This window comes from Adiantum capillus-veneris, chromosome 1 (genome assembly GCF_014529385.1).
Source record: "Adiantum capillus-veneris isolate H3 chromosome 1, ASM1452938v2, whole genome shotgun sequence".
NCBI lineage: Eukaryota > Viridiplantae > Streptophyta > Polypodiopsida > Polypodiales > Pteridaceae > Adiantum > Adiantum capillus-veneris.
In genome coordinates this window covers 149368133-149440221 of record NC_140931.1, presented here as the reverse complement: position 1 = coordinate 149440221, position 72089 = coordinate 149368133, and the positions used below count along the sequence as shown (strand labels likewise).

General features: G+C 40.1%; 2 protein-coding genes across 2 annotated transcripts; both read right to left on the bottom strand.

Moving 5' to 3' along the window:
- Positions 1 to 5085: 5085 nt before the first annotated feature.
- On the bottom strand, positions 5086 to 9175 carry LOC147465785 (uncharacterized). Its single transcript, XM_086512420.1, has 2 exons — positions 5312 to 9175; positions 5086 to 5222 (listed from the first exon to the last, which is right to left on the bottom strand). Exon 1 carries the CDS (start codon positions 6355 to 6357, stop codon positions 5752 to 5754), a length of 606 nt encoding a protein of 201 aa, XP_086368546.1. The 5' UTR covers positions 6358 to 9175; the 3' UTR covers positions 5086 to 5222; positions 5312 to 5751.
- Positions 9176 to 52204: 43029 nt separating this feature from the next.
- Positions 52205 to 63487, bottom strand: BOB1 (HSP20-like chaperones superfamily protein). The gene is made up of 6 exons (XM_086521825.1): positions 62893 to 63487; positions 62638 to 62810; positions 53246 to 53294; positions 52979 to 53145; positions 52821 to 52904; positions 52205 to 52737 (listed from the first exon to the last, which is right to left on the bottom strand). Exons 1-6 carry the CDS (start codon positions 63395 to 63397, stop codon positions 52699 to 52701), a joined length of 1017 nt encoding a protein of 338 aa, XP_086377951.1. The 5' UTR covers positions 63398 to 63487; the 3' UTR covers positions 52205 to 52698.
- Positions 63488 to 72089: the final 8602 nt, after the last annotated feature.

The following is a 72089-nucleotide window of genomic DNA, read 5'->3' as shown; positions in this document are numbered from 1 at the left end:
ACTCTTGTTGTGCATATCCCGCAATCAATGCACTCCAAGAGACAACGTTCTGGACATGAAGCTCCTCAAGCACTTTTTGTGCTTTCTGAAGTGCACCACATTTGGCATACATATCAACCAAGGCATTGCCAAGCACGACATTTTTTGCAACAACCCCTAAACTAACAATATCAAAAGTGAATTATTAAAGTGTATCACATAAGTTAACAAACATGTCAACCAAGGCATTGCCAAGCACGACATCTTTTCCAACATCCTCTAACTAACAATATTAGTGTGAATTATTATGTGCATATCAACATTTTGCGTGGAGCCACATGCCTTGAAGATGCACGTGCCTGTGATTGAATACGAAGAGAGGCCATCGCTTTGTATTTGCTAAAAATAGCCTAGAGATTTTTGGTCCTGCTCCTGTTGTACATATCTCGCAATCAGTGCACTCCAAGAGATGGACACTCCATACAAGAATTTCCTCAAGCACTTTCAGTGCACTACATCTGGCATACATGTCGACCAAGGCATTGCGAAGCACGATATCTGTTTGCAACAACATGTTCTTGTCCTCAAGCACTTTCTATGCTCTCTGAAGTACACTACATATGGCATACATATTGACCAAGGCATTACGAAGCACAACATCTGTTTGCAATGATATCAGAGTGAAGTTTAAAGCCCATATCAACATCCTCCACATATCCACATGCCTTCAAAAGCGTAATCAAGCGCACATACAAGCGCCGCTATTGTTATTCACAATACAACCAGTAGGGCCCCCAATGTCAGAAAAATAAAAAATCCATGTAAATAAGTGGTCGAGTATCCATTTCTTCCTCCTTGCCTTTCCTTCCACTATTTCCTTTGGCGTTTAGTTTCCTTGCACTATGTAAGGTAGTGCATTTTTTTTTTGACGCCATTACATGATCAGCGGGGGCGTCGTTGAGGCTGGACTTAGCATAACATGTGCCATTATATGTTGATCAGAGTAATGACCACCTCCGTTTGCCGAACGACCGTCTGTTGCATATTGAAGGTGGTGATGATCATCTATGGCTTTTAATGCCAGGCGCTACCGATGATGTTGTTGATATGTTGTAGATACGACGTTTTGTCTACAATGTCGGCATGCTCAGCTGGGCGTCGACACCATTGGAACGTCAGCCTGCATGCTAATTGTTACACTCGTTGTAAGTGGTGGAGTGGTCGTGCAAACATGGAAACCCACTGCTTACGTGGAGATATGGTGGCACATCGCGTAAACAGTGTGCGTCCTGCAGATGGACGCTCATTACAAATTTGCGCTTGCAGGAGGCCTTGCCACCCATAATAGTGAACATTGTGCCAGTTGCATGCAACAAGGTGCAGGTCCTCCGGAATGAAGACGGCCGACTGACCCTACATTGAGCTGCTGCCTTATTGATCGACAAAAGGAGCAGCCTTCGTATGTGCTATCTCATATACTGGTTCTCTCTCTCTCTCTCTCTCTCTCTCTCTCTCTCTCTCTCTCTCTCTCTCTCTCTCTCTCTCTCTGCGCGTGCGCTCTAGGCTAGGAGGAGTAGAACGCTACTATATGTCGCTACGGTGACGTTGGCCGCTTCTTTTTCGATCTCTTTTCTTTATTGCCATTGCTTTGTTCACTCTCTTCTTCTTCTTCTTCTTCTCTCTCTCTCTCTCCTTCCTCATTTAGCATCCCAATCACATGTGGCCACATGGCATAGCTAACCTTGCTCCTTTCTCCAAATTGATCTTAGACAATCAAAGTAATTGGAGTTGTTTTCGCATCGAATTGAGATCGAACAAAGTAGAAAAACTGTATATGCCATTTCAACACTTCTCAAATAAAAAAACATTGATAAGTTCTATTATTTGATGCTATCAATTATATCTAAGATATTTATTACTTAGAAGGAAAGACATTATAATGAAGCGTGTGTGTGTGTGTGTGTGTGTGTATATATATATATATATATATATATATATATATATATATAGAGAGAGAGAGAGAGAGAGAGAGAGAGAGAGAGAGAGATTTTCATCAAAGCGTGTTAGTTTTTTTTACATGAGAGTGTTTCAAAAGTGTACCTCGCAAAAAAACACAAGAAGGGTTAGAGATTTGTTAATCTCAATGTTCGTAATCATACAAGATGTCAATTTTATGAATTGTTTGTTGTTCCTTTTTTATGTAAAAAAAAAAAGAAGAAAACACGCAAATCTCCTTGCATGTGGGAGTTTGCAGTGTCCTCCCCAATTTTTATAATACAAGGGAACTCGCCATTCTTACAGCAGTGTGCAATTTTCAGTGCATTCATTAATTGCGTTCTCCGTGTCAAAAATGAAAAAATGGTAATACTTATTCACCGTGCGATTATCGCCAATGCACATAGGTTGTGGTTAACCTTCCATATGACTGCACTGCTCGAAACAAACATGATAGTGGAGGCGGAGTAGACATTGCAAAGCCTGATGCTGCGTTACCAAGCTTTGGTATGGAAGAGCAAGAGGACTCTTTTACAGTGACCATTTTGAGCATTGTAGGTGCATACTAGAGGCGGGGTGGCCAAGGCAAAGTCTGAAGTTGCATCACCAAAGATTTGGTATGGAAGAGCCGAGAGGCCCTTTTGCAATGGTAGGGGATAGAGATGAGCACTGCATATGATATTCTGCAACTAGATATGTTTGCCTTATAGGTACTTGATAGCTTCATTAACAAATCATTAAGTCCTTCCACTTGCATCATTCTAGTAGCTATGACCTGGCTGCTTTCGAGCACCATTCTTAATCCTCATGCATTCAATTTTTGTGTTGTCTCTGACATGCCAGCACTTGTATAAGAATCACTCATTAACACATGCTGCAGAAGCTTTTTGTGATTTTGTAAAAGGGCACCACATTTGGCATACATAACGACCATGACAGTGCCAAGCATGACATCTTTTTTCATTATAGCCTCTAACGCTGCTCTTGTTGCACCCATCCCGCAATTGGCCGTGCTCCTGTTGTGCGTATCTCGCCACCAGTGCATTCCAATGCTTTGCATCTGCTGAAAACAACCTAGAGCATTTGAAGAGTCCAAACTCCAGTTAGGAAGCTCCTTGAGCACTTGCGTAGAGCCACACTTCAGTATGAAAGTATAAGTGACCATTTGGAGAGATATACTTGCTTTGCATCCGAATTTAGTGTATTCCAAAATACAATGTCTCTATCTTGTACTCATCTTGTATGTTATCAATGACAACTTGTGAGTCCTCCATGTTGCCACACTTGGAGTACAAAGAAACTAGATTGCTTGCTACTACAGCATTTGACTCGATTCTATCTTTCACGATTTGCAAATGTATATGTTTTTCCGTTTCAAGAGCTTTCATGAAGGCACATGTTTGCAAAACGCTTGCAAAAGGTGGCCACATCAGGCCTCGGACCTTCTCTGTGTATCTTTTCAAATAATTCGAGCGCCTTGCTGTGCATATCCTGCAAGCATGGAGTTATATGTGACAACATTTGGAGTTGGAAAGTTAGAAAATACATGAACTACATCCAGAAAGCCACAGTTTTCATACATGTCGATGAGGGTGCTTGCAATAAAAACATCAAGGTCATAAGTCACGTTTTACATGTTTGTATGCATCGACCTCCCTTTCTCTTCCAAGCAAAGGCCACTGCATGCGCAAAACACTTACATATGTTAACTCATTGGGTTGAGTTGCACCTTTTCATTGCATTTGTTCAAAGAGGTCCAACATATGCTCCCATTATGTTCCTCGCTGGGAAAATGTTATAATCATAGAAATCCATGAAACAACATTACGTCCTTCCAGCTTGTTAAGAAAATACATGTGCGTGCTTAGTAGTACCACATTTACCATACATGTCAACAAGGTCAAGGTTGCTCCCTACAATGAGGTGAAAATCGAGGCCATTTGCAATAGCTTGTGCATGAACGTTGATTCCATCATTCAAAATCTTCCGAGTTGATGCATGCCTTCAGCACACTTAGAAACGTCACATCCCCGTCACATCATCTAAGGCTGCTCCCTACAACGAGGTGCAAATTGAGTCCATTTGAATTTTGCAACATCTTGTGCATGAACGTCCATTCCATCATTCAAATCTTCCGAGTTGATGCATGCCTTCAACAGACTTAGAAATGTCACATCATTTGGGGCAATAACCTTTTGCATTGCTCTAAAAAGATCAAATACTACAACAAAAAAAGGTGTCATCGACGCAGATATCGACGCACTGCGTCGCTATGTGCGTCGATATCCACGTCTCTGTGAACCAGTCGCTATTTGCGACGCAGATGTAGACGCAGATAGCAACGCGCATAGCGACGCAGATAGCGACGACCATAACAGAAAAAAAATTTCTTGGGTAGAGGACAGGTAACCTGGCCTGTGCCCAGTTAAAAGATAGACACAGCCACAACCAGACTTCCTGCCCTCTGCCTAAGAAAGCGAGCAGCACCAAAATCAATCATGCTCTCGCGCGCAAAAATTTCGGCAGAGTTCCCTTTGTTTTTACATAAACTTTTCAAAAAAAACCATATCATGTATAGGCCTCCTACATGCTATCCATGTGGGATCTCACATGAGATTTAAGGCCAATGAAAGACAAGTACCATACCAACTGAAAAGCATAACCATAACGAACTATAACCATAACTTAAAAGCATAACCATAACGAACCATAACCATAGCTTAAAAGCATAACCATAATGCAGATAACCATAACCATAAAAAAAACTAACAATAACCATAAGCATAACCAGAAAGTTAAACATAACCATTAACAAAACCTGAACCATAACTATGTCTATACAAGAATAGGAGAAATAACCATGTCTATACAATGACAATGACAATAATCATAACCATAAGGGAAACAATAACTATCTGAACAATAACTGTCTGTACAAAAAAGAGACACAGAAGTGTGTCTGTGTCTCACAAAGCATATATATGAAATCCGGTCCACTAATGACTAGGCGTTGCAACCTGCACATAGGACAACTCACAAAATTAGTATTGATATTACTTCACATATACTTAATTAATTAAATCAACTCACACATATTAACGTCTCACCTCAAGCGATCAGCGAGACTGTAAGGCCTCTCAGTCTACAGGCTCTCCTGAAGCTTCAAGATCATTCAGTACTTCATAGATACCTCTGCGATATCCATATGACTCCTCCTGGCGTGTCGGAGCTCAATGCATCGCAAGATTCTGCGTTTATACAAAAATCAAAGTAATAAGAATACATAATTCATCGCGTTCTAAAAAACGCCATAGTTAAGATTGAATTAGAAACTCACAAACTCATAGCGAAAGGTGTCGAAGCCTCCGCTGCCAAGATGAGATGTCCCCCTGGTCATCTGTAGTACCTGCTCGGCCTCACGCTGCTGTCTGAACCGCGTGTCCGCTATCCGCTCATTCTCCCTGATCTGCAGCCACGTCTCGTGTGGGATGTCCGAAGGCTTCGGCGAGCCGGTCCTGAAAGCCTTCCGAGCTGCATCTCGTCGATGTTTCACGGTGTCCCGTGCAACACTCTTGATCCACCTCCTCGGAACAACGGAAGAACCCGGAGCAGGCTGATACTCTCTCAGGATGGTCTCCACTATGTAATTGACTTTGTCCCCATCATGATCACCCCAAGACGTCAGAAGGCTGGTCGAAAACTGCAGCTCCGCGAGCTGGCGAAGGCTGGTCGAAAACTGCGAATCCGCGAGTTGGCAAATGTGTCGCTCACATCTATCTAAATCTTTGTAGAATCTATTTGCACAAGTTTGTTTCCATCTCTGCGTACCGTTGCATTGAGACCAAAAGTAATCACCTTGAACCACTTCACATCCAACAAAAACATCTCAAACCGCCTGAAGCTTACTTTCAGGATATCTAACACCAGACCACAGTAATCCAGGTTGCTAGTGCTTTCATTCGTGTCTCTAGCACTGACCCTGCTCTTTTGCATGAAACTAATCATTACCCCACTGTCAAACGTGTTTCTTCTGCTGTCAATTTGTTGTGTTCTGAAATGCTTTCCATGCGACCACAGTGCCATGTATGTATGATACTTCCAGTCACATCCAATAGCCAGCTCTTCCTCTTCTAGAGATATGGATTCTCCGATCTGTCGAGCTGCTCTCACTGTCTTGTCCAACCATGCCATTTTAGGGAATTCAGGTAGAGGAGCGAGATAGTCTGGCAAGGGTAAGCCTCTAGTCGTTCGACTTCGCCTGAAATCCTTTCGCTCCCTATTGCGTCTCTCTTTCTCTTCTTCGTACCTTTCAAGCCATTTTTGCATCGGCGCTGAATTTAGTATACAGAACTTCATGACCTTTTCTCGCATGGCCAGGTTCATTTCTTTGGCACCCCTTGCCCTTGCGGCTCCTCTCCCACCAGTCTTGCATCCTCCTCATCGCTCCACAGTCGAGGCATTTCTGGGTCAGAAACGGATAGAAATTCGGTCGTCAATACAAGACTCTTGCACCAGCCATCCTTCTGCCATGCTCCCCTCTGGACGCGCTTTTTGGCGAACAAAACCCTTAAGTGTTTTCATGAACCGCTCTAGAAAGAACATCCAACGGCTGTGGACTGTACCTGCCACTGCAACCTCATTTACTACATGGACGAGCAAGTGCATTTGGATAGTTAGGCAGCTCGTGGGTAGATACTTCTCAATCATGCAAACTGCCTCAATGGAGTTAGCCCTTGCGACTGCAATAGATTCCTCCCGTATCTCCTTGGAAGAGATCCACCGCACTACCTTTGAAATCTTGTATATGCAGGTCCGCACTTCCTCCGTTAAACACCCCTTGATCGCAATTGGAAGAATGAATTGCAAGAACTTATGCCAGTCGAGCAATTTCAATCCTGACAGTTGATCGTCACGGGTGAATGTTGTCTTGAGACATCGCATATATCCTGTTGGCGTCCCGAACATTGAAATCACCCTTTTCACTTGTCGCTCTTCGTTTTTTAGCAATACCCATGGCGCTCTTGGAAGTTTTATTTGGCCAGCTGCATTGGTGAAAGGCCATAGCTCTGGCATCTTTCTAACTGACTGCAAATCATCTCGTGAAGCTCGATTGTTTTTCATTCCCATGATTGTCTTCCAGAGGACATCTCCCACATTCTTGAATATATGCATTGGATCCAGAAAATGGTTAATTAGTAGATCACCCTAGTACGGCAACGTATGGAGAATGGACAAACGTTTCATTCCTGGAACAGGTTGCCCCTCATGTTGCTCCCATCGGCGATGCCACTCTTGTACATGCATAGGACGACATTCGACGCGACCAAGCTGATCTTCGTGCAAGTGATGGCCATCTGGAAGATAACGGTGGTGGCCTTGATAAATTGTCTTTCGAAGAGAGGCAGAATAGCGCACATCCAAAGACTGCCCGCAAATTGGACATGCATTGTATCCCGAAGTTGTTAGCCCTGCATATGTTAAAGCATGAATTAGGCCAAGGCAAAGGGCTTGTGAATAGGGAGAATTTTGTAAATCAATAACCATACTAGAAGCTTCTCCGTATCTTGGCCAATCATGCATAGTCCACATAAGAAGTCCATGGATCCTTGCATGCTATTGTCCTACTGGTTCAACCGCATCTGCTATGTCGATCCCATGCCATAACTCCTGGAGCTCGTCAACTAGTCGAGCTAGATAAACATCCATGTTTTTTGCCTTGAACTTACCAAGTACAATCAAGCTTAATATCAAATGACCCTTCTTGATGGCAAGCCACGGCGGGAGGTTGTAATTGATAAGGCACACAGGCTAAGTGCTCCATGACGAGCTTCTCAAGCCAAATGGATTGACTCCATCCATTGCTATGCCCAAACGCAAATTGCGTGGTTCACTCTTAAAATGTGGCCAGGTATCTTCAATGTGCCTCCAAGCCTTTGAATCAGCGGGCACCCTAAATGTTGCGTCAGTGGATCTATTCGTAGAATGCCACCGCATCAACTTTGCAATGGAACCACAACGAAACATTCTTTTTATCCTAGGAATAATAGGGAAATGCCGCAACACTTTAGCTGGCACTGTCTCGCCAACTGCATCTTGTTTGTAGCGCATTGCTCCGCACTTAGGACACGATAGACAATCTGCAAATTCATTGCGAAAAAGAATGCAATCATTTGGACATGCATGAATCTTGTTGTAGTCCAAGCCAACTGAGGTCAAAAGTTGCTTTGCGTCTTGCGTGGAGGGGGGCATTTCATTGCCAGCCGGGAGAAGTTGCTCCTGCAATAACCTGTTTAAGCCACATTAAATTAAAAAGCTCTCCGAGCACATCACCGTTGCAATCGGAAAATCTCTTTTGTAAATTACGTACCTAAACAAAGCAGTGACGCTTGCATCTGACTACCTGTACACTGACTGAAGATTCAAAAATGCTAGACAAGTACGAAGCACAGATATTTTGGCGCCTTCATAGATTGGTTGACGTGCCAACTTTCTCAACATGTCTTCAGGAGATAGACGCACGGCTTCTGGTGCTGCTTCGTTCGCGTTCTCCTTGCTTGTCTGGAAGAAGGCATCCAGCATCTCCTCTATGCCGTCGTCTTCTGTCTGTAAGCCCTTTTCTGCTTCCATCCGTGGCTCTATATTGATCGGACCTTCACGCATAATCTTTTTTTTCTCTCTCTCTCTCTCTCAGATGTAGGTGCTATGTCGCAGAAATCAATGCCAGTTCCGTAGGAGTCGTATCGCAGATTCTGTACGGTTTCTCTAGCAAACTCTCCGTACTTGTGCACATGCTCATTACATATCATAAGCTTGCGCAGGATTTGATACTTGCAGAGCGTGCACGAGCATGCAATCTTTTCCTCCATGTTAGTTGATGATGTTGCCATCTACAATGATTATGAATGTTGTTTTAATATATATATATATACTCCTCACAATGTAAACTACCTCGCATTCTCTAGTCTTGCCCAATCTCCGTACACCTCGGTCCAAAGGTGTACGGAGATGAGTACCACCGGGTCAAAATCTCGTCTTTATTGGTCAAATCCTATATGGGTAGACACATACGTGCACTCCCAGGTGTACATGGCAATGCATGTAGCAGGCAAAACCCCTTTGCCTCTTTTAGTTCCATAGTTTCTTCTCTGTCTACGTACCCTATCTCTCGTTCTTTCTTTCGATCTTGCTCTCTCTCTCTCTCTCTCTCTCTCTCTCTCTCGATCTCGCTATCTCTCTTTCTCTCTTTCTCTCTCTATTTCCCTATTTTCCTATCTCTCTATCTCTGTCTCGCTCTCCACTTCCCTATCTCTCTCTCTCTCTCTCTCTCTCTCTCTATATATATATATATATATATATATATATATATATATATATATATATATATATATATATATATATATAACTCTCTTTCTCTATCTCTCTATTTCCTCTCTCTCTCTCTCTCTCTCTCTCTCTCTCTCTCTCTCTTTTGCTCTCTACTTCCCTAGCTCTCTATTGATTGAACGAGTGACTGAGCTAGGGAGATCTAGATGCCCATGACTGCGGAGGACTACACAACATCGACAAAAGCTGCATCAGAGGATCTAGCTAGGTCACTTTGGTTCGACATGCACAACGTCCGGTCAGACTACTGCCCATGGAGGAGATTGATGAGATCCGCCAGCGAACAGATGCTGGATCTCCTATGATCTGCCTATCCCAGCTAGCTGGTTTAACCGTTTAATCCACACCTAGCAGTTTAAGATTCCATAATATTTTATTTTGTTATCTTCTTACTCTGACTTTGTATCAGATCCATCACATTGTAACTTTCTTGTCTCATGTCTCATAGGTCACTTTGGCCTTTCGAAGACGTTAATATAACATTTCATTTCATTTCTCTTTAATTTTTTTTCTTTAATTTTAATTTCTAAACATACATTAATTCTCTTTCTCTCTCTCTCTCTCTCTCTCTCTCTCTCTCTCCTACACACACACACACCTCTCTCTCTCTCTTTCCTACACACACACCTCTCTCTCTCTCTTTCCTACACACACACACACACCGCTCTCTCTCTCTCTCTTTCCTACACACACACACACCGCTCTCTCTCTCTCTCTCTCTCTCTCTCTCTCTCTCTCTCTTCTACACACACACGATGTAGAGAGAGAGAGAGAGAGAGAGAGAGAGAGAGGGGTTGGGAGGGGCGGAGATGGACATAATACCTACGCAACAAGTTTCGGCCAAGATCTGAGCAGGCGAAAATGGCCCCTGCGCGTGGGTTTTGCTTTTTTTCCCCCAATTTTTTTGCGTCGCTATACACGTGGATATACGCGTCGATATACGCGTGGCAAATAATGCCTTTCCACGCGTATATCGACACACACTGCGACGCGTATAGCGACGCACACTAATTACGTCGATATACACATGAAAAAGCATGGCCGTCGATATATACGCGTCGATATCTTCATGTAGTGTTGTAATGAAAGGCCTCTCTACTAAAATCTTCTTCGATGTAACCCATGATCAATGTATTCCATTCAACTACACTTGGCTCCCTTATCTTGTTAAAGACAATCTGCGCACAATGTACGCTTCCAAGTTCAACATGAATGAAAATGAGGCTACTCCCCACATGTGAATGAGACTCGAAACCATATCTAACTGCAAAAGCATGCACTTTCCAGCCTCCATTGGGGGACAAAAGGTCAGCGCAGGCCTTTAGAACGACAATAAAGAGCACCTTATTAGGCTCTACACCTGTCTCTAACATTTCGCCAAATAAAAGAGCTGCAGTTTCAGCTTCGTCATGTTTCACATGAGCTAAAAGTATTGATGTCCAAGAGAACACATTGCGATTGCTCATACTGCTGGAGACCATACATGAAACTGTAAGTATATGATGTACTTCAGCACCTGCTGACACCTTGCAAGCCCATCAATATCATTGCAATGCTGGAGAAGATACACCAATTTGCCAGATGAGACAGACCTATCTTGCTCGAACTGATTCTCAAACTCTACCAGAGCCTCATTCCACCATGACTGATCCAAAATGTCTTGGATTGTTGGAGCAAATGTCTCTACACAAGACGTTCTGCAGCAAGGCATGCAGCCATTATAATTTGCAACTCGTGTGTCTTTACCTGACCAAACAGATGATGAGGAAAGATGATAGGAACCTGTCAAAATCTTGATTATTTTCATAGATTTTTGGACTTTTACCGAGACCCTCTTTGAATCCTGAGACAGACTCCTCAGTATCGGATGAGCTGCGATATAATAAGCCATGAAAATTTGATTGTCTATATGCAAACCAAATGTGGGAACAGGGAGGTGAAGACCTGTGAAAAGGTTGGCGCTTTTTGCCATGAGATTTTTGACTTTGGCACAAAAACTCTCTCACAATCCAGGGTCCAAACTGACGCATACTGCTAGCTTGACAGAATTTGAACTGAGAAAGGATGGTTCCTGCAAAACCTCTGACTAACAATATAATTGTGCCCATATCGTCTTATGTAGAGCCACATGCCTTCAAGGTGAGAGCATAGGTGATTGCATCTGGACAGAGTCCTTCTCTTCCCTTTGCATATGGTGACAACAGCACATTGCAACAAGTTTTCTATTCTGATTGGACTGAAAGCCTATACTTAGGGAAAGGAGCTCTGCCAAGTTTAGCAGGATACACACCGAGTTTTGCGGCAAAAATCCAGGCGGAAGGGAAGGACATTGAAGGCCTATAGCCTGATGCGATGATGCAATTTCTGTGCGTAAACGAGTCCATCGGTTGAGGAGAGGAGAAGACACCAACGTGCCCTTTTCGAAGCCAACATGAACTAGCGTTCGCCATCGCTATTATCAAGTTGTCAAAGCTTGAGACGGATTCACATGGTAGGTGGCTTTTGGGTACGTTGCTCTACCTGCGACACTTCTGGATCCTCTCTAGGCTGTCATCTCACTCCAAGAGATGACAGCCTAGAGAGGATACCCATCAAAAACTTCTCGTGCTATTGTGATGGCACCACATTTCGCATCTGCTAAAAACAGCCTTCTTTTTCCAAGAGCCTCTAACATCATGTGGAGGGACACTCCGAGATCGCATCCTATAGAAACAATTGAATGCATCATCACCACCCTCATGTTGAGGGTACCCTAAAATAAGAGCATTCCATGTGACTACATTGCGTTCTCAAAGTTGATCGAAAAACACTTGTGCTTTGTCAAGAAGGCCATACTTGCAATATATGTCCACCAATGCAGTTCCAACAATGATAATTCGATCGAGTAGTCCCTCATCTACAATCTGAGCATACAGTTCTTGGCCCTTTTTTGAGTCTCACAAGCTGCCACAAGCTTTCAAAGCAAATACAAAGGTGATTGTGTTTGGAAAAAGGCCTCCTCATTGCATCTGTTCAAAATGCATCAAAGCTTCTTGACAATACCCTTGTTCAGCATATCTTGCAATTAGGGTTTTCCATGAGACCACTTTTGAACAGTGAGCTGGCCAAAGGCTTCTTGAGCTCTTCCAAGCATGTCGCACTTTGCATACATATCTAACAGTGTCGTACCTACAAAATTGTCTTGTTTTAAAAGTTCTTTTTTGATAACTTCTGCATGAAGTTGTTGGCTTTGCCTACTGCTCCAAAGGTGCCGCATGCTTTCAAAAGAAAGGTGAAGTTGAGCCCATCTGGAGAGATTCTCTATTGTTGCATGCCTTCAAAGCAACCAATAGATTTCTCTCCACACCCATGTTGGACATAGTCTCCAATCGTGGTATTCCATGTTACAAGATTCGGAGATGGAAGCGCATCAAACACTTCTTGAGATTTTGATAGCGCACCGCATTTCGCATACATGTTGACCAGCTCGCTACCAACAAAAATGTCCTTCACCAGCAAGCTCCAAACTGTTTATGTATGAGACTGCCTCTGTGCAAATCCCTTCTTTTTACACATTCCTTCAACAAGGAGAAAACAAAGTCCGAATTGTGCTTCCATCCTTCAACCAAGTAAAGTTTGTCACTGCTCTCAAAGTGGAGCTCCTCTTCCTCCTCGTCTTTCTTTTGTGCCCTGGTGTAAGTTTTCTTTGCAACTCTCGCACCTGCGTAAACAAGTCCATCAATTGAGGAGAGGAGAAGATTCCAGTGTGCCCTTTTTGAAGCCAACATGAACTAGCATTTTCCATCGCCACTACCAAGTTGCCGAAGCTTAAGATGGATTCACATGGCAGGTGGCTACCATGCTTCTAGGTACGCTGCTTTGCCTGCCACATTTGGTATATATATTGACTAAGACAGTGCCAAGGATGACATCTTTTTTTAAGAGCCTCGGACTAACAATATAATCCCACAATTAGTGCATTCCAAGAGGCGACATTCCAGATAGGAAGCTCCTCAAGAAATTTTTGTGCTTTCTCAAGCGCACCACATTTGGCATACATATTGACCAAGACAATCCCAAGCATGACATCTTTTTTCAACAACCTCTGACTAATTGTGAAGTTTTGTGCCCATATCAGGATTCAACACCTTGCGCACAGTCACATACCTTCAAGATGCATATATAGGTGATTGCAACTAAAAGAGGCCCTCGTGTCGCATCTGCTGAAAATAGCCTAGAGCTTTCTGCCCTGCTCTCATTGCGCACATCTCGCAATCAATGCACTCCAAGAGGCAACAAAACGCTCCTGAACCACTTTTTGTGCTTTTTGAAGCGCACCACATTTGGCATACATATCGACCAAGACAATGCCAAGCACGACATCTTTATTCAACAACCTCTGACAACATTTGGAGGGACACTCCGAGATCGCATCCTATAGAAACAATTAAATGCATCCTCACCATCCTCATGTTGAGCGTACCCTAAAATAAGAGCATTCCATGTGACTACATTGCATTCTGAAAGCTGATCAAAAACCTCTTGTGATTTGTCAAGAAGGCCACACTTGCAATATATGTCCAGCAACACAGTCCCAACAATGATATTTTGATAGAACAATCCCTCATCTACAAACTGAGCATGCAATTCTTGTCCCTGTTTGAGTCTGCCAAGCTGCCACAAGCTTTCAAAGCAAACACAAAGGTGATTGCGTTTGGAAAAAGGCATCCTCGTTGCATCTGTTCAAAATGCATCAAAGTTTCTCGACAATACCCTTGTTGAGTATATCCTGCAATTAGGGTTGTCCATGAGATCACATTTTGAACAGTGAGCTGGCCAAAGGCTTCTTGAGGATTTCCAAGCAAGTCACACTTTGCGTACATATTTAACAGTGCGGTACCAACAAAATTGGGTTGTTCTAAAAGTCCTTTTTTATAATTTCTGCATGAAGTTGTTGGCTTTGCCTATTGCTCCAAAGATGCCGTATGCCTTCAAAAGAAAGGTGAAGGTGAACCCATTTAGAGAGATACCGTGTCGTTGCATGCCTTCAAAGAAACCAATAGCTTCCTCTCCACGCCCATGTTGGTATGTTGCATCTGGATTCTGCCTGCGACGTACCAACAAATATGTCCTTCATCAGCAAACTCTGAATTTTTGTGCCCATATCAATATCTTGCGTACAGCCACATGCGAGACCCTCGATTCGCATCTAGATTCTGCATGTGACGATTAAAAAAACTTGATAGACCCGCATGCCTTCAAGATGCCTAAGTGAATGGCTGATAGGTGATTGCATCTGCCCTCGCTGTATTCTGCTTGCGACAATTAGAAAAGCGCGACCATTAGCTAGAGCTAAACATGGCTAAACAGGAGAGAAGTGTCTCACTTTGGCTAGGCACACCCACAAAACAACCCTCACTTTCTATTACATGTCCCCCCAGAGATATCTATCAAGGCTAAGATGCCATAGCTCTTAACAATTGTGGAATATGGCACTTTTGTCTCGTAGGCGACATGGACATACATTTCAAAATTCTTGTGTAACTTCCAATTTTAGAATCTAAATAATTAACAGATTTAGAGTTGTACTCTATGGGTGTTCTATGGTATGGTCTTTAGTATCTGCACTTCAAGTTAGTGTATTGTTATTTAATGTACTATTTACTGTAGTCTATGTGTATGATTCAATTTATGAGTAGATGTATCTCTCTCTCTCTCTCTCTCTCTCTCTCTCTCTACTATAGTTAAACTAATACTTGTTAAGTTGATAGGTTCTTTGACACCTGTGAAATATATCCAAAGCTAACAAAGTTTTGTTTATATGGATGCACGTGAGAGTCCTATCCTTGCTTAAAGATGTTTAGGTTTACCTTGAGGATAAAGAGCTAGCTCTTTATAAGTCAACTTCTTCTGATGTATAGGATGGTTGAAATGAGTATTCACTCTGATTAAAATGTACAAAAATGATTTGAGTACAGAAAGTTTGTTGTGCACATACCTTCTTGTTGTCTAGAGTTTGAACATGGTGTTCATTTGTCTCTAAACTATTTAAAATAGCAACGCACACATGCTAAGTCCAAGCCCCTCACAAGAAATTGGGTGGATTGGGACATTTGCTCTAGAGCACTTTTTCTCTATGGTCTTTGGACAGACCCACTGCTCGTAACTCTTGCTTAGGTTAGGCAGCTTGGAGAAAGACCCTAGATGGGGCTCCTATTCACAGTCTTTGTGGTCCTTTGTCTTGACTGGTTTTTGGAGATAAGAGTTACCAATTTCACTCTTCCTTTTTTGGAATTTTTTCTAAACTCGATGTCCTTCTCCATAGAAAGACTGCATCTAAACGAATAGCCTAATGGAGTATAATAATCACAAAGCTATCTAACACTAGCTCACAAAGCCTTAAAATTCCTATTAGAGTACATTGTTTGCATAAACATTGTCTAGTACTTGGTCACAAAGCCTTGAAACTCCTATTGGAGTACAATGTTCACATAATCATTGTTAATTCTTACATAGGTTCTGGGAAAAACTAGATGACACTCTCAATATGGTTGTTATTAGGGATATCCACTAGCATGACATCATACTTTACTTAGATACTCATCTTACTACTCAATGGGCCTACTATTTGATTGAGTATGGTGCACGGGAAAGGGATGAGCGCGCATGCGCGCGCGCGCGCACACACACACACACACACATTGTTTTACTAATTATAAGGAGTTAGTTAGCCTAATATTTTTTAAGTTTTGACATGGAGAAAGACCTTAGATGGGGTTCCTATTCACAGTCTTGGTGGTTCTTTGTCTTGACTGGTTTTTGGAGATAAGAATTACCAATTTCACTCTGAATTTTTTCTAAACTCGACGTCCTTCTCCATAGAAAGATTACATATAAACGAATACCCTAATGGAGCATAATAATCACAAAGCTATCTAATACTAGCTCACAAAGCCTTAAAATTCCTATTAGAGTACATTGTTTGCATAAACATTGTCTAGTACTTGGTCACAAAGCCTTGAAACTCCTATTGGAGTACAGAGTTCACATAATCATTGTTAATTCTTACTCATCTTACTACTCAATGGGCCTACTATTTGATTGAGTATGGTGCTTGGGAAAGGGTGGGCATGAGCACACGTGCACACACACACACACACACACTGTTTACACACACACACACACATTGTTTTACTAATTATAAGGAGTTAGTTAGCCTAATATTTTTTAAGTTTTGACATGGAGAAAGACCTTAGATGGGGTTCCTATTCACAGTCTTGGTGGTTCTTTGTCTTGACTGGTTTTTGGAGATAAGAATTACCAAATTCACTCTGAATTTTTTCTAAACTCGACGTCCTTCTCCATAGAAAGATTACATCTAAACGAATACCCTAATGGAGTATAATAATCACAAAGCTATCTAATACCAGCTCACAAAGCCTTAAAATTCCTATTAGAGTACATTGTTTGCATAAACATTGTCTAGTACTTGGTCACAAAGCCTTGAAACTCCTATTGGAGTACAGTGTTCACATAATCATTGTTAATTCTTACTCATCTTACTACTCAATGGGCCTACTATTTGATTGAGTATGGTGCTTGGGAAAGGGTGGGCATGAGCACACGTGCACACACACACACACACTGCATACACACACTATTTTACTAATTATAAGGAGTTAGTTAGCCTAAATTTTTTTAAGTTTTGACATGGAGAAAGACCTTAGATGGGGTTCCTATTCACAGTCTTTGTGGTCCTTTGTCTTGACTGGTTTTTGGAGATAAGAATTACCAATTTCAGTCTTCCTTTCTAGGAATTTTTTCTAAACTCGACGTCATTCTCCATAGAAAGACTGCATCTAAACGAATAGCCTAATGGAGTATAATAATCACAAAGCTATCTAATACTAGCTCACAAAGCCTTAAAATTCCTATTAGAGTACATTGTTTGCATAAACATTGTCTAGTACTTGGTCACAAAGCCTTGAAACTCCTATTGGAGTACAATGTTCACATAATCATTGTTAATTCTTACATAGGTTTTGGGAAAAACTAGACAACACTCTCAATATGGTTGTTATTAGGGATATCCACTAGCATGACATCATACTTTACTTAGATACTCATCTTACTACTCAATGGGCCTACTATTTGATTGAGTATGGTGCTTGGGAAAGGGTGGGCATGAGCGCGCGTGCACACACACACACACACACACACACACACTCACACTCACACATTGTTTTACTAATTAGGAGTTAGTTAGTTTTTAAATTTTGACATGGATAAAAATTGATAGGCTTTTTGACACGTAGAACATATCCAAGGAGCCTAACAAACTCTATTGTCTCATTTATATGAATGCAAGTGAGAGTCCTCTCCTTGCTTAAATATGTTTAAGTTTGCTGCTATTCAACCTTGAAGATGAGGACCTTTTTCATCTATGATCCAACTTCTTGTTTTGATGTATATTATAACTCAAATGAGTATTCATTTTTGGTAGAATGTACAGGAATGCCTCAAATACAGAAATATTTTGTGCATATACCTTCTTTTGATCTAGAGCCATCTATCTTTTGAGCATAGTTTTCTTTTGTAATCTATCTAATATAGCAACACATGTGCATGTGTGTGCACGCACACCCACCCACACACACACACATACACACACACTTGGTCGCTATACTTGGCTATGATTTTTTCATGCTAACCCACACACACACTATATTGATTTACCTCTGTTAAACTAGGATTCACTTACTGGGAAATGCTAAAATCCTTACCAGGCTTGACCATTTACTAGGAGTATTTACCTTGCTATTGTCTCAAGTGATAAACTAGCTCTATTATGTAGGAGCTAATGGGTATACTGTTGTATATGATTAGCATAACTTGGTGGAGGTTTTCCTTGCATTTGTTACTGCACTTTATTGTGCCATACTTATTGGATATTATGGTTTTATTTTCTTAAGGATGACTACCATAAGACTTTACCTACTTATGCTATGCATAATGTTGTGGATGGGATACTCCCCTTGTGGGTCTCATGATTGGCATGGGGAATGATGTAGAGTTTTTTTTAAAAAAAATCTTACTATCTTCCCTTGTTCCTCCTTCCCCTCTTGCACAGATTAGACATGGGGCTCTAAATACCTTTTCCTATGCTACAAAGACTAAGTGGATTCCATGATACGGTGAGCATCAACTTCACTCTTCCTCTCAATTTTCTGACGAGCTCCTCCTTTCAATGTAAGTGCTAAGGGGGTGCTAAGTGGCCTCCCCTCTGGGTTCTACAAACCAAGGATGCTTGGATTTTGGCCTCCAGTTGTAGTCCATTCACAAGGTGCTTCATACATTTATATAGAAGGTGAGGGTTCTCTATTGCCCTCACTTAGCCTTGCAATACTATGAATGTGAATGTGAGAGAGGATGTACATTTTGATAATAATGAAAGCGGGCACTACTGGGAGAGTGTGTATAAGAGAGGTTATGTGTTTTGCTATGGTGATAGCACTATGGAACTTGTTGACAACTCTACCTCATCTCAGGTTTCTATACTCACTGGTTATACTTTTTCCAGTGATTGTCGGCATGTTGGTTTTGATTGTCATAATGTTTTTTTATGCATCTCTTGATGCTTGAGCAGCATTCATGCCGTAGAGTTGTACTGGTTTTGTTGGACAAAATCTTGGTCTTATCAAGAGTTTCCTGCGTAATGGGCATATTTAGTTTGATAAGGTGGCTTCTTTCTCAAATTGGGTATAATGAATGGCCCAATGTGGGTTTTTTCTTGGCTTCTCCCGTATACTGATGATGCTTCTTCTCTTACATTTGGAAACACTTTACTATGTTTTGGCTAATTGGTTCATTTTGTTGACTAGATTAGCTGGTTCTTCTCTCAATGATTTTTTGAAAACTCAGCCCTTGATGATCTGAGAAGCTTGATGCTTATAACCTAATGACTGATGGTTGAGTAAATGGAAAAGTTGCTTAGTATTTTGGAGGATGGCTTCTTTCTTCGTAATAACCTGAAAAATATGGAAACATTTTTTGGATTTCTTGACTAGAAACAACACATACAATGGACTAATCTTTGAATGGTGTATAGATCATATGTTATTTCAATTTAGCATGCCTTTTGGAAAAATTCAGATGTTTGTATATGGTCTTTGGTTCATACTTCTTCTCTTTTGGTTGAGATACATGGCACTTTTGGAAATTTTTAAGCTTAGTGGAGGAATTATTGACCCAAGACGGTGGGTTCTTTGCTTTGCTTTCTAGAAGTAGAATTTATGAAAATTTGTAAAAAAATATATGACTAGCTCTTGTCTTAGTACTAGAGCTTGAATTCTCTTAGTTTTGGATGGTTTCTTGGGTTTCTTGACCATTTAAGACTATGGAATTCATGGCAAAATGATATAAGCATACTAACTTATCGGATATGCAACTGTATACTGATCTTTAGGTAATGTGATTTTGAAAGTTGTTGCTGACTCTTGAATCTTACTTCTCCTCTAGTATTGCCATAGATATGTGACACTTAATGTATTTGTGTAGCTTATTGATCATGCTTTATCTTATGATAAAAGCCGGTAAACCCCAAGATCTTGACTAAAGTAAACTATGATATTAAGATTGCTTGGCTCTCATTGAATTTGGCCAGCTCCTTCTAGTATTGAATACTCATCTGACAGGTCTTTCTTGCTCTAGTAATTGAATATTTTTTACTATTAGTAAGCACTTGCACCGGGATATTTACATGACCTAGTATTTTTGGATTAACTTGGAAAATAGCTTTTGGCTTTGATTATAAGTTCAAAAGGAAAGGAAATTTTACTGAACTTGATAGTTAGATTTTTTGAAAACTCATCCCTTGATGATCTGAGAAGCTTGATGCTTATAACCTAATGACTATAGATGTGATTGTATAACGGATGGTCGAGTAAATGGAAAAATTGCTTAGTATTTTGGAGGATGGATTCTTTCTTCGTAATAACCTGAAAAATATGGAAACATTTTTTGGATTTCTTGACTAGAAACAACACATACAATGGACTAATCTTTGAATGGTGTATAGATCATATGTTATTTCAATTTAGCATGCTTTTTGGAAAAATTCAGATGTTTGTATATGGTCTTTGGTTCATACTTCTTCTCTTTTGGCTGAGATATATGGCACTTTTGGAAATTTTTAAGCTTAGTGGAGGAATTATTGACCCAAGACGGTGCTTTGCTTTGCTTTCTAGAAGTAGAATTTATGAAAATTTGCAAAAACATATATGACTAGCTCTTGTCTTAGTACTAGAGCTTGAATTCTCTTAGTTTTGGATGGTTTCTTCGGTTTCTTGACCATTTAAGACTATGGAATTCATGGCAAAATGATATAAGCATACTAACTTATCTAATACGCAACTGTATAGTGGTCTTTAAGTAATGTGATTTTGAAAGCTGTTTGCTGAGTCCTGAATCTTACTTCTCCTCTAGTATTGCCATAGATATATGGCACTTAATGTATTTGTGTAGCTTATTGATCATGCTTGATCTTCTGATAAAAGCCGGTAAACCCCAAGATGATGCTTTTCTTTGAAAAGTAAGAAAATTTGAAATATGGTATGCCAGCTTTGTACTCTATGTTGGGTCAAAACTTCTCATATTTCTAGATGGAATTTTGACCCTCTATGATTATGGAATTTATGAAAAATGAACACACTTATATATAGCTTTACACTAGTCTTGGTATAGCTTTTGACTCATGGGTATAACTAAATCACTACATGCTTTCAATGCTGAGGGTTTGGTAAGATAATGGGACAAGTTTATGGCCTAAAAAATTAAAAAAACTATACAATTTTTTCAAATCACTTTTAAAGGAAAGTTAAGTTTTATGATTAACTTGAATCCTCCTATGCCACTTGAATCAAAAGGGGTGATGGCCTTCTGATACTTAAAGAATCTACACACAGATTAAACTTTTTTGGATGGTAGTTTAAGTTAAGATAATTTTAACTAGGACAAGGATAACAACTCATAGGTTTGTGACACGTGTGAAACGTATTCAAAGCTAACAAATCTTTTGTCTTGTTTATATGGATGCATGTGAGAATGCTATCTTTACTTAGAAGTATTTTGGCTTAGCTCATGTCCCCACGACTTTGAAGATCCCTCCGGATTTGACCTTGATGACCTCCTCAACTCCATTTCTTGTATAGGATCATTGAAATGATGCCTCATTCGTATTATATTGTACGAAAATGAATCTAAGGCTGAATCATTTTTTGTACAAATCTTTGTACATTTTCTAAATGCAATTGTCTTTTGAACGTCATGTTCTTTTGTGTATATGTATTAAGTTTAATACAATAACACACATGTCATAAACACAAGGCCCTCCAAGGTAATTGGATGGACCGAGACATTGGCTTTAGATTATTTTTTGTCTATAGGCTTTAATTGACCCACTGTCTATAATTCCTCTTTAGGTTGACAGGTGTTAGGTGGTCTTTTCTTGACTATAGGCTGGGTCCCTACTCATGGCTATTGTACTCTCCTCAATAGAAGAATATGGACTAGATGGAGCTGATGATCAAATTGTCATGAGAATGGTTACTAAAATGATGTACATATCACTGGTGAATTTGTACTTTTCTTAGATTCATCTACACACATTTTCCCCTCTACTTGGGACTCGGTGGTGTTGGGTTGTACACACATGCCCTCTATTTGATACCTTGAGGATAGACTATGGGGTGAATCTGGCTTATGCTATGCTTATTGAAATTGATAATTATACTGTCTTGTGGGTGATTACCTTGCATTTTTTACCTTAAGTTGAAGGGAACTTTTGATGATGTGATCATTTTATGACCTGTGGTTCCACTAATTTGATGAGAATTTGATAGCATTTGGATTTTTGGACCTCCTAATCAAGTCAATGTTTCACTTTACTTGGCTTGGATTTCTACATTATAATCTGCTTGGTTTCCTCAACCCAATAATGCACTTTGTTTGCCTAATATCCTGCAACTATTATAGATGGCTTTTAATATCCTTGATACAGCTAATGGTTATATAGTCTTGTGGGTATTTACCAAGAGTATTTACCTTGATATTGCCTCAAGTAAGAAACTGGCTCTATTATGTAGGATGGAGCTTATGTATATACTGTTGTATATGATTAGCATAACTTGGTGGAGGTTTTCCTTGCATTTGTTACTGCACTTGCTTGTGCCATACTTATTGGAAAGGATGGTTACCATAAGACTTTACATGCTTATGTTATGCATAATGTTTCTAATGGTTATATTTTCTTATGGAGGATTACTTTGATTCTTTACCTGACACATTGGTGGGATACTCCCCTTATGGGTCCTATGGTTGATGGTGTGGGGAATGATGTAGAGTTATTTTCTCACTTCCTTCCCTTGTTCCTCCTTCCCATCTTGCATGAATCAGACATGGGGCTCTAAATACTTTTTCTTTTGTTACAAATACTGAGCGGGTTCGATGCTACGGTGAGCATCAACTTCACTCTTTCCCTCAGGTTTGTTGACAAGCTCCTCCTTTCAATGTAAGAACTAAGTGGACTCCCCTTTGGGTGCTAGAAACCAAGGATGGTTGGATTTTGGCCTTCAACTATAGTCCTTTCACAAGGCGCTGTAAACATTTATATAAAAGGTGAGGGTTCTCTATTGCCCTCACTTAGCCTTGCAACACTTTTTGTGCTTTGCAATACTATGAATGTGAATGTGAGAGAGGGTGTAAATCTTGATATTGATGAAAGCTTTCACTACTAAGAGAGTATGTATGACAGAGGTTGTGTGTTTTGTTGTGTTGATAGCGAATTGTTATAGCCATGGAACTTGTTGACAGCTCTATCTCGTCTCAAGTTTCTATACTCACTGGTTATACTTTTTACAGTGATTGCCGGCATGTTGGTTTTGATTGTCAAATTGTTTTTTTATGCATCTCTGGCTGCTTGTTGAGGGGCATACATGCCACACAGTTTTACTGGTTTTGTTAGACAAAATCTTGGCCTTATGAATAGTTTAGTGTGTCACATGCATAATTAGTTATAAAGAAGGCAGTCACATTCTCAAATCTGGTTTAACCAACGACCTAGTGTGGGTTTTTCTTGAATTTTCCTGTATATTAATGATGATTCTTCTCTTACATTTGGAAACATTTGACTCTGTTCTGGCTAATTGGTTCATTTTGGTGACTAGATTAGCTGGTTCTTCTCTTAATGGTTGTATCTGCTTCCCTTATAATAGGATAAAAATGTTTTTAGAAAGGGTTGCAGGGATATTCTCTATACCTGTATAGTATGTATAAATGTATAGCACCTTGGATCATACCCTTCGTATATATGTGGCCAGACTTTATAGTTGTTTCCCATCTTGGAATTGATCAGATCTTAACTAAAGTAACTATGATATTGAGTTGGCTTGGCTCTCATTGAATTCATGCAGCTCCTTCTAGTATAAAATACTCATTTGACAGGCCTTTCTTGCTCTAAAAATTGATATTTTTTACTATTAGTAAGCACATGCACCGGGATATCTCCATTACCTAGTATTTTTTGGCATAACTTGGAAAACATATTTTGGATTTGATTATAAGTTCAAAGGGAAGGAAAGTTAACGGAACCTGATAGTTAGATTTTTTGAAAACTCATGCTTTGATGTTCTGAGGTGATTATATGATGGTCAAGTAAATGGAAAAATTGCATAGTATTTTGGAGGATGGCATCTTTTCGAGTAATAATTTGAAGAATATGGAAACATTTCATGGATTTCTTGACTAAAAACAACACATACAATGGACTAATCTTTGAATGGTGTATAGATGTTATTTCAATTTAGCATGCTTTTTGGAAAATTTTAGATGTTTGTATATGTTCTTTGGTTCACACTTCTTCTTTTTTGGCTGAGATATATGGCACTTTTGGTAGATTTAAGCTTACTGGAGGAATTATTCACCCAAGATGGTGCTTTGCTTTGCTTTCTAGAAGTATCATTTATGAAAATTTGTATTAAAAAAATATGATTGTCTCTTGGGTTAGTACTAGAGCTTAAATTATCTTAGTTTTGGATGGTTTATTGGGTTTCTGGACCATCTAAGATTATGGAATTCATGGAAAAATGATATAAGCATAATAATTTACTAGATATGCAACTACATAATGGTCTTTAAGCAATGTGATTTTGAAAGTTGTTATTACTGACTCTTGAATCTTAAGCAATATTTGGAACTAAGTGTATTTGTGTAGCATACTAATCTTGCTTGATCTTATGAGAAAATCCAGTAACCCCCAAGATGATGCTTTGCTTTGAAACGTAAGAAAATTTGAATTATGGTAAGCCGACTTTGTGCTCTATGTCGGATCAAAACTTCTTGTAGTTTTGGATGGAATATTGACCCTTTATGATTATCGCTTATGAAAAATGAGCATATTTTTATACAGTTTACACTACTCTTGGTATAGCTTATGACCCATGGTATACTTAATCACTTCATGCTTTCAATGATGATGGTTTGGCAAGAAGTGCTCATGATGTTTCCCCTCTTGCAACTGTTCAAAGATCCTTGCAAAATCTTCATTAGTAGCATACTATTCGTTCATGTCATCTAACTCATGATGATAAGGAATTGACACAGCTGAAATTTGTGGCTTCCTTGATAACGCATTAGCCACAACATCCTTCTTGCCTTCCACATGCATAATCTGGAAGTGGAACATAGAAAGAATGTTTGCCCATCGCATATGCTTTTCAGATAACTTTGACTGTGACAAGAAGTATCGCAAGGTCTGATGATCTGTTTGGACAACAAAATCAGCACCTAAGAGGTAGTGCTTCCAGCTAGAAAGTGCATGAATCACAGCCAAGAGCTCTTTCTCATAGACTTGCATAGTCCTCTCTGGCCCTTGCAAAATTCGGCTTTCATAAGCTACTGCCCGTCCATCTTGCATTAGCACTACTCCGATGCTACTGCCACACGCGTCACACTGGACCACAAATGACTCTCGAGATCTGGCAAAACAATTACTGGATCTGAAGTAAACTTTTCCTTTAAGAGACTAAAAGCTGAAATCTCTTTTTGGGTCCATCTGAAAGTGACCTCTTTCTTTTGCAAAGCGTGAAGAGGTGATGCTATCTCTGCAAAATTTCTAATAAACCTTCTATAGTAGGAACACAATCCCAAGAAGCTTCTGACATCGTGCACAGTCCTCAAATCTGGCCATGTCTTAATAGCTTCAACCTTTGCGGGATTCATTTTGACACAATCCTTTTTTTTCAAAACATGTTTCAAGGAAAGTTAATTTATATAATTAACTTGAATTTTCTAAACTGGAAAAATGATGAATTACAATTTGTGAATACCCTACTATGCCACTTGAATCAGAAGGGTTGATGGCCTTCTAACACTTAAAGATTCCACACACAGATTAAACTTTTTTGGATGGTAGTTTAAGTTGAAATAATTTTAAGTAGGACAAAGATAAACACTAATATGTTCGTTGAACCAGGTAATACGTATTCAAGGCTAACGGTTCTTTTGACTTGTTTATATGGATGCAAGTGAGAAAGTTATCTTTACTTAAAAGTATTTTGGCTTAGTTGTTGTCCAACTTTGAAGATCCCTATGATGACCTCCTCAACTCCATTTCTTTTGTAAAGGATCATTATAATGATGTCTCATTCTTATTATATTGTATAGAAATGAATCTAAGAGTGAGTCATTTTTGTACAAATCTTTGTATATTTATCTAAAGTTAGTTGTCTTTTGAGCGTTATGTTCTTTTGTGTATATGTATCAAGTTTAATACAACGATAACAACAAAACAAACACACACACACACACACACACACACACACACCGCCACCACCACCACTGTTCTATTTTCAAGTGAGAGAAAGTGAGTGTAAGAGGCTTTGTGGTGGTGTTTTTCTACTAGTCATTGATTTTGTTGGGCTTCGCTTGCCTATGGACTTCTTGGCTTTTTTTCAAGTGAGAATGTAAGGAAAGGTGCTTTGAGTTGGTTCCTTGTTGGTGATCTTTGGAAACTATGGCTACATTCCTATTTCAAAGATGGAGAAGACTACTAGTTTGCTACATGATTAGAAATATGGAAACTGTGGACTTTTAGGTGTATACTTAATTCACTAAATTTTGGCCTCTTTTTTATAAAACAATGATTGGTAGTATTATGTATATTGTTTGTTGTGGTTCTTTGCTCAAAATAACAAGGTAGTGTTTCCTTCTCATATATAGTTCATACTAAGCCTAATTCATGGGCTAATGTGGATTGATATGGTTATGTACTGATTTGAAGCTTGTAAAAAAAAGGTTATGTATTGATATGGCTGTTGAGTGCTATGGGCTATGGAGCCATGGTGTGCTACAGCAGAGAAAGCGAGAGAGAAAGAGAGAGATCGACTCTGCTTGCAAAACAAAACAACACGCTTTTCTATTGTTATTGATCATTGTGTATAAGCCTTACAAAGTATATAAATCCAAAAATAACCATGCAAAACTTGAGCTCTAGCTGAAGCTAACCTGCATGCTATAGGGGACAGTGCCCACGGGCTTGACATACCTAACAATCCCCCCTCAAGCCCGAATTGGACAAGCAACTCATGATACCTCGAGTTTTTGGTGTACTCGTCAACCGTGAGTTTTAGGTTTTCTCACAACCAAGGATTTTTGGTGTATCCATAACCTGGTGCTATGATAAACCCCCCCTTAAACAGATAGGGTGTAGGTCAAAAAATTCGCTACCAAAAATTGGAGTTTTTGGTGCACTGCCAAACCTTGGGTTTAAGGTGTACCCAGTAACCTCATGAGAAGCGGTAAAAATAGGCTGAGAACTGACAAAAAATTGGGAGGTCTTACCACTTATCTGTGTGGCAGTGTCTATAGCCCGTACAATTTATTTTGACTAAACAACATGAAAAGAGTTGATCTAAAAAGCTTCCTCGTCAACATAATATATTGGAGATTCAGTGTCTCCCTCAACCACATAATTTTATTTTTACCCTTTTGAAAGAATCTATTTGACGGATGATTTGTTTTACCACAGTGAACACAAGGACTCTTCTTGAAACAGTCTTTGGTCTGATGATTGTTGCGCCCACAAATAGCACAAGATCTGGTTCCATTGAATGGTTGATGAAGCTACTGTAGCAGCACATTTAGTGACTGCATATGCACTAGAAGTATCAGAAGAACTGGTGGGGGATACGGCATTCGAGACTATATATGCACTGGGAAAAATAGTAGAATTGGTACTAGGTACCCAGCGTTCTTCTTCCTGCAATGAATTGATGATACCATCCAAGGAGGGCAGCGGATCTTTCTCTTTTAAAACAGTAACATCAAGAAGACATTTATATGCAACAACCACAAAGGGTTTTTATTGAAGGCAAGGAAAAGATGGTTTGCAAACTTAAAAAGGCTCTCTATGGGACAAAACAAGGATCCCGTCAATGGTACAGTAAGATTGATGCTTCTATGTGATTTTAAGGTTTCAAAAGGAGTGATGAAGATCATTGCCTCTAAAATAAAAAGGCTATTGATGGGTAGTTTTTTGATATTGATCTTGTATGTAGGCGACATGCTTATCACTGGGAAAATGTATATTGAAATCAAAGTTGCATAAGAACTTTGATATGACGGATTTAGGAGAAGCCAATCACTTTCTTGGTATGCAGATTGTCAGAGATAGGAGCAAGAAAGTCCTTTACTTATCTTAGAATGAGTACATTTCCAAGGTACTTCAATGTTTTAATATGGAGAGGGAAAAGGTATCCAATAGCCCATTACCTCCATATGTAAAACTTAGCCAAATTGATTGTCCTAGGAAGAAAAGGCTAAAATGGCCAAAGTTCCTTATACATCTGTTGTTGGTAGCTTGATGTACACCATGGTTGCTACACGTCTAGACATTGCATTTACAGTGGGAGTAGTTAGAAGATAGATGTTTAATCCTGGTAGAAGAATTGGGAGGTAGTGAAAGGAGTGATGAGATATTTGAGAGATACAAAGGAAAAATGCTTATGCTTTGGGAGCAAGGAGGGTTGTGTAAAAGGATACATGGATGCTGATTATGCAGGGAATGTGGACAACAGAAGGTCCATGAGTGTCTAGGTTTTCACATTTTTTGGGGGTGCAATATCATGGAGATCTCTTTGCAAGAGTGCATCGCTCAATCAACCACTGAGGCAAAATATGTGGCCACCTCTGAAGCTTGCAATAAATCTATTTGGATTGCTCGTCTAGTGGGAGATTTGGGCGTTAATGTCGAGATTCAGATGTTGCATTGTGACTTTCAAAGTGCTATTCAACTACCACAAAATCCTATATTTCATGCAAAGACAAAGCACATTGAGATCAAGTATCATTTCAATCAAGAGATGATTGAGCACAAGTGCATCGAGCTTGTCAAGGTACACACACATGACAACCCTATTGACCTTCTCATGAAGGTTTTACCTCCTGAGAGTTTTTCATATTGTTGTGACTTGATGGGTATTGGGTAGAGCCATCATACTCTACTTACCCATTTCTCCACTTATTGGCACATTGGCCTTTAAGTGGGAGGTTGTTGGGGTTCCACCAAAACTCTCTCTCTCCTCTCTCAAAACCCTAAGCTCTCAGCCCTTGTGTAACGAAAATGACCTATGAACATTGCGAATAGTGAAATAAAGAAAACTGCAATGAGCATTTTTATGAGACTACTTTGAGAAAATAGAGGGTGAACTTGATTAGAAGTAGCAACATAACCATTATAATTAATTAACTTGGCATGAACAATACTTTGCAAGAGAGAGAATTAGAGAACTTGACAATAGTTGAGGACCGGATTTATGTGGAGCCAGTCCCCCCCCAAAAGGCTTTTATATTATAATTTCTCGTATAAAGAGAGACTTGGCACAATACAAGCTTTGTGTTTCTTGAAACCTTGATGGTGCAATGATGATAGAAAGCTTCATGCACCACAATTATGCTCGTAACTTAGCTAAATGAAAAACTTTAACTTGTCTCCGGCCTCGGTCCCAAGATCTCAAACACCGTCAAGGTGGAGAGAGCTAGCAGGGAATGAGGGTAGGGAAGAGGAAGAAGAAGCATTCTTACGAGAAAGAAATAGTTCCTCTCTTATCATCACTCTTGTTGCTTAGCATAGCATAATAGCATACTTTTGATGATGAAGAAGATGGCAGCTTAAGCATTGAAGCATGGCTCTTGGTTGGATTTGTATTCCATAGCCAAGAGTGTTGGTGTAGGATCTCAACTTCTCAACAAGCTTAGAGAAGGAGATGAAGTTCTTGCACTTAGCACTTCGCACCTTAGACACACACACACACACACACACACACACACACACACACACACACAGAGAGAGAGAGAGAGAGAGAGAGAGAGAGAGAGAGAGAGTGGGAGAGAGTATATGGTTCAAGCTAGCCCTCTCCTTGCTTTGGTCAAACCCCTCTTTTAGCTCAACCTAAGGTCTAAGGACTTTTAACACTAACCTTTGGAGGTCTTTAATTAAGCTAATTTCTAACCCTAAGGTCTTCAAGCTCCATTAGCTAGCATTGCTCTTTGACAGACCATCACCCATTTGGACCCATTGACTTTGGTCCCATGCTGAGATAGATCCATAAGCACATGTCTATATTCTAACTCTTGTTCCCATTTATTCTCCCACATTAAATGATCAGTTCAATATTTGAAAATCATCTAGGTTAGTTAAATATTAGATTTTATGACATTACATCTCTCTTGAAATCATAGTCATCCTCGACTATGAGGTAGAGAAGATAAAGTCTTAGTCACTAGTCAGAGTTTCTTAGCGGCTAGAGGATCCCTCTTTACCCTACGACATCATTCCAAGATGGATGAATAATCCATTTGGGGCTTAGCTTCCGCAAGGATGTGTGCTCTTTAGTCCATATCATAGTTCCAAAGTAGGGTGACAATTTCTACTTGGTGTTTGAGAGACGTCATCAACACAAACACGATTCTAAGCATGCATACTACTTACATTTGTGAAAAAAAAAAAGAGAAGTAGTCTTATAAGACAAGAACATTGATCTTTTAGAAGAAACATTTACGTTTGCTTACTCTAATGTAGCATTGTAAGCATTAACAAGGTTCATACTATCCTTAAGATGTATTCCTTGCATCCAGCTAGCATCTTCAAAAGGATAATTTTTGAACTTAATAAGATAATGATCAGATAATCTTACCATGCCATAGAACCTTGTCCTCATATGAAAGGATAGCTTCGGGTTGTAGCACCTCTTCTTGATCTTCAATTTTTGGAGGGTCTTCAATAATTGGGTTTGTTGGTGGCTCTTCTTTGTAAGGCTTGAGTAGGCTCACATGAACATCATTGTGTATGAGCCAATGGTTGGTTAACTTGTCAAGTTAATAAGCCATGTCATTGATTGGCTTCAAGATTTGAAAGGGACCATAGTATCTTTTTGCTAGTTTAGCATAATACTTTTGATGGCCCGTAGGATTTTTGGCCGTTGTTTGCCTCAATCAAGCCTTGGGAAACTTGAGTAAGACCCAATCATTTTCTATGAACGTTAAGCCCCTTTTGTGCTTATCAGCATTAGCTTTTTGCCTTTGTTGAGAGATGGATATAGCCTCCTTAATCTTTTCGAAAGATTCTTGTAGGTCATGGCTATACTCATCAACAGGAAAGATCTTTGCATGTACTTTAAGTAGCAAGGGACTTTTTGGTCTTCCCTCTATGATCTCAAAAGGTGTCTTTCCCATAGTAGTATGGGCAATATTATTGTACGCATACTCTACAAGGGGTAAGTACTTCTCCCATTGTGAGCATTGATCTACTTCTGTAACATAAGTCTTTAGTAGATCAATAATCGTAAGATTGGGTATCTCACTTTGGCCATCCGTTTGTGGGTGATAGGCCGAAGAGAATTTCAATCTTGTACCTAGATTTTCAAAGAGACCTTTCCATAAATTACTAGTCATTCTAGGATCTCTATCTGACACGATGGATGTTGGAAATCCATGGTGTTTGAAAATTTGAGATATGAAAAGGGTTGCCAATTAGTGTGCCTTAATAGTATTTTTGGCAGGAATAAAGTGTGCTTGCTTGCTAAATCTTTCGACTATTGTCCAAACTCCTGTATTTCCATGGATAGACTTGGGTAATCCAAAGATAAAATCCATGGATATACTTTCCCATGGTGAATTAGGGATGGGAAATGGCTAGAGTAATCCAGGTTTCTTCCCTCTATCATACTTGGTCTTTTGGCATACCACACATTTTGAAACATACTCTTGTATGTCCACTTTCATGGTATGCCAATAGAAGTACGTTTCTACTCCTTGAAGAGTAGGTTGAATCCCTCGATGCCCCCCATAGGGAGGAGCATGGGATTCATACATGACTTTCTCACAAAGGGAGTAAGTAACACATATCATGTTGCCAAGGAGAAGATAACCCTCCTACAAGGTGAATGGTTCCTCTTTCTTCCCTAAGGCAAGGACTGACATTATTTCTTTGAAATCAGGGTCAATAGCGTACTCGTCTATTATGGAAGATAGATCATTGTGAGTTGCTATAGACACCACATTTACCCTCTCTCATTGCGATAGTGTGTTGACCACTTGATTATGCTTACTAGCAAGTGAGCAATATGAAAATTAAATTGCGAAAGAAAAATTTTCCACCTCATTTGTTTCTTGGAGAGCTCGGTTTGCGTCATGAAGTACTTGAGACTTTGGTGGTCTATTCGCAAAATAAATGGAGTCCCCAATAGGTAGTGCCTCCATGTCTCTAGGGCATGTAGAACAGCTAAAAGCTCTTTTTCATATATGCCCGAGATTCGTTCACTGCTCCAAGGCAATCACCACAAGCATCACATTGGACCTCAAATGGCTTTGAGAGATCCGAAAGCATGAGGAATGGTTGGGAGATAAGCTTCTCTTTGAGCTTGTCAAAAGCATTTTGCTCTTTAGCAGTCCATGAGTACTTAGCGTTCTTCTTTGCTAAGTCATGTAATAGTCCTCCTATTTGAGAGAATTTTGCTATGAAGCATCTATAGTATGCACACATACCAATAAAGCTTCATAGCTCATGTAGATTCCTTGGATTAGGCCATGCTTTTACTACCTCCAACTTTGATGGATCCATATGGATACCATCTTGAGAGATAATATGACCTAAATATTGAATCTCTTGAAGGAAAGATTCACTCTTCTTTTGATTGATAAAAAGCTTGTTCTCCCTCAAAGCTTGAAAAATTACATGTAGATGTTTCTTGTGCTCCTCCAAGGACTTGGAGTAGATGATGATATCATCAACCAGTAAACTTGTGATGGGATCTAAAAATTTTCTCCATTAAATGATTGAACATGGTTGGGGCATTTGTCAAACCAAAAGGCATGACAATATATTCATAAAGACCAAACATTGTACGAAGCGTGGTCTTTACGATATCTTCATTAACTATCCTTATTTGATGATAGCCACTTTTAAGGTCAAACCTTGTAGCTTGCAGATCTTCTATCCGCAGTACGGAAAATTTGTTTTTGATAGTGATATGATTTAGTTCTCGATAGTCCACACACATATGGTATGTACCATCTTTCTTTTGCACTAAAAGGACTGGAGAACAAAAGGGAGAGGAGCTAGGCCTCACCATCCCCTTGTCTACCAGCTCATGCACTTGCCTCATAATCTCCTCTTGTTGAGCTTGAGAAAATTTATAATGAGGTTTATTAGGCGGTGAGCTCCCAGGTAGAAGCTCTATCATCCCCTTGTTTTGCAGGTAACTCGATAGGGATGTCATCGATAAATACATCTTGGAATCTATTAAGAAAATTAGACAAGTCTAACTCTTCTTGATTCCTACCACTTTGTTTTGTTAAAACATTAGCACCATTTAGAGACTCTTCGACAAAAATCATGTACGAGGAAATTGAGCTTTTCATTGACTTATCAAAAGCAAGTGACTACAAGTGGTATAGTACAGCCGGACTCATTAGCATCTATATACATGCTCTTTTTCCTATAGATGAAGTAGATTCTCCTTTCAAGGCACTTCATGTTGGCAGCCATGCGGTTGAACCATGGTGCCCGTAGGATAACATCCTCATGTTGGAGAGGAGAGATGAAAAAGTCTTCTTTGTCGATGTAGCTTTGGACATGAAGCCTCAACTTCCCAATCAAGGGAGTAATGGAGGCTTGTTGTCCCTTGAAAGCCCCATCGACAGTTATAGTATCTCCCATCTTGAAAGCTTGAATGCCCAACTTAGTGGCCAACTCCGTTGATATGAAGTTGTGAGTAGAGCCAGGGTCAAATAGGATAAAGGCTCATCCTCCCTCACTTTCCCCCAAGCATATGAAAGGTATGATCCTTTGCAATGAGCAGCTTCTTTTCGTGTCGAGGCTCTAGGAGTCTCATTGCAAGCATTTCTTTTGGGGCAAGAATGATAGCCATGTCCTTGTTCCCCACACTTAAATCTTTTGTGAACTTTGCGAAAAACCCTAGCTCTTCAGGAGAGAGTTTGTTTCTACCTTTGTAAACTCCCTTCTCCGTGGTCTTGTTGTTGTTTTTGTTGTTGTTATTGTTGTTGTTGTTGCTGGAATTGCCTTGGGAAGAACTTTGAGCATTGCTCTTCCCCTTTGCATCATTTTGATCTTTGTTTTCCATGGGCTTGGCATTCCTTTTAGCCCCTTGTTGGAAATTGACATGAGATGCAACCATTGTGTGGTGGATGACTTAAGTGATAGAACCAATCCATTGAGAGTTGACATAATCAGCCATTTATTCAGGTAATCCGTTGCTTTTGTTTAGCAAAGCCTATCTTTTGAAAGACTGTAGCTTTGAAATGTAAATTCCAAAACTTGTCTACATATTTATGGATAGACTCGTGGGAGAGTAGCTCTAAGCTTCTCCATTTAGTGAGAACTTTGTCCTTGGCATCGCTTGCCAGGAATTGCTTCATGATGGAAACTCGTATAGTCTTCCATGTCCTTGGGGCTTCGCCATTCCCGTGAAGACTAGCCCACCATTGACGACCTGATTTTTGGAAGTGCACAGCTACATGGTGTAGCTTGGAGGAATCTGTGGAGCCCTCATCTCCAAAGGCCGCATCAAATTGTTTGATGAAGGCCAATACTTTGTCAGTAGCACCAAAGGTGCCATCATAGGTGAGAAAAGAGATACTCTTTCCTCCTTCTTTGAACTTCTTAAGCCTTTGGGACCTTTTCCAAGTAGGGTAGGATTTGTGATGTCCTCTCCTCTTGTATTCTCTCGGAGAATAACTGATGCTTTTGTCGGAAGAGAAGGAAGGTGAAGAACAAGGAGAAGAGGGTGACCTCTTTCTTGCCTTTTTCTTCCTTTGTTTCCTCTCTTCCTTTTTGGAGTGATAAGGAGAAGGATTGTAGGATGATCTTTTCCTCTTGGGAGGAATTAGGGATCGTCAAAACCGCCGTCCTCATGGAGACACATCTTCAGAGGAACTCGGAGATTCACTTCTTTCTCGTTCATTGGATTCCTCCTCTTCTCGTATCGGAGAGAGTCTTCTTTTGGAAGTCTCAACAAGAGGCTTCCTAAGCTCTCTCTCTTTTTGGAGAGGAAGGGAAATCCCATAAGCACAAAGTTGTTGAGTAACTTCGTCTTGCAAGGCAGGGTTTCCCATAGCTTGTTGCAACTTAGTAACAAGATAGTTCACAAACATTGGGGCATCATCAGTAGCATATTCATGTGCAAAATCAAAGTTGTCAATATTCATTCTACTCTCTTGATTATCGTCAGCCATGCTACTTAAACTTATGTGTATGCTACTTTGTGCTTTGGTACCCTCAAAAACCTTAGTTGCTACTCTTCTTTACCTTTGAAAATTAGTAGCTCAATAATGGTTAAGCCAAAGGGTAAGCCAAAGGCAAGCCCCGAGAGACTCCATTATTAAGTCTATAGTTCCCAATGGTGTACCTTGAAATAAGTCCTTTTTGACCAAGATAATAGATCCCTATCCCACTTACCCTACTGCAATGAACAGGTCCAACCTTTCACGGATAACTTAAGAACCTCTCTTCTTAAGCAAGAAAAGAGAAAACAATAGTTCATATACCAATGTAATGGAAATGGCCTATGAACATTGAGAATAGTGGAATAAAGAAAACTGTAATGAGCATTTTTATGAGACTACTTTGAGAAAATAGAGGGTGAACTTGATTAGAGGTAGCAACATAACAATTATACTTAATTAGCTTGGCATGAACAATACCTTGCCAGAGAGAGAATTAGAGAACTTGACAACAGTTGAGGACCGGATTTATGTGGAGCCGATCCCCCCTCCAAAGGCTTTTGTATTATAATTTCTCCCATAAAGAGAGACTTGGTGCAATACAAGCTTTGTGTTCCTTGAAACCTTGATGGTGCAATGAAGATAGAGAGCTTCATGCACCACAATTATGCCCGTACCTTGGCTAAATGAAAGCTTTAACTTGTCCCCGGCCTCAGTCCCAAGATCTCAAACATGTTCGAAGGTGGAGAGAGCTAGCAGGGAATGAGGGTAGGGAAGAGGAAGAAGAAGCATTCTTACGAGAAAGAAATAGTTCCTCACTTATCATCACTGTTGTTGCTTAGCATATGATGAAGAAGATGGAAATCTTAAGCATTGAAGCATGGCTCTTAGTTGGATTTGCATTCCATAGCCAGGAGTGTTGGTGTAGGATCTCAACTTCTCAACAAGCTTGGAGAAGGAGATGAAGTTCTTGCACTTAGCACTTTACACCTTAGAGTGTGTGTGTGTGTGTGTGTGTGTGGGAGAGAGTATATGTTGCAAGCTAGCCCTCTCCTTGCTTGGGTCTAAACTTCTCAACAAGCTTGGAGACAGAGATGAAGTTCTTGCTCTTAGCACTTTAAACCTTAGAGTGTGTGTGTGTGTGGGAGAGAGTATATGTTGCAAGCTATCCCTCTCCTTGCTTGGGGTCGACCCCCTCTTCTAGATCATGCATGAAGCTCATTGGCTCTCTCAAGCCTAGCCAATCATAAGCCTAGGTCAAGTCAAGAAGTAGAGGTAGACTTTGGACAAGTGTCCTCCTTTCCCTTTTGAAAGAGAGGGCTTGATAAATGCCTAAACAATTAATTTAATTAGCTAAATCCTCATTGGACCTCTCTAAGCCAATAGGCTTTAGGCACACCTTCAGGGAAAGCTAGCTAGAGGCTTGACATGTGTCCCTTTTGCCTCTTTGAGCAAGGGGTGCCCTTTGGGAGAAGGAGGAGTCATTTAACCCCACCCCCCACCCCACCCCACCCCCACTCTCATGGCTTGCCCCCTCCTTTGTAGGCATGAGTTTTGACTTTTAAGGCCCCAAGCACCTTGGCCCCCTACATGCTTAAGCACCTCAAGCACCCTAGTCATTAAGCATGGGATTGGCAAGCGCATGGCCTCTCTCTCTCTCTCTCTCTCTCTCTCTCTCTCTCTCTCTCTCTCTCACACACACACACACACACACACACACACACACACACACACACACACACACACACACACACATGCCCCTAGCCTCAAGGGCTCGTCCCCTCCTTGTAGGGATTGGATTTGACCTTTCAAGCACATGCCTAGCTTAAGCATGCACCTTAGCTATCAAGCATCTCCTGCACTTTAATCATCAAGGACCTCAAGCATAGGCCTAGCTTAACCTAAGGTCTAAGGACTTTTAACGCTAACCTTTGGAGGTTGTTAATGAATCTAATCCTAAGGTCTTCAAACTCTATTAGCTAGCATTGCTCTTTAACAAACCATCACCCATTTAGACCCATTGACTTTGGTCCCGTGCTGAGATAGATCCAGAAGCACATGTCTATATTCTAGCTCTTGTTCCCATTTATTCTCCCACATTAAATTATCAATTTAATATGAGAAAATCATTCGGGTTAGTTAGATGTTAGATTTTATGATACCTTGCATTCCTTCCATGTTACACACTCATCAACACACCGTGCACTCTTTAAGTGGTATCAGAGCCGAACGAGCTTCACATCCGCTACATTGGCAATGAATCAAAGCTTGGAGCTTCCATAGCCATGGAGGCATTGTGAGCTTGGCACATAGAGCTCACACATCAAGGTGGAAAGGGGTTGAACTCCACAAGCCACAAGGGGTGAGAGGTTGAGCTTTATGTGAGCTCAAATAGAGAAAGAAGTAGGTTGCTTAGTTTAGGGAAGATTGACAACAGGTCACTATTTTACTCATAACTTGAGCTACAAAACTCCAATTCAAAAACCTTTTTTCTCAAAACGCAGATTGCTTTGAGCTCTATGACTTTGTTAAAGAGCTCATCAATTGTTTTGAAGTGCAGGTATGTCTAAACTTAAAAACACAAAAGCTGTTTTCTTAGGACAAGTTGTGCATTCAAATTGAGTAAAAGAGGAGAGAGAGTGTAGAGAGAGAAAGAGATAGCTTCATCTCAACTTGAGCATTGAAGGCCTCAAATACATGCATTATCAACAAGGAAGAGAAGGGGGATATGACATAAAGAAAGAGGGATTGTGTGTGTGTGCTTAGTACCACACACACACACACACACAAACTCCAATTTTCTACATCAACAATCCGTTTTCGTGGCTTGGGGCATTGATGACTTCTTCTCCAACATCGAAATGCATGGATGAAGTGCATCTTCAAAAGAGAAGTGACACCCGGCATTGGCATTGACTTTGGTGATATCGAGTACAAGTTTTCACATGCTCTCTAGCATTGTAGAGAGCAATACAGGGAGACAATTTATTAGCAGTGAGAGGTAGGTTACATATTGCTATTAGTGGTGTTTCTATGTATTTTCTAAGAGCGGATTTGGATTTCCATATGCATGTTTGGGCATGATGTATGTTCTCTGTGGTATTGCTTATGCATAGTCGTTGATAGGTGCTCATAAACAACTCTTTGATACAATTTTACACACACAAGGATAGTCACAAGTTCTCTGGACACAAAAAATCTGTGAGCATCTTTGGCAATGATAGTCATTACAATTCTAGTGGGAGTTTTAGATGCATATGGTTTATGCATGACTAGCACTTGAGAGTGTTTGTTTTGTGTTGAGAGCATTTTTGGCAGTGATAGTCATTACAGTTCTAGTGGGAGTTTTAGATGCATATGGTTTATGCGTGACTAGCACTTGAGAGTGTTTGTTATGTGTTGAGAGCATTTTCCCCCCAAAGGGAGTTGGTTCTATGCTTTTGCTTGCATACTCATTGGTGCCTATTTGAGCACGTGTACTGTGGATTTTCAATGACAATTTCACGTTTTGGATGTACAGTGTGTTGCAGATACTACCATTGTACATCATTGTATAACCAATTTTGGTTTGTTTTGGTAGTCCCAATCCTTTTTGAGATTTTGTCCGAAAGAGCCCTTTCTATGACAGTGGCTAGTCGCATCTACAGAGCCTTTTGTGAGGATTGTTGTGTGAGGTTTTTTGAAGCCGAGCATTGGGGCCGGGTTACCCAGTGTGAGGTGGATTAGGTTGCTAAAGATTCCTACTCATGGCCTCGCCATAGGATATGTATAGATGTATATATGTGCTTTGATGCTAGTTTAGTAGTCGTTCAGCAGTTTCTTTGAGCAGTATATGCTAGTTTATGCCCAGAGAGCACTCTTCATATTTTATGTGTCAATTTTGTCTCGTTTTTTTCTTGAGATTTTGATCTCTGTACAAAGGAGACTCCGTTTGATTTTCCCCTGAGTCCTCTAGTTTGCCTATAGTATTCTTTTGCATTGACATTGCAGTAATTTTTGCTAAGTTTTTGGTTGAGATTTTGATCTCTTTGCAAACGAGACTCTGCCAAAATTTTTGCAAAAATATTGCCATAGATTCTTAGTCTTACTCTCTTGCATTTGCTCGTGTTAGTCATCATGGTTGGAACTTCTGACAAAGAAGAGTATTATATCAAGAAGTTTGATGGAACAAACTTCATTATATGCAATCAGTGTATGCTTGTCTTGGTCAATAAGGGCCTTGCAACGCCATTGAAAGAGCATAAAGAGGGTGTTTACATTGATGAGATGAGTGGGAGGAACTTGATGCTTGTGCTATGGCAACCATTTGCCTACACCTTGCTGAGTCCATTTTCTTTACAATTATGGACAAGATTACTACAAAGGAATTATGGGAGTCATTATGCTTAGCTTGGGATGGTAAGAGTACATTGAACAAAGTGTTTTTGATGAATAAGCTTATGCACTTGAATATGAAAGAGGGTAGTAGTGTCTGTTTGCATATTGAACAAGTTCAATAGTGTTTTCATACAGTTGACTGCTACATGGTTGAATTTTGATGATGAAATGAAGGCCATTTTCTTGTTATGCTCTTTTTCTACATCATGGGATACGTTTAACAATTCCATTAGTGACTTTGTTCCTCAAGGAAAGTTGTTACTAGTGCTTTGTTCACGAAAGAGATTTGGCGTCAGTGGGCATGGCGATGCATACATGGCTAGTGGAAGTAGCCAGAAAAACCATCAATTGCAAAGAGGTCACAGTCACAGTTGTAGTCGTTCTTAGGATCACAAGAATGCACATAGCAAGAATCATGGACACGAGAAACATTGAATGCTACCATTGTCACAATAAAGGTCATATGAAGAAAGATTGTTATTTGTAACAATGTGAAAAATATAAAACCATTGCCGTAAGTTAGGCAGATCCTAAGAGTAGTGTGAAGATAGTGGAGCTCAATAACATTGAGTCTTTACATGTTCATGTTGTTCTTGACATGTCGTAGCCATCAAATATACTAATATTCACTTTTGATTTGTGTCTAGAGGCATTATTAGCTCTTGACAAAGGCTATGCACAAAATTGGACCATTGACTCGAGTGCCAATTTTCATGCTACTCCTCACAAGGAGTGGTTCTCTAGTTATGCCTTTGTACATGGTTCAATTAAGCTTTGTGATTCTCATTAGCTTGAGATATGTGGCATTGGGGACGTGAAGTTGTGTATGTGCCACTGTATCGAGTTCATCTTGCGAGGTGTTAGACATGTGCCAAAGCTAACTAAGAGCTTGGTCCTAGCAGGTGAGCTTCTTGTTGATCTTGGATACACTACAATGTTTGGCAATGGTTCCTGGATAATTTGAAAAGGTAACCTGGTCATGCTTTAAAAAGGCCAAAAGTCTAGCTCATTATATTCCTTGTATATCTCTTCTATGAAAAAGAATACTATCTATGTAGCTGAGCTGCCTTATACTGAGTTGTGGCATAGCGGCTTAGTCATATCATTCAGAAGGGAATGAATTAATTACAGCATTTTGGCTACATTCTTGTGTTAAACTATTCTAATTTTAGTTTATGTGATCATTGCATACACAAAAAACAAACTAGGCTTAACATTTTGCCATTGGATAGAACATTAAAAAATCCTCTAAATTTAGTTCATAGTGATCTATGTGGACTTATGCCGCACAAGTCTCTAGGGGGGACATTATATATCTTGACTTTCATAGATGACACTACTCGAAAGGTGTGGGTCTACCTCTTGAAGAGGAAAGACAAAGTTTTTGCTACGTTCCAAAAGTTCCTAGCTATGGTTGAAAACGAGTCACGCAAGAGTTGAAGGCTTTGCGCACTAACAATGGGGGAAAGTATGTCTCCACCAAGTTCAAGAATTTCTATAGCAAAAGAGGAATTTGGAGGCAATTTACTACACCATACACACATGATCAGAATGTAGTTACTGTGAGCACATGAGTAGGATTATTTAGGAGAGGATCACTTCCATGCTATCTATAGCAAATTCACCTCAAGAGTTTTGGGGAGAAGTTGTTATGAGAGCGGTGCATATCATCAACAGGTTGGCTCCTACACCGTTGAACTACAAGATTCCACATGAAATGTGGATAGGCAAGAAGCATAATTATGACATATTATGTGTGTTTGGTTGTGAGGCATTCTCACATGTTCCTAAAGAGCTTAGAAAGATGGGTTATCGTCTCTAGCTCCCGAGATCTTGCAAAGTTATTCACAGCTCACAAGTGATCTTCAATGAATCAAAGATGCACACACAGCCCATGAAAGAGGTTGAATATTTCAAAGTGAGACTTGCAAACTCAGCCTACTAGTGATGTACTTACCACTAGTAGTGCTCGAGAGAGAGCTAGTGATGCTTTAAGAGAGTAGAGTCCTGCAATTAGGCAACGAGGAGATCTACACTTTTATCTTGTGCCCTTGAGGGTTTTCAACTAGGGTTAGACTATTTATTGGTAACTAACTGTAGAGAGCCTACTTGCTACCAAGAGGCTATTGAGATGGAAGATAGTGTGAAGTGGGAGCACGCAATGCAATTTGAGTATAGCTCAAATATGGCAAATAAACTTGGAAATTGACAGAGTTTTCTGAGGGCAAACAAGCCTTGCCTTGAAATTGTTGTATAAGAAGAAGAACATGGCAGAAGATATCAAGCCTAAGTATAAGGCTAGACTGGTTGCTAAGGGTTTCAAGAAAAAAGAAAAAGGCATGGACTTTGATGAGATTTTCTCTCCAGTAGTCAAGATGACTACATTGTGTCTTGTGCTTGGACTAGTGGCCATTGAGGACATGGAACTTGTTCGGATGGACGTGAAGATGGATTTTCTTCACGGGGATCTTGATGAGGATGTCTACATGAAACAACCAGAGGTCTTTAAAGCCAAACCGAAAAGCCTATTAGGACAAAATTGGTGCATAGATTGCATAAGACATTGTATGGCCTATAACAAGGCTCAAGGCAATGGTACATGAAGTTTGACAAGTACACGCAGTCCCAAGGTTATGTAAAGAGCCACAGAGATCACTATTTGTATACCATGAATTTGAATAATGGTTCACTTAACATTTTGATACTTTATGTTGATGATATGCTCATTTCTCGGAAGTCTAAAGATGAGATTGCCATTTTGAAGAAGTCACTTAGCATGCAATTTGCTACAAAGAATTTGGGAGATGCGAGTCATTTTCTTGGTATGCGTATCAAGAGGGATAGAAAACGTGGAATATTGGAGTTGTCACACGAACGTATATCCGCAACGTCTTACAATGTTTTAATATGCAGGGGGGAAGGCTACATTAAGTACCCTAATGCAAGCATATGAAAAACCTAGCAAGAATGATGCTCCCAAATTTGATGTTGAGAAAGCAAAAGTGGCCAAGCTGCCATATTCTTCAGCAGTCAACACAATTATGTATGCCATGGTAGCCACAAGATTGGACATTGCTTTTGTAGTGGGAGTGGTTAGCAGATTTATCACAAATCCTAGCAAGAAGCAATTGGGAAGCAATGAAAAGCACACCTTGAGATATTTGAAAGGTACGGTAGGAAAGTGCTTGCACTTTGGGAACAGTGATGCATCCATTGTGGGTTACACAAATGCTGATTATGCAGGCTGTGTGGATAGTAGAAGATCCACGTTTGGCTATGTTTTTCTATTTGCTAGAGCAATTGTGTCATGGAGATCATGTCTCCAAAATTGTATGTCATCTTCCACCATAGAGGTAGAGTGTGTGGCAGTTTTTGATGCTAGCAAGGAAGCTATATGGTTTGCTCGTTTAGTGGGAGATCTTGTCATTACTCAGACTCCAATGTTGCATTGTGATAGTTAAAGTGCAATTGCATTAGCAAAGAACCCCATTTTTCACTCCAATTCAAAACACATAGAAGTCTGTTATCATGTGATACGAGACATATTTGATAGCCAGCACATTGGGCTAGTCAAGGTTCATACGGATGACAACCTTCTGTGTATGTGCTTCTTCTCTCTTCCACTCTACACATATTGCACACTCTTCACCAAATTGCATGTGGAAAGGCTTGACTTTTGACAACACATTGCACCATCTCCATAAGTGACCTATTTCTCCTCTCTGCAATTTTGATGAGGGGTATATGGCACTCTATGTTGGTGTTTTATCCCACGACTAGCCAAAAAATGCATTGAACCCTTTAGACATATACTCCCCACTTAAACAAAATGGAGGGCGCCCACGCTACAAATGGATACAATTTTACCCATAATAAATAATTATTTTGGACTCTATCTTAAGTGCATAAACCCATGCATGCCTAATGATTCATCAATGAAACAACATAAAAATGTTTCCCATAAGAAACCGTCCTTTGGAGCTTAGAATGTTGCATTTTGCTCAAAATATAGCCTTGACATACATGTTTCAATGGTGCTTCAAAAGAGGGAAACAAAGCAACCCAATTAGATTTATGCAAACGCAAGAAACTTGCATAATTTAGATGACTAAAATGAGTGTGCCATAGTTTTGTATCCAAAATAGCATTTAAATAAAAAACTACATGTGTTGAATCTTTTCCACATTTCTTGAGCGCATTGAGCCCACAAAAAAAAGTACCATATGCCACAATAGTATCTGAGATCATACACAACACATTTTTCATCCATAAACTTGGCTACAAGACCAAGAAATGCAAATGCAAACACAAACAAAAGATTTCATTTAATCTCAGGTACTTACAAATCATCCAAAAGTGTGAAAGAGCTGGCACTTGTAGTAGTAATCACAATCTTCCCAATTCCTTGAACTGGATAAGAGGCATTGTTGGCACACTCAAAAACATTCCATTAGGGATAGTCTCAAGAGAAGTGCGTAAATCATGATGATACATAATGTGATTAGTTGCACCACTTTCAAAGTAGCACACATGATCCACACATTGTCCAATACATGCATCATGAACAAATGGATCATAACAACCTTGCACACCTAAAACCCGTCTTATATCTTGCACAACATTTTTTGAATTTTCATTGGCAAAATAATTTTCAATGGCTACATTTGCCTCTTTCTTTTGAGCCTCTCCAACCTTAAGCTAAGGCAATTTCTTGATGAGATGATAATTTTCCTTATAGTAATTGCATTTCAATTTCTTTTTTTATTGATCATAAAACTTCATAGACCTGTTTCTTTTTGAAGAGGCAACAACTACGGAGGCAGGCTTGTGACTTATAGAATCATTAGTAATGCCAACATCAACATTCTTCTTTTGATGTGTAGCCACAAATGCCTATACAATAGCATGATATTTAGCCCCAATTTTTTTGGATTGGGCCTTTACAATAGTTTAGAGGCAAGACCATCAAAATTCACATCATCTTTACCCTCTGTCACAAGCCTAAAGGTGGAGGCAAAAGTCTAATGTAATCAGGAAAAGCATCAAGAACCATCTACAAAAGAGTACTATAAGAGATAATCTCCCAAGTTGCAATCAATTGCTTCTTGAGATCTTTAATCGTGTAAGAAATACAGCCATATCATCCTCCTTGTGCATAACCATGACTCCAAGGAATTCTTGAGTAGTCATTATATTGCATATGGTTAGTGTCAACACATGACTATATGGATAGCTCCCCTTGTAGACCTATTTACTTGATTGTTGGCCTATGTTTTTGGGTTGGCTAATATACGTGCTACTTTCACTAGAGGGATGAGTCAATTTTTTATAGATTATCATGATTTTTTCATTTCCTTCCTTGATGATGTTCTTGTTAGTAACTCTATGGATGAGCGAAAAGAGCACCTCGCACATGTATCTTGCTAAGAAAGAATAATCTTAATTTGAATAATGAGAAAGGCACATTATTCCACTTTCAAATTGACTTGCTAGGCCATACAGTTTATAATGAAGGTATACATGTGGCTCTTAAAAAGATGGAAGCAATCAAATCTTGGCTTGGACCTAAAACTTGTGATCATTTCTTGACATGTATAGTAATTACCAATAGTCTAGAAGATTATACCATATGCAGGCAATGATTTGTAAGCATTGTCACTTTAAGCATTGCAATATTCATTGGCTAATGCACTACAATTAAAGCTGCTTGATTTCATTAAACTTTTCTCTGTAGTTGCTAGTGAATAATAAAGATAGCGGTGTTGTGTTATGCGAGACAATCATCGATTTCATTTGAAAATTTTACATTTAAATCTTACAAAGATAAATATTACACTCAAGATGCATCTAGAAAGAATGACATGATCTAAACAGTAATAGGCTATAGGCCTATTTTATTCCTTGAAAAAATATTCTCATTGCACATCAAGCACCGCATTTGTTTTTCAAGCATGTCTTTCCACACCATGTATTTTGATTAGAAGTCATAATTTTTTGAATCATATGCAAAAAAAGTGGCTTCTAAAAGAGATTTAATGTCTTGTACTATATTTTGGAGTCGTGGAGATGCACGTTCAAAAACTATTTAACCATGAATCTAATGGTTAGTTTGAAGTCGCCAATTTCATTATCATTTACTTAAATAACGTGTGCACTCCCAACATGAGAAACGGGATGATTTCTTGCATATTTTGTACATATAATAATAGCACTAAAAAATCTCCTTTATCTAAAACTTGCATCTCGTTTTTCTAAGAATTTTTTTGCAACTCATAATTTTTCCAATGATTTTTATGATGTTTATACGAGTATTCAAATAATTGTTGTCCACACGAAGCATTCTAAAAAACAAAGAAATTGTTAGTTTTAGGGGAGGACATAGTATTGTGCATGGAGAAGTGTTGGCTTCTTGTTTCTCTAAATAATTCAAATAATATTTGGATCTCATTTAACCCCAATAAAATCAATAAATTAATAACTCTGCAATGTATGCTTTCCATTAAAAAATAATTGGATTGAAATGGTGTTTTCAAGATACTCAAACAGAAAATTCTTGTGATTCAATGAAGTCTCTTGATTTGTATTGAAAATCTTTTATTGTATAATTATATGAAGACACTATATGTCTTGAAATAAAATCATGTGTGCTTTCTCCATCATGCAACAATCTAAAAGAATCATCACCAATATGTACTTGAATACTTAAAAGACTTTGTAATCAAGGATTAGGAGTATCTAACTTATCTTGATCAGTTGGGCTATCTTGTTACTCATGATAGACATCACCAAATTCATCCACATGTTTTGTCTCCATATTGTGTACTTGAAATTTTTTGTTGTATTTGAATTCCTCGATGAAGTGCACAGAAGGTTTAGGAGTATCTAAGTTATCTTGATCACTTGGGTTATCTTGTTACTCATGATAGACATCACCAAAGTCATCCACATGTTTTGTCTCCGTAGCTTTTTTGTTGTATTTGAATTCCTCGATGAAGTGCAAAGAAGGTTTAGGCTTGTTTTGAAGATAGTCAGTAAATGTATGTACCATCTTGTGATATGTGTAGCAAACAAAAATCTTCAAATTGGGTTTACTATTGTTCTTTCGTCATTATTATAAGTATTGTGACTTTGAGGAGCTTTGTTTTTTTGAACTTGAAAAAATCATTTGAAAGTATAAAAATATTATTTGAAGCACTATTGTTCACCTTTCAAGAACTTTCTGTTTAGTTGTTCAATTGTTGAGATTGATTGTAGTGTTGCTATAATTGACCGTTGTTGCAGTTAGATGTCCTTGGTTGCAAAATAGTTGTATTCTCATGTCGTGAGAAAAAAGAGAAGTTTTTTTTAAGCATTCATGAAGTTAGATTTGGATCTCCTTGTTAAACAACTTCAGCATCATGAGTTACAAAAATAGCTTGCTCTAAAGTATACAGATAAACTTATTTAATCCAGCACTATATATTTCCAAACGTATGTCCAAAATGACTTCCAATTTGTAAACGAAAACGTGTACCCTATTATGGCTTAGTAGTTCCCAACTATAATTGGTCCATAGGCTTACAGAGGAGCAAGTGATGCATCCAATAGGAGCACTATCCATGTGTTCTAACCTCTTGCTTAGTGCTCAATCTACAATAAGGAAGGCCATACAAGGGCCATCTCACAAGAGTGAGAGAGCTCTAGTTTTTGTTATAGGCGCAGAGTCCCTAATGGAAGAGTAGAAGCTCAAAGAGAGAAGCCACAGAAGGGCCAATTTATTGCTTCTTATTCTATATCTCTCTCAAACACACACACACACACACACACACACACACACACACACACACGCACAAAAGAAGCTCTACCTAGAAAACATGAAAATCCCTAGTCGCACGAAGCACACACTTCTATTTACTCTCTCTCTCTCTCTCTCTCTCTCTCTCTCTCTCTCTCTCTCTCTCTCTCTCTCTCACACACACACACACACACACACACACACACACACACACACACACATGCTTGGACAGAGTGACCAAGGAAGGCATAGCAAGAGAGAGTAAAGGAAAGAGATTAATCACATGAAGGAGAAGGAGAGATGCACCATAGCCAAACTCCAAGTTTACTTCTTTCTCGGAACGCGAGTTCACATATTACAAAATGTTCTTTTTTTACCTTGGATTACATTAGTGTCATCCGAGTGCCCAAAAACATTGTTAATAGTGATGCTCTTAAAACTTGGAACTCCTTACAAGTGCAATTTACACTATACAAGAATATATTTGGGGAATTTACATGGGAAAAATTATGTACAAGGAGACTTTTGTAGACCATTTTTGCACTTCTACTCTAATCAAACCTTCACTTTGACCATTGTAGCTTTCAATTGTGTAGTGTGAGAAACTTGTAAAACTAATAGCCATAACACAAATGATTTTGCATGCAATGGCAGGATGAGTTTGCAAACACCACTAAGTGCTAACATGGTTGTTGTCAATGTGGCTAGAACAATGTTGATACTAAGTTCATGTGAAAAATGCAAAAGTGTCACCCTAGAGAGATCCGTTGTTGACCTTGACCCTAACAATGGAAAACTATGAGGCCTTGATAATGGCACGATTGAATTATAACAAGATGTGTTGAATATAACCAGACGAAAGCTTCATAATAAAAATGGATAGAGACCATGTGTACTCTGGGAAGCATAAATGGAGATCAATAGACACAAGACAAAAACAAACATAATTAAATGCAAGGATTAACATTAGACTTGTAATGCGCCACAAAAGATCAGGATTCTTGTAAATGAGACGACATAACTTTTATATATGACCAAAACCTCATGAAAACTCTTATATATGGGTTTTAAGCTATGAAACAAGTTTTCAAATACATAATTTACATGAAAATCTCGAAAATGAAAAATTCACTTTTCTAAAATTAGTACATAATACATAAAAATGTGCTTCACTACTTAACTTGGAGGAGTAACAAATGTTGGCAATCTTTGTATATAGCTCAAAAATCTTGGTACATCTGTCGCATATCTATTGAGGGATTTCTCAAAGAATTTTGAGCCTGCTTAACAATGATTTGATTTACTTTCAAGAGAGAATAGAAAAAAATTGTCTGTCTCCAAACATTAGTTGTTAAAGATGGCCATGGAAAGACACCTTTAGACCTTCATTTAGTTTTGTACTATTTTTTATCAACTCATATTGAGTGTTGGACATAGTTCCCTGAAAGGATTTTCTATTGAGATAACTTACATAGTATTGGAGAATTTATTATAAAAGTCTCTAAAAGCCACAAAAGTGGCTACTTTTTTACAAGACTAGTGTTAATGCTCATACAAGACTAATGGTTGTCTCATGCTATTGTATTCCCAACCCCTAAAATAAAGGGCTCCTCTTGTTTTATTGTCTTTATTCGTGCACACAAAAAATTGTAGTGGTCCCATATTTCAAGGGGGAGAGGCTATCTTAAAGATAGGTTATGGCTCATCTTAAGTGGGTACTTAAAAAAAGGGGACGAATGGTGGAGAGTTATTAGGGTATTTAAAGGAGTGGAAAAATTGTATAAGAAAGGGACTAGTCAACAAATGAATTTGACCTAGCCTAGGGAATGGGTGGATTTTAGAGGGGTTGCATATATACATGAGGCCGAAGTTAGCTGAGGTAAGTTTTTGTCAATTATGGGTGGAATTTCCTTTGTGGGGGGGGGTTAAGCGAGAAAAGAAGAAGGGGGCTTAGAGAGAAGGGTTTCGAGATTGGGCGCATTCATCCAACATATCAAAGGTCTAGGTAAGTGTGCGAAGTCCGTGTTGGATTTAAGAAGATTAGTGAGGGGTTGGTTAATGGAACGAGATAAGTTGAGATGGCGGATTTGAGGTGAGAAGGGAATCTTGATGATGGTAGGAGAAGGTTTGGTATTGGACAATTTTTGAAGGAGAGAGGGTCTTAGATCGTAGGAAAGGTAGAGAAAGCAAGCTTTTAACAAGGGGGAGGGATATCCTTTTGCTCTAAGCCTAGTATAGAAGAGGTTACGAATAGAGATAAAATCTGAAAGAGAGCTTTCCCTGATAATGTACCTCTTAAGCTCTGAGAGAATAAAAGCAATCTTTTGGTGAGTAGAGTGCCAAGATTGCCAAGGGATATAGTTGTAGGAGTTTAGGTTTTTTTGGTGACAATGGGTATCACGGATCCCAAAACCGGAAAAAGAGGGTCCCTTGAAAAAAATGGATGTCCAAAATAAAAGATTCTTGAGAGGAGATTGAAAGGGAAATTTTGATATGTTCTTGGAGAGGGTGTCCATATTTTTGAAGGAGTTTGCTTAAGCTAGAGCGAGGACCATCCCAAATTCCAAAGGCGTCTCTTTCTTCCCCCCATTTTTTTCCTCTTCCAACAAGTTTGCCTAAGCAAGATTTCACTCGCTAAGTCGGTTTTACTTTTAAAATTTTGAAATATACTTGGAAAAGGGTCCTGACATTGTTGTATCTACATGTATTGCTTCGACCTTCACCCTAACCAGCTAAATGCACCAGTGGCTTGTGGCTATTCATCATTATGGGAGTGGTCAATTGTAAAATAGGGTGGACCCATCAACTTCTCAACCTCCTAGTGGACAACATTATCCATTTTGAGCTTCTCATTCTGCAACATTGCAAATAGGACCTTCAAGTGCTCTTTCTGATTCAGGAAACTGTAAATAGAGTTTCCAAGAAGTCTTTGATGGTAGCACTCACATCAATTTGGGCCTGGGCCTTGTGATTCTTCAATAGCTCATCGATGACTTGTTCATCATCTGTGTAAGCCAAGCCTTGAACAAGTGTCACATACTTCTCAACATCAAGAGGCTCCCTTACAGTAGGATATAATGCAAGATAAAAAGCTCTAAGTGATTGCATATAAGAGTCGGGGAGTCTCAACATTATGCTTGGTGACTTGCTTGAAGAGGTGCATCTCTTGCGTTTCCAAAGAGTGCCAGTTATGTAACATTTGAGCAACACAAACAGATAGTGGCGAGACTCTAAAGATTTGAAGGTAGTTGCAACTACTATACATCTTATTTCAAAGTCTTCTTGATGTCAACTACATGATTTTGGTGCCAAGCCAAATCGTGATCAATTCTCGTTTTTTCTATTGTGCCCATGCCCTAGAAGCTCCTCCTCCTCCCTCATTCGCTGCATGTGCTATGGTTTTAAGCTTTTTGTTCCACACCCCACATTTCAAAAAAATCCCAATTCTATTGGGCGCCCACTTAAACCCATTGTCCAAGAGCCCTTAAGATTGGGCGGCCATTGTATGGCCCCAAGCCCAAAGCCAAGTCCTTAATGTCCAAGAGGCAGCCAATGTGGTCAAAAGCATCTCCATGGTTAAAACTGGTACTCTAGATGTCTTGAATTTCGAAATTCCAAAATAAGACATCTTCCTAAACACTTGCCAAAACCATTTTTCTCCTCTTTTCCTGTGCAGCACAACAGCATTTATCGGAGTTCAAAGCACATTGCATCTAGCAAGGAACCAACATGACATGTACAAAACACTATTGACGTATCACGCACAATTTATTGTTGTTGGCAAAATTATAGACAAAAGTTAATTATCTTGAAAATCTTGGACTCAATGTGTAGACAATTTACAACTAAAGGTAGTGTGGACTTTTGTTCAGCTTTCTCCGAGGCAACCCATGCTCAAGATGGGAGTTCTTTTCGGTGACAAGGTAGTGGTTGCAAATACCCGACATCTAGTAGGATGTCTATGATCGCTTCCTCATTGACCATGTCTTCCTATATATGTCCACTGTGAACAGCATCGAGGTGTTAAAAGTTAATGCATCTCAAGTAAATGACCCTATTTATTTTATTATTTTGCTATTTTTTCGTACTGGTCAAGCATATTCCGAGGGACTGTACTTGAGGTCCGTCAGCCTCGTATATATGAAGCACTTAGCTCCCCCTGTATAATGAACTTCTGCATGTACAATTCAAGGTAATTCTCTTTTGCTGGCAAGAAAATAACTGTGCATCAGTGCCTATGTTGTGTGCAAAGTGCTGAGTGATTCAATATCAAAAAATTTACAAATGGATACATGCTAAGGCCATACCATAGCCACACATTGAAGACAACGGATACAAATGACAACACCAAGATGTGCACCAATTTGATTTCGCAAATCAATTCGATATGTTAGTGTATCTTCTAACATAATCACTTCGCTGGGACAACAATTTTTTCATTTCGATGCACTAATACTAGAATCTAATCAAAACAAACAGTCATCATCGTAAACAACAGAGAGGACAAAGAGACTATTAGTCCCTATGGAAAAAAAAAGAATTTGACTAAATTTCCTTCCATCTACTTCCACCGTAACATCTAGCAACATCATAACACTCTTACGCTAGAAAAAGGGATCTACAGTAGACCGTCCCACTCCCCCAAATGCAAGAACACCATGTGGGGCTAGGGACAGGTTGGCCACTTGCGCCGGATCCACCCGAGAACTAGTGGCCTCATAAGCTGAACCGGGCAACTCAGAAGTTCATGAGACCTCAGTAGGTCTCAAATTGTATGAGCTTGGGGGGATCTATGGCACCTTTGGGAGCTGGCCTAAAAGGCACCCATCCAGATTGGCATGCAGCCACAGACCTTGCACCTCCCCGACTAACACCATTGTTTCCTACTTGACAGAACTTAGAGAAGAGCAATAACACCAAATGTCCGCCACAAAGAAAACCTGAATTGCTGCAAGCATTGCAAATACATCTTTAAAAGCATCATTTGTCCGTATTACAGCTTCACAAGGACACGTACTGCATAATGTTTTAAGACGTGAGCAATACTATCACCGCAACCATCATGTGAAATTTCCTGTACTCCATTGAAACCTCAAAACACACAAAATCCCCATCAACATCTACATTGTACAGGTATCATAGGGCCAGTAAGGACTATCAACAACGCTTAAAGCTTAACAGCTAAAGATCGAAGTCCAGACTAAGATTGAAAAAGGACATGAGACGCACTTCAGCAATAGCAGGCACAGATACAGGTGCTTGGTGCCACAGGCCTAAGAACCACATATGAATCTAACACTGCACTTAGAACCAGCTTTGCTTCAATTACAAGTGTCTCCTGCGGCAACCACCGACAATCGGAATTGCCAATGTGCCAAGAAAGAGGTTCTCTCGATTCAGTTCTTCCCAGCTGTGTCCTAGGAGATCTTTGCCTTTGAGAAATCCATTTCAGGATGCTGCCATTACAATTGTATAGAATAGTTGTGCGTTAACAATAACTCAAGTAATCCCAGTAACATCAGGACAACGTGTATCATACCTGAGCCATAAACTTCTTCAAAATCTCATTCTTCTGCTGCTCTTCACTTGTTGGCAATCCCATTGCTTTTTGCCGCTGGTCAAACTGAAATCACCCTCTTTTAATACACAAGAAAAAACCAAGAACCAGTGTCAAAGACAGAATAGTTCACTCTTTACCATCATTTTCTCAACGGTTTGCCTGGTCTCTGCGTCAAGATCGGAAAGTTTGCTATTTTCTGGTTCTACCTTTTGCGTATTTATTATCGGCTCCCCTTTGACAATACAATTCCACCACTCCATCTTATTGGCCTTGGTGAGCAGAATAGACAGCATCTTTCCATCCTCTGCATAGCCATACCAGTTCACTTATAAGAATCCACACACGCTCCCCTCTTAACCTGGACAAATCATAGGGAGCACAATAGAAAGACAGGCTATCCATACCTAAGCTCCAGAAACAATCATCTGTAACTACTGGTGCATACAATTCACCCTGAAAAATAAAAAAGACTTATCAGGGACTCCAAAATGGACATGATGCCACGCTCGTGTAACTAGATAAACTAAGCTAACAGAACATATACCTAGATGAAACCAGGATACGCCCAGATTCACCCTCAAAGGAAAGTGCACGGTATAGGCCCATGGTAGTCAACCCACAAGACAATATAACCATCAGCTCCATCATGCATAGTATTGACTAAATACTACTAACGTCATCAGTGCCCTATAGTGGGTGTAGACCTAGGTACTAACATATGCTCCCAAACACAACACACCCCACACACGCACACACATCAACACAAAGTTCAGTGTACTGAGTTTCTGTCATGACTCCGGAGATCAAGAGCAAACTCAGCCATAGTGAATCCTAGCACTAAAAGAAGCACCACTTGCATCACTAAGTTAAGAGAAGTTTGATACAAGTAGCCATCAGTTGCATGTGATAAACAAATCTTCACAATACCCAAATAGCGAATGCTTAACGCTTACTAGCTGCTCCTGCACACGTGGCTCAGATGCGAAGCTACATTTGAGTATATCCCTTTTATTAGTTTCCTCTCATCCCCTTTGGCCTACTAAAGCATAAGTGCTTTCCTACTTGCTAGAGCAAAAGCTCAATTATGACATGTGATTGGTGTAGAAGGACGTACAGAATTCGTGTGGAAGGAAGTACAGAATTAGTGTTGACAGAGGGAATTAGCATTCTTGTTTTCGCCAGAAGCAAGTTTGATCACATAATACAAAAAACAGCAACGAAGAAAACCCCCAATAGAAAGCCTCCCCGGGAAGGGAGGACGCAACTGGCCCCTGCTCAAGTACGTGAGTGCACTAGTAGGAAGACCAAAAAGCTGGAGTGCTTGGGTGGTTTACAGCAATGCACACTGCATCCTCACTGTCAGACCCTGGGTTCAAACCCCTGCGGCACAGCAGCCTTCTTCTCGCCCCTCGCTGACTTTCTAGCAACCCCTACTTTTGGTATACACAAAAAAAGTTTTCTGCTCGCGTTTTTGCTACGCTCCACAGCTAAAGCTGCACCTTTTGCTGCAGATTCTCTTGGACGAGAGCTTTTCAATGAGCACCTTACCACCTCATTCCATCCAACACGGAGAGAGATCAAACCATGCCAAGTTAGGTGGACTCCTTATGGGGGTTTTACCCTAAGCAAGGCTGAAACATTACTGAGCACAATAATACTAATGGAAGACAAGGTAGTACGCCAAGGACTTTAAAGCTTTCTCTATGTTATATATACCTTAGTAAGTTCAAAATAGTAAATCACTTTATTTGCTACAAAATAAAACTAGATAAAACAAAACATTATTAACTTAAAAATGTTTTTAGAAAAGGATGCACAAAATAAGTTGACACAGCTTACTCGGCTAAAACGTAAAACAAGTCACAACTTTAATCAACAAAGGATAAGACAACTTAAAAACTTAATCCTAGAAATCAAACTTCACACAACAACTTCTAACTAAACAAATTCTTAAGTCCTCAAGTAAGCTAAATACGAAATCAAAAAATGAATACTACTACAAACCTACGAAGAAGAGGCTGCAAATAACAAAGAAGTACAAAGATCCAAACTTGCCAATATGTGACCTCAACTTCATTGTTTGTCCAAACACGAAGAATAAGATTATCACCTTTATCATGTGGACAACAGCTATGGCATCCCTACTCATGTCGTCAATGCCCAAGAGTAGGTGCAGGTTTGTATAGAGGTCATTTATGCTTTGAACGTACTCTATCAAACCAACAAGCTGAGTTTCTATCACCCTCCGGAGGTGATGGGCATACTCAGCCATGATAAAGGCTAGCATTTGTCAAGCTAGAGTAAAAATACTAAAAGCGCTAGAGATCAAAACAACAAAATAGTGTGTTACTAAGTCAAACAATAAGTGGGTTTTTAAGCTCCCCAGTTTTATTGAATTTACTAATGATTATCTTGAACATTCCAAAGAAAGAAACATTAAAAATAAACTTACTACGATGCAAAAATGAACAAACGTTTTTCATGATTCTTTTGAATGAGTATCCTTCCAAGCAGCTCGTATATCGAGTTCATACTCTTGCGTCAGCCAAGAAGAAATAAAAAGCTTCTTAAATTTCAGTCATTTAGTTGGCGCAGTCTTGTTTAGAAGAAGTGTGGACCACCAAGTTCGAGCATTCCCCTTAAAATAAGAGGCAGCTCTCCGAATCTTGGGAGTGCTTTGAGTAGCGTCCTCCTGCGAAAGCGATGTCAAACTGCTGTATAAAAGACAAAGCCTTTGAAGCATCTTTATATCCTGAAAAAGTGTTAAATTTGATTGACTGTCCACCTTCCTTAAACTCTCGAACTTTCTTGCCTTTATCTTCCAGAAAGTCATATTGGTTGGCTTTATAAAAATTCTTCTTGTTCGCATAAAAGTTGCCGTCATCACAGTCTCAACTGTCTGTAGACGAGTCCTCTGTAGAACTGTCACTCACTGGGCGAGATTTAGACTTCTTTGCCTTTTTCTTGCCCTTTCCGAAGCGTTGTTTCTTGCTTCGCTTTTTGCCTTTTCTTTCTTCTTTGCTCGAATCTAAAGAGCTAGAAGAACTGTCAAAAGAAGAATTGGGCACTCCTTCAAGTCGAACACGCTTCTTCTGTTTCTTTGCCTTATCAAATGTCGAGACTGACGACCCAAATATCCCGGGAAGTCAGTGCCTTTCTTCTGCTTTTTGCCGTGCGTTTTAGCTTTGTTCTGCATCAACCACCTCTTCTAATTCCTTCTCTAAATATGTCTTGTGAGCAGAAGGTTTCTTGAGAGCCGGTTTCAAGGGTGGTGTGGTGGTTTTCTGCCACTCCTCGTGCACTTCCTGAAATGAAGTCTCGCTCATATATTTTGCCAATTTTGGGTCCTTCGCAAAACTGAGCATCATCTTTGTTGCATCGCCGATCAATTGACTACGCTTCATCTCTCATTGCTCCGCCTAAGTAGGCCAAGGCGGGCCATACTCTCTGCCGGAATCTTCGTTGTGATCCCTGTCCGCATCTCCAGATGCAGAGAGAGTCGTGTCACGAGGACGTGGCAACTCCTAACCTTAGTTGTTGGTTTCTTTTCAATGATTTTTGTTTAATTTTTGAGACCCTCTTTTTGAAGTTGCAAATGGTCGGACATTGTAAGGCCAATATGAACGGTAGTTTCACCCGCAGATGGGAAGTTTGTCGGCACTGGAACTCGTAAAGGAAATGATGTCTAGGCTCAGTTCAAGATCATGTAGGTCCCGCCGTCGCACTTAGCAAGTTGGTGGATACTAGGAAGTGAACTCAATAAAGGCATGAAGTCAAGGTGGGATCACCAACAGAAAGTATCCGACAGTTGGGCCACATTACATTTTTTGATGCGGTCCCAATGAGGATAGATGGTCAAATGACCAATGAGAGTCCAATGGAAGCATTTCCTAAAATTTAGGGAACTGCTATTTTGAGCCACGAAATTTGTTCGCGTCATTACCTCTGGAATGACAAGGGGAACATCTTATTACTCTGCTGCAAAGTCAACTGATGCACCAATTGAGAGATTTTTAAGCAGGAAGCCCAATGCGGGAAAATTGCATGTATGAGTTGCCAAGTGGCACTTTTTGGCCAATTTACCAAGTCTGGGAAAAGAGAACTCGAAACTGACTTTTTGGAGCAGTTTTGGAGGCTGATAACTGTGATTTTCAACCATTTCTCTCCATTTATGAGCTTCCCAGGACTTTATCTAGGACCAAGGAGCTCATTTTCAGCATTAGAAGGCATCAGATGCGTGTTTTACAGGGCTGTTTTGCTGCGTTTTCAGTGATACGCAGGTTTTGGCAACCATGGAAATCTTCCCCTTTTGCATCTATTTGTTCATAGATGCATTACAAGTCAAGGGCAGAGAGGGGACGCTCGATTTATGCTGGGGGGATACTTCATTGAGAACATGTCAAAGGTTAAGAGCTATGGAGTGCTTTCTTTCCCTCTCATGTATAGTGTGGTGCTAGGAGTGATGACCTGCACACTACACACTGCTCTCTCTCTCCCCTACGTGCAGTTATGTGATGCCCCCACAAGAGGGCTCTTCATTTGATTGATGTACAGCTGTGTCGTTTCATGCTTTTGTGTTGAGGCAAGAGCCTCCTTGAGGAGGAACAACTCTCTAATCATTAATCTTTATGAGCAACATAAGCTGCTACTCCAAAGCAGGCACCGGTGAGGGTCATATACCTCACCGTACAAGTGCAAATTCAGCGCTGTGTATGCGCAGAAAATTGACTGTTTTTCAGTCATACAGACGCCAGAACTCTTGGGAATTGTGCCCCACTGGCAAAGGACAGCTAGGGGACTGTTTGGGGCTGAAAACGGGGCAAAAACCAGTAAATACAGCGAGCTGAATTTACTGTTTTTGGGCAGGAATCAGAGGGTTTACGTCAGTGCAAGTGAGATCTAGCAAGGGAATTGATTTCACATAAGTTTTGGGGCTGTTATGCTACCGAAATTTGGCCAAATCAGGTAGTATCTCGTGTGATACAGGTAAAGGATTCCCAAAACCTTACTTTGTAATTTTCCCTCTCAAAGAATAAAGAAATACCAACAGGGACGCCAATTTTGGGGCCTAAAGGTTGTCGGCGTCTACTCGGGGCATTCTAGCTTCCGAGCCGTGTGTGTAGTCAAGTGTTAATTCCCGTCGCAGGTTCTCTTTGCAAAGTGCTATGTGTGTGTGTGTGTCTAAAGTAAAGAATTTCGGGTGAAAGCCAACACCTACTGCCCCACGAGCCGGTTTCAAGTCGACTGATCCTTGCGTGAAGCCATAGGTGCCGCAAAAAAAAATTGGGATCGGAGTTCCTGTAGAAGAGAAATCGGCCGTGCTCTGATACCACTGTAACAGACTTGGACACTCCAAGTCAAGAATCAATCACGACAGCACCAAATAACCACTTCAAAACAGTTCACAGTTCACAATAGATTTGCACTGGCCCGACGGAGTTCCGTGCCTAGAGATATTGGCCCCAAAGACTAGCACCCCTTTCGGTATTTCTTTTCGTATTAATCAGTGTTCAAAGTACAAGAGTGGTTCAGTTCTCACTCTCAGACTCTGCATCCAGATGCTCTGCAGAGTGGGAGCCCAAACCACATAGTTATTTGTTTACAAGGGATGCCAAAAGCAGTGCCCCGAAAAGCTTCAAATCAAAGCCTAAAAATAAAAGCAAAGGCGCTTTTCCTCTCTTAAGCTTTAGAAAATAAAGCAAGAGATTCTCTCTTTTTTTGGCGCCGCAAAAAGCGGGATTCTGCCACGTCATCATGTCTGCGCTTTTTCCGATAGTTAAGCCATGCTACCCTAGGGTTAGGATTAGGGTTTTTGTTGTTTTAGGGTTTTTGGTAGATTTTAGGGTTTGCAAGTTTTAGGGTTAGGGTTTCCAAAAATTAGGGTTTCAACAACAGTTAGGGTTTCGGCTCTCGGGCAGACACGTCATCACTTTGTGACAGGTTCCAACCAACTAAGGGAACCAGATGCAAGTTCATTAGAGGATTCCATAGAAGAAGGGGATCAGATGACACTACGTCTCAAGGTACCAACGATTGAGACTAACGTGCCAACGGACATGGGAGGCCAGCAAGGCTATTCCCACGTCCTGGGACACAAGGAAAGAACAAAAAGGGAATCAGCTAGTCAATCAGAGATTTCCAACGATCCAAACTGTGGTGCCAAGGACAAAGAGGCCAGCAAGGCTACCAACAGATCACAAAGCACAAGAAAAGAAAGGTAAGCTAGGTCCACCGGATAATTTGGTCAAGGCTACTTTTTGGCCTTTGATGCAAAGTGGATGGAGGAAAAGAACCTCGCAAGAGAGAGCTGTACATTCAAGCTTTTGGGCTACAACTGTGTATGCCAAAAGTTACTGATGAATCAGCATCTTGAATTTGGTGCAGTGCGGACTGCACAAGAGGAGAGCCTCTCCACTCCTTTGTCACAGATTGCTAGATTGAGTGAAGTACTGAAGTCACTAATTTCTCTCTAAGAGGCCTCTCCACTCCTTTGTCACAGATTGCCTAGATTGAGTAAAGTATAAAGTCACTAATTTCTCTCTAAGAGGCTAGATTAAAATAATTCAAACACGGTGAACTAATTGTATTGTGGGGATAATCATGGGCATGGTTTGCTTGCTTGAAATGTGAAAAGAAAGGATATGAATCTAATAGTAACAAGACTTAGTAGATCAAGACATCCGTGAAAAGATCGGTGAGGTCTAAATGTGATTGCTAAATGGTTACAATGATCGAGGTTTGTATCTGAGACACTCGACAAAAATGTGATTAATCAATGATTGATGTCTTTGTAGAGGTAGTGGAGTCTGGTGCATGAGTACATAGAATCAGTGTCTATTAAAGACTATTTCTGTCCTTTGGTTGTTTTGCACGCGTAATCGAGAGTGATAACAATTCTTTCGAGAGGAGGGGTTGTTACAAACTAATGATATGGCATATCCAACTGGAAGAGCAATGGCCGAATGGACAAGAGAAACTAAAGACCTAAACCTAGAAGACATTTTAAGCATCGACAGAGGGCCTGATCCCTAAGGCTAATTTCCGTAAAATGCGTTGGCATGGTGATGTGGCAAATCGTACAGATGCTAACGTGGATGGGCTACAAAAAAAATCAGGTTGTGCCACATGGCTGCCTATACAAATTTTGGACCAAATGCTTTAAAAAAGGGGGTGCAGAGTCTCGAAGATACTTTGGAGGGCACAGAGTCTAGGAGAGAGTTAGACCCTTGAGATTGTACTTTGCAAAGTGAAAAAATTAGAAGTGTTGAAAGGGGAACCAATCTTTGGGGCCAATGCGTCTTGACTCGAAACTCCATCATGTCGTGTCGATTGTCAAGTGCACATGGCTCTAAGTGCCACATGGACATGCTTCATCGACTTCTAAAGCTAATTTTCCACTTTTAAAACCCCACTACATAAATGGTTTGTACACGCGTTTTGAGAGATGTTACACTGCGGTGGGCATATGGCATGACATGCATAAAGTTCTAGGTTAGAGAAATCCAACGAGCCATTCCCCGCGTCGATCGGACTCCCGAGTGGTTGAGCGACACTTTTACTAGAAACTTAGCCCTGGTCAAAAACTTCTAAATTAAATCATTAACGATTTAATTTGTTGGATTGGTAGACACTTTGCCCTACCTAAGTCCTTTGTACTTGTGCTGAAGAGAACATACCCACAACTAAGCTATGCAGTCAATATCCAATACACAACATGACTCCAATGTTGAAGGGAGAGTAAAGGAACCGGCTCGGAAAACAAGCCCGTGAGGAACACTGGGGCTGATTTGTAACGTGCAAGAAAGTTGGACAAAGGACTGCAAGGGAGAACTTGCTACACTAGCCAACCGTGGCCAAATCTACACCCCAAAAGGGTCGCCCCCAAGGTTGGAGCTCTCCAAAGGGATGTATGAAAGAGGCATCTAAATGTTGCTAACTGCGGGAGTAGAAACTAGATGTCCCTACCAACTGTCGGCTCTCCAAAGGGATGTATGAAAGAGGCATCTAAATGGTGCTAACTACGGGAGTAGAAACTGGATGTCCCTACCAACTATCGACAATAAGTGCAAACCCGTCATCCAAAGGATCTCGACAAATGTGTTGTCGATCATCAAGAAAACCGCCCACAAAAGGTTGCTTCATAGAAGACGAATCGTCTGAGCTCTAATAGCACTGTAATAGACTTGGACACTCCAAGCCAAAGACAGCAACACATGTGTGAACTGAACTTGAAAAGAAGGGAAATGACGGAGTTTCATCCCAAGTCGCATTGGCCCCAAAGACCCGTCTTGCTTCACAAGGTATAATGACCAAGGGTCCTCCTCCTCTCTCAATGCTCCCAATCCTGATCTCAAAAGAATGAGGCCTTGGACACACTTATGAAAATCCTTGGTCTATCCCAAAAGCAGTTACATGAAAAGCTTCAATTCCAAAAGCAACTAGACAAAAGTCCGACGACCCATAAGCCTCAGCACGACTTGTGGAAATCCATACAACTACCACGTCAGCAATCAAGGAAAATCGTAGAAATCCGTACAACTGCCACATCATCAATCTTTAAACAATTTTGTGGGTCCTACTTTATTTTAAAGATTTTGGGCCCCTCGGCCAAACCTTGATAAATTGGTAGGGTTAAGATTATAAAACCTAACCCTATTTATCCTTTGGGCCACTCGGCAAGAATTTGTAAATCGGTTAAATTCGTGCTTCTTCCTCTAGGTTTTAGGCCCCTCGGTCAAGTTCTGTACGTCAGGCCATGCCACTCATTGATTTGTGACAACAAGAGCTAATGAAAGTGCATCCTCATCATGAGATAGTGGTAGAAGGAGCTATTTTGAAACAAAGGAGCGAGCAGCTAATAACCAAGAGCCAAAATAGTCTGGAGAGCATTGCACTCTGTAGACAAAATTGTGAAACACCACATTTCGAGGGTAAAACATTATGGGTCTAGAACATTTTGCAGTTATGCTGCTCTAGTTTGATAATTACAAAGGAGGAAGCTTTCAAAATCTTAAACAGGGTGGCTCCTTTATACATTGAGAGCCAATTCGTAGCTCTACACCATTGGAAGTGTCTACATTATGGCACTCTTTTGCATGACTGAAGTGCATCTTTCGATAGCACTTTTGACTCGTTTTACGTTGCAAAATGATCTCTTAAATGTGTTTCTCACATAGCTTCTATTGTGATGAGCAATATCTTATGCTTTGTTCGTTTATCTTGATAATGATGAGACTGAGGAGAGAGTCTTTCTATACTCATATAGAATAATAACACCACAAAATCTTTCTCATAAACACATGCATGTAATTTTACATCCTTTCATTGTATGCTCTTAGAGAATGCATGACCCTAAATTAAGTTTGAAGAAATCCAATGCACTTCAAAATTTTCTTAAATCTAGAACAACTAGCATGGGTCCATGACTCCAGAAGTACATTGAATACCCTCCCTTTCCCCATCGCCCTAGCCATAGGGGTCGTGCTTAAGCTTACAACCAAGATTGCACAATAAGAAAGGACATCATCGGTACCATTCCTCTTGGACTCCACAACACAATCATACTCATAAAAATAGCCACAATGTAGACCACATAACCACAAAGGCTTGCCAGTTTTAAAAATTGTAAAAATTTAAGTTGACGCTGTAGAAGCACCTTTCCTAGTTACATAACAAAAGGGTTACATCATATGGCAGTTGACATAATAGGAGTGCTTCACCTTTCATAATTCTGTTACTACCAACGAAAGGGTTACATCATATGGCATTTGTTTGGAAGGCTTCAAGGCTTGCTTACCTGCAGCACAGGTGGTTGTCCCTTGAGACCTGCTGTCAATTGCTTTTTCTTGATCTCACAATTGATGGCACGAGACTTTGTCCCCGGAGGAATTGGAATTTGCACAGAAGCTTCCGAAAGTGTCTGCGTCCATAAGTACTTCTCAAGATCAGCACCATTCCCAGCATTTGGCTCTGGTAGAAGGCAAAGAATCCACGATCACACTTAATGCAAAGAAGTTCTCTTTTATTTATTCTCGAACTATTCCTCACTTACTCAGGCCTTTTCCATCATCCTCTTCCTCTTTAGCTGAGCTGGGTTGCACTTTTGGTGTCTCCTCCACCTTTGGATCAGAGCTTTTGCTAGATGATTCATCTGAACTCGCCTTTTTCTCTTTCTCCTGATCCTTCTTGACGTCTTCCTTTCTCCTGTTCTCCTCTGTGGCCTGAGCCTTCTTGCTCTCCGATGCAGCCTGCGCTTTCTTGCTCTTCTTGTTTTCCTCTGCAGTTGAGCGAGCCTTCCCCTTGGCAGAGGCGAAGATCTGAGAGACGCGGGTTTCTAAGGTTCCATCGGAAGGTAGAGACTCGACGCGACGGAGAAGAAAGTCGGCTACGGTTTCGATGAGACTGAAGGGCTCGTTCTTGTGTTGCTGAAGGAGGCGATCAAGTACCTCATCGTGAGGGCCTTTGTGAAGAGCAGGGGACTCGTCCAGCCGAGGCTTCTTACTTGCATCCGCTGCTGCTACAGGGGGCTCCTCCTCGTATTCAGAGATGATCGCCATGTGCTTGCTTTGCAAGAAACAGTCGTTTGAGTTTCAAATTAACTGTGGGCAGTCAGGACTCGAACTTTAGGGTTTTTCCTTAAATAGAATTTCCATACGTCCGGAATCTGGAATGTCATCTCTTGGAATGCATATAGTTCCAAGAAGGGCGGCAGGAGGGAAAAATATTGTGTGTGTGTTGTATATATGTGTTCCAAGCTACTTGCTTGTGAAGGGTCGGCGGTCCCATTTGACCCCTAGATTTTATTTGTTCTGCTAGGCCTGCCTTTGGAAGATCGTTCAAAAAGTAGAGAATTTCTTAAGATCGTTCCAAAAGAGGAAAATGGTATAACCTTTCTATCACCCAACTGTGGTAGATTGGTTATGCCATTTCCCTCTTGAATAACAGGTCTTGAGTTCAACTCTAGTCAGGTAGATCTTTGAGGTCTATTAGGATAGTTTCCTACGACGTTAAAATCCTCTTCTTCTTCTCTCTCTCTCTCGCAACTTGCAAGCGGTCCTCATATTTCCCAAAAGGAGTTGGAGTTCAAGGTCACAAACAACTCTCCAAAACCTTTGGCCTTGATTAGACTAACAGGTAGTTGATGACTGTCAAAGAATCTAATATTTACTTTTAGATTCAACGGAATTTAATTATGAAAGGAGACAGTTTTTATTAAGCGCAAAATAGCAAGGAGTTGTGTCGAGTTGATTTCTTTACACGGTTACACATTAAAAACACTATGATCATGTACATAATTCAAAGAGAATACCCAATTAAGTTAGACAACTCGATGAGGATCGGATTTGCTTGGAGCCGATCCCCCCTCGAAAAGGTCTAGTATTATAATCCTCTCAAAAGAGAGCTTTGTTACAATATATGTTTGTGCTCTTACAGAGTCTTACTTGAATCAAGAAGATGGTGTTCTTAAAAATTATATGTCATAACCCTCCTTCCCAAACCCTAAACACCCTAGCAGGGAGAAAATAACTGAAAGGAAAGAGGAAGATGCGGGTGAAAAAAAGTATTTTTCAAGCAAGAGAATCGATACTCCGTGTACGCTTGCTCATGGACAAACTCTTAACATAGCTTATTATAATAGAATAGTAGAGATGGAGAAGAAGAAACTTTCATTAACCTGGATTTGCATCCATAGCCAAGATCTTAAGCATAGAGTTTGCCTCTAGAGCTCCCACGAGAGATTAATTGATTGATTTATCACCACGTAGGTCAGATATGACCCATGGGACCATCACAAAAACATTACATTGGTTCGTTGCTTCTAGGTGAATCCATCGAATACATATCAGTTCAGGACTGAGGGTCCAATCGACAGGGTAAAAAGAGGAAGAGAAAAATGGAACGAGATCTACGGAGGGTTGGGTAGAGCCTTTTTAGGGGCTCGGAACTCTTGGATGACCGCTTTACCTCCCCGATATACTGCCCATTTACCTTCCTTGCGAGCTTCGTGCAACTTATTGAGCTTTTTTTATCTTCAATTGATTTGTCATCAGCTCCTCGCTAATCCAAATCTTTGTCCCTTTGAGGAGTCGAGATTGTCGTAACAAATGCATTTTATCCTCTTTGTCCTTGAAACTGAGAAGACAATTTGCCTATGTGTGTCGTTGATCCAAGAAATTGTTTCAGGTTTGATGTTAATTGGTTGGAGGATTTCGTTGAGCTTGGTGATTGCTTCATCGAGAGTGTCCTCAGTGGTGCACCATGGTGAGGGAAGCCCACCAATGCGAACCTTGAGGGCGTTTTCTTCTTGGAGTCTTTGTTCGTGAAACTTTGTTGTCACACAAGTTTGCACTTTGGCAAAAGCGGCTGATTGTGCTTGGGTGACCTTTGCTTCGACTTCTTTTACTTTGTCAACAACGAGAAGGGCCATGGCATCAAAACTTGCCTCAAGCTTGCTAAGGCGAGCTTTGAGGTCACGATTCTCCTCCATAACCCGGTCAAGGGCTGCTTGAAGCTGCCCAATCTGAGTGAGCTTGCTCAAAGCTGCTAAAACTGCTGCAAAGCTTGGTCAGGCCCTTGCGGTGAGCTTTGAGGTATTCATCCTCGAAGAAATGGATCTGTGGTGTGACGAAGCTCTATGTAAAGTTACTTTGAAGTAAAATAGGGGTACTTTGAAGGGCGCATGAACTGTTGGGAGTAGTCAATTATGTGGCGAGCAGTGTTGGACAGGATGTGTAGCAGGGATGCGATGAGCAGAGGATGGAACGTGACATTAGGGGGATGCGCTAGCTGAAGGAGGGTGAGCATGTTGTTTAACCCCCCCACGGAGCTACCCTTCGCTCGGGGGAGACTCGCAGGCTAGGTTTGCAGAGACGAGCGTAGAGAGAGAGAGAGAGAGAGAGAGAGAGAGAGAGAGAGAGAGAGAGAGAGAGATTACTTTGTCAACTTGGGCACTTGAGAGAGAGAGAGAGAGAGTGTGTGAGAGGAGTAAGAGAGCCAAAAATCCAACAAGCCCTCCCTTTTATGCTTGTGCAAATGTGCAAAGTAGTGTTCATGTAGAATGCTTAACACTTGGCCAATGAGGTGGGAACACCCCGTAAATGCAACTCATGCTTATCCCACACTTGTCCACTCTTGACTTGCACGAAAGAACTTGCCCCCCTTCTCTTAAACAAAGACTAGAGTCAACTTACTAAATGAGGGGAGGCTGATCCAACCCTCGTCTTTAGCTTTTCTCTTTCATTTATTGAAAATCGTAAACTTACATGTTTATTAATTAGCTCGGGTGCAAGACCTTTGCAAGAACCTTGGAGGCTTATGAAGTTGACTCAGACCTACAGCCTATCTACTAATTTAGGACTTGCTAAATTAGGATAAACTTTGGTAAAAATAAAACTCACTCTTTGGGCTTTAAAACTTTCACCTCGTGTGCGAAACCTTAACATAGTGCTTTGGAAGGTGCCGCTAAGTTGCTCCAAAACTTGCTAAATTTAGATAATTTTTGGCAACTTAGAATTTCATCCTAAGGCTTCCCAAACTTCATACTTGGATCCTAAAGAGATATTCTAATGACTTGAGCTTAACACATTCACTTTCTATTTTTAGACTCCTATAATTGTTTTCAATCATCTCCTTTGTCTTGTACCTTTGATCAAGGCTGTGAGAATAAATGAGATAGAAGACAAAATCTACAAGAAAACATTTCTTACTTATTAAGTTGCTTATGAGTACAAACGAGTCTCTGCTCTCTCATCTAACCAGCTAAACAAGTAGAAAAATCTAAGTGTTTATATAGACTTGAGCCAGAGGATATATCCGTCCTTCCTTGACATGTACCTATGACTGAGAAAAATTGAATAGCAATTAGTCTTACTCTTTTATGGACTTTTTCCCTTTTGGTCCCAAGCCTTGATTGGTTGGTCCATCAGTACTTAATCAATTTCACTTGTTCTCTTTTTATTTTCCATGGACTTAAATGGCTAAATTAAAAGGTATTCCTAATGGCTTTAAAAAAATTAAAAAGTACTCCTAATTCAAAGATTCCCTCAAAAACAACAAAAACAATGCGCTAGTCTATAGCACGTAGCAACGGGTAATGACGAAGCACATAGACTTGCAACTATATTAGTTGGGAAGGACGGATATAACATTTTGGGGGGGGGGAGAGAGAGAGAGAGAGAGAGAGAGAGAGAGCAAGGACACTTTAAAGAGAATAAAACGCTAAAGGAAAAATAAAAGAGAAGAGAAACACCTCTTTATATAGACACAAAAGGTCTTTTGACTTTCCACCTTCATATGTCTTTTAACTTTCCACTTAAATGAGATAGAAGACAAAATCTATGAGAAAACATTTCTTACTTATTAAGTTGCTTATGAGTACAAACGAGTCTCTGCTCTCTCATCTAACCAGCTAGACAAGTAGAGAACGCTAAGTGTCTATATAGACTTGAGCCAGAGGATATATCCGTCCTTCCTTAACATGTACCTATGATTGAGAAAAATTGAATAGCAATTAGTCTTGCTCTTTTATGAACTTTTTTCCTTTTGGTCCCAAGCCTTGACCGGTTGGTCCATCAGTATTTAATCAATTTTACTTGTTCTTTTTTTATTTTCCATGGACTTAAATGGCTAAATTAAAAGGTATTCCTAATGGCTTCAAAAAAATTAAAAAGTATTCATAATTCAAAGATTCCCTCAAAAACAACAAAAACAATACGTTAGTGTATAGCACGTAGCAACGGGCAATGACGAGGCACGTAGATTTGAAACAATATTAGTTGAGAAGGACGGATATAACATTGGGAGTGGGAGAGAGAGAGAGAGAGAGAGAGAGAGAGAGAGAGAGAGAGAGTGCAAGGACACTTTAAAGAGAAGAAAACGCTAAAGGGAAAATAGAGAAGAGAAACACCTCTTTATATAGACACAAAAGGTCTTTTGACTTTCCACGTTCATATGTCTTTTAAATTTCCACTTTCATCTTTCTTTTCATTTCCTAAACTCACCCTTCACTTATGCACTTAATATGTTTTGAAGTAATTTTTTATTTTTTTGAGATTGGGGAGACCTAATGGCTCGTCTACTACTTTATTCATTTGTTTTAAGATGCTTCTGCATGTTCTGGAACGCATCCTCCTCGAGGCTCGCCCTCTAAAAGGGGATGGAGGAATTGAACACAGGCGCACATGGAAAGCCATTTTACCTGAAACCTGCTATAGACCACAACCCCATATGCGCTTTTGTGCTATAGACGCTCCATGTTACATTTACAAAAAAACAAATTTTGTCTCCCCTACCTCAGCCTGCCGCTCGCAGTGCTTCTGCACCCCCCAATCCCCCACCATACCTTTTCCCCCCCTCTTCTGCCTCCCGTTTGCAAGCGCACGTCCCCCCAACCTCGCTTTCCGCTTGCACTCTTCCCTGCTCACCCTCCTCTACTCTCTGCCTACTTCGATGCCTAAGCGGATATCGCTGGATTCAAAAAAAAATCCCATTTTTTACAGTTGAGTATCCCCTACTAGCTAAATTAAGTTAAAAAATACTTTTAGAAGGTTAGAAATTAATATTCATGACATTACCTCTCCCTTAAAATCATAGTCGTCCTCGACTATTGGAGAGGGAAAATAAAGTCATAGCTAGTCCTCTTCATGTGTGTAGAGGATCCCTTTTTACCCGTCGACATTCTTCCACAATGGTGACTAACTCCACTTGGTGCTTGGAAGGCTTAGTTGTCGCAAGCATATCTTTACTTATCCCTTTTAATAGTCTTTTTGTATGATATAAAATACACTTGCTTGCTAAACCAGTCTACTATTGTCCCATATTCTCGTATTCCCATGTATAGACTTTGGGTAATCCAAAGATGAAATCAATGGATATACTCTCCCATGGGGAATCTCGTATAGGCAAATGGTTGAATCAAGCCAAGCTACTTCCCTCTATCATACTTTGTCTTTTGACATACAATGCATTTGGCAACATAGTTTGGTATGTTTGCCTTGGCCAATAAAAGTACATCTCTACTCCCTTGAGAGTAGCTTAAATCCCTCTATGTCCCGCATAAGGTGGAACATGAGATTCGTACATAACCTTTTCATGTAAACTATGTGTAACACATAGCCTATTGCCATCGAGAAGACAACCATCTTGCACATTGTATGGTTCTTCTTTCTTCCATAGTGCAATGACTGACATTACATCTTCAAAGCGTGGATTCATAGTGTACTCATCTATCATGGAAGATAGGTCATTGTGAATACCCAATTAACTTTGACAACTCGATGAGGATCGGATTTTCTTAGAGCCGATCCCCCCTCCAAAAGGTCTAGTATTATAATCCTCTTAAAAGAGAGTTTTTTTACAATAGATGTTTGTGCTCTTGTGGAACCTTGTTTGAATCAAGAAGATGGTGTTCTTAAAATTCTATGTTATAACTCTCCTTTCCAAACCCTAAACACCCCAGCAATGAGAAAGGAACTGCAGAGAAAGAGAAAGATGAGGGTGACAAGAAGTATTTTTCAAGCAAGAGAGTCGATACTCCGTGTACGCTTGCTCATGGGCAAAATCTTAGCATCGCTTAGTATAATAGAATAGTAGAGATGAAGAAGAAGAAACTTTCATTGGCCTGGATTTTCATCCATAGCCAAGAGCTTAAGCATAGAGTCCGTCTCTAGAGCTCCCACGAGAGAGAGAGAGAGAGAGAGAGAGAGAGAGAGAGAGAGAGATTACTTTGTCAACTTGGGCACTTGAGAGAGTGTGTGAGAGGAGCAAGAGAGCCAAAAATCCAACGAGCTCTCCTTTTATGCTTGTGCAAGTAGTTTTCAATTAGAATGCTTAACACTTGGCCAATGAGGTGGGAACACCCCATAAATGCAACTCATGCTTATCCCACACTTGTCCACTCTTTCCCTGGATGAAAGAACTAGCCACACACACTCATACACTTTTGTAAGTTCACACAAAGCAAGTGTGTGCTACTTTGGACACGTGGCCTAACCAAGCTTAATAAACAAAGACTAGAGTCAAGTTACTGAATGAGGAGGCTCTAATCCAACCTTAGTCTTTAGCTTTTCCCTTTCATTTATTAAAAAATCATAAACTTACATGTTTATTAATTAGCTCGGGTGCAAGACCTTTGCACAAACCTTGGAGGCTTATGAAGTTGACCCGGGGCTATAGCCCACTTGCTAATTTAGGACCTGCTAAATTAGGATAAACTTTGGTAAAAATAAAACTCACTCTTTGGGCTTTAAAACGTTCACCTCCTGTGCAAAATCTTAGCAATAGTGCTTTCGAGGTGCCGCCAAGCTGCTCCCAAAACCTACTAAATTTAGACAATTTGTGGCAAGTTAGAATTTTACCCTAAGGCTTTCCGGACTTCATACTCGGAGTCTAAAGCGTTATTCTGTGCGCGTCTGTCACACATGTCAATGCAAGGGAACTTGCTGATACACTATGTGCGAGCCACAAATGGCTCCAAGCACGCAACTAGCCTAAACTAGTAAGCTCAAAGATGGCGATGGTGTGTCACTCACAGCTCTACGCTTGCTGTCGTGGAGGATTCCTCGCCGCGAAGAAGAAGGAGTCGTCGTTGCGCCGCACTCAAGCGCTTCGCCGCCGCCGCCGCCGTGCCGTCGTCGCAATACTCGATCGCACACACTCTCTCTCTCTCTCTCTCACGCATACACACACACAAGGAGGTGAAGAAGAAGAAGATGGAGATGGAGCAAGAGCACTCTTCAATTGCACAAATGAGAGAATCAACGAATTTTAGGTTTAGTTGACTTTTATATGAGCTCACCCCATTCACACTTGGGCGCCCATGCTTAGCCAACTAATCCCTTGAATGTTCCAGTTAGAGTGCGCCTCTCATCGGCGATCACTCTTACCCTTTTCCTATTGGGCCGACAAGCCCGGTACCTGACTCTACCAAATAAATAATACGGCGTCTGTCTTAGGTGATAGGAATGTGCGTGAGGGTTAACATATCCCCCCTTCCTGTTGTAGATTCCGTCCTCGGAAGCTATTGAGTTGAAGCTTGTTTGTCGAGGTGGAAGAGCCTTTTAGATGAGTGTCCTTAGCCTTCTTCATTACTGCAAAATCCAACAAAATTGGCACAGTAATTGCATTCCTATATACCATTAAAAATCATATGCAGTTGTAAGCAGACAATTTGATTGGTAACATAATTTTAAACCATTTGTCAGCAATAAACATTAGATTGCAATATAATCAAACGCATAAACAATTGTAAAGATAAAAATTAAACAAGTTTGGGGTCGCTAATTTAACGATTGAAAGGCACTAAAGATCGACTATTAATACCATGGGCAAGCTTATCAATTTTCTCTGGTCAATTCAGTTGTTTAATTGCGAGAGCCAAGTATTTCATGTCCGAGGGCTGACTAGAGGCTATACCTAGAAGACCTTGTAGTTAACCTATGATAAAAGGAATTGCTCATGAAATCATCGCCTGACTTATTTCCTTTTCTTTGACCCCCAAAGTCTTTTCACAGTGATTCAATTTTGATGTGTGTGCTTATTTTGTATGCCTTGGGTTTTTTCTTTTCAAGGAAAAACGCCCACACTGGGAACCTCTAGGGCTCTAGTACCATAGGCGATACATGTGAGTAAAGTACCAAATCAAGCTGAGATTTCTCTTTCAGCTTAAGATTTTACATTGTGGCACTTTGTTTTTTTTTTTTAGTTCGTTCTTTCTCCGCATTTTAATTTTGTAATTTTGGGGGGTTATATAACATTGTTACCCTCCCCAGGCTCATCACACTAGTAAACTCTCTTTATAATACTTAAGCTAAAGGTCAATAGGGACTAAGCCCACTAGAAAGCCCTAATACATTTCACACAATGCTGCCTAAATCGGATTAAGAACCTAAGTAACCATTGATTATTAGGAAGACATTCCCAATGGTATTAAGAGAAGATCTCTAACGCCTAGCTTGGTCAAACTAGTTTAGTTGGACTGCTTGATTTTTGAACCTAAGTAAGTGATTATGACAAAAAATTACATTGAAGTTAATGTTTGATACTAAGCAAATGCGCTGAATATTATGCTACCAATCACAATGAAAGCATACAAACATGGATGCAAAAAGATAAGGGGCAATGCTAATGGACAAGAAACACATGTTTGTGTTGATGGTCACACTTGAATTGAAGTGGAACGAGAGAAAGATTCCATGAAGGTCCAAATCCTAACAACAGCAACACGTTCTTGTACACACTAGGAAACACAAA

What these genes read in the sequence shown, in the direction of transcription:
- LOC147465785 (XM_086512420.1), bottom strand. Translation starts at nt 6,357, where the DNA reads ATGAACCTGGCCATGCGAGAAAAGGTCATGAAGTTCTGTATACTAAAT.
- BOB1 (XM_086521825.1), bottom strand. Translation starts at nt 63,397, where the DNA reads ATGGCGATCATCTCTGAATACGAGGAGGAGCCCCCTGTAGCAGCAGCG. An exon ending in GGATGATGGAAAAGGCCTGA is followed by an intron (nt 62,811 to 62,892) that starts GTAAGTGAGGAA and finishes GCCTTCTACCAG; the next exon opens with AGCCAAATGCTGGGAATGGT. An exon ending in GACAACCACCTGTGCTGCAG is followed by an intron (nt 53,295 to 62,637) that starts GTAAGCAAGCCT and finishes TTTATTTTTCAG; the next exon opens with GGTGAATTGTATGCACCAGT.